Source organism: Crotalus tigris, unplaced genomic scaffold (assembly GCF_016545835.1).
Source record: "Crotalus tigris isolate CLP2741 ecotype Arizona unplaced genomic scaffold, ASM1654583v1 scf7180000018432.44079421565:4894166, whole genome shotgun sequence".
In the NCBI taxonomy this organism is placed as follows: domain Eukaryota; kingdom Metazoa; phylum Chordata; class Lepidosauria; order Squamata; family Viperidae; genus Crotalus; species Crotalus tigris.
Genome location: NW_024096999.1, coordinates 4,684,221 through 4,756,309, shown reverse-complemented (window position 1 = coordinate 4,756,309; position 72,089 = coordinate 4,684,221). Strand labels below are relative to the sequence as shown.

General features: G+C 40.4%; 1 protein-coding gene and 1 long non-coding RNA gene across 3 annotated transcripts; both read left to right on the top strand.

The window, feature by feature from the left end:
- The first annotated feature begins 37,568 nt into the window (after positions 1-37,568).
- On the top strand, positions 37,569-40,068 carry LOC120312147 (cytochrome b-c1 complex subunit Rieske, mitochondrial). The gene is made up of 2 exons (XM_039352471.1): positions 37,569-37,853; positions 39,303-40,068. The coding sequence occupies exons 1-2, from the start codon at positions 37,640-37,642 to the stop codon at positions 39,911-39,913; spliced, it is 825 nt and encodes a 274-aa protein (XP_039208405.1). The 5' UTR covers positions 37,569-37,639; the 3' UTR covers positions 39,914-40,068.
- An 11,330-nt stretch (positions 40,069-51,398) lies between these two features.
- Positions 51,399-56,450, top strand: LOC120312146. 2 transcript variants are annotated; one of them, XR_005557799.1, is made up of 4 exons: positions 51,399-51,858; positions 52,178-52,259; positions 52,360-52,520; positions 56,401-56,450. It is a non-coding gene; the product is annotated as an uncharacterized LOC120312146 (long non-coding RNA). The 2 variants fall into 2 exon arrangements; XR_005557800.1 differs by lacking the exon at positions 52,178-52,259.
- Positions 56,451-72,089: the final 15,639 nt, after the last annotated feature.

The following is a 72,089-nucleotide window of genomic DNA, read 5'->3' as shown; positions in this document are numbered from 1 at the left end:
AATATCTCCTATGGACATTATCCTGAAAATATTGTTTGAATGGGGATACAATTTGAAGGACCCATACAAAACCAGTTCTTCAGGAACTTTGGGAACTCTTTGCTTATGGGCTACAATGGGCTTACTGGTATCAATAAAGTCCCATTTTCTGATTAGAGAATGTTCAAATCAAACGAAGCAGTTGGAGATACATGAATTGTTTGAGTCTATGAATTATTCATTCTCAACATCTATTCCTTTGAAACCTGAGGTGTTGTGAGAAATGATTTATAATCTGGACCTTATGGTGATATTAGTCTATTGCCTTAATAACAATTAGGTTATTGCCTTAATAACAATATCAGCAATTTGAACCAAGACTGTAAGCAAACTACATATTTAGCTAATATAACTTTATATAAACTCCAGCAAGCTTTCATAGTTTTATGATTGAAAACCATGCCTTCACAGCACATTCCTATTGTGGTCATGCTGAAGATTTATCACATTATTTTTTAACGTTATCCACATTTTCATCAGCTTGTGAGAAATATATTAAAGAGCTATCTCCCAGCTCTGTTCAGAGGAAGAAAACAACTTTTCTTTTATCTAATGCTAATGAGGATGTGTAACCCAGTACAATCCTTTGCATTGCCTGCATAAAAGATTTGTCTAAAATCATGCAGAAGTTAAATAGTAGAAGGTACAGGGATAATGTCGAAGTAAGCTTTCCTCATTTAATTGTAATGTAAATATTTGTAATGTTAATGAGTGTGGTGGCCCCTGGCCACATGTCTTTAATGAATGAAACTTGAAATCTGAAAGTATGTCAATTGGAGACGTTTCATGTGCCTCTGACGCAGTTGTCTCAATTTCTCCTTGTAAGATAGCTTTCATATGCTGAGATACAGCAGTGCTTAACCAAGGAAGCTAGATGCATCTACTCTTAGCAATCAGCTTTCCTTATTAAGCGGTGCATTATTGTAAGGTCTCTTTTTGCTGTATGAATCTTGACCCCTCCGATAAATGGATGGATTGACTCACTTAACTGATATAATTGAAATCTCCACATTATGAAAAGAAACCTCCACCCTTGTTTTTCCTTATACAGTTTTCCGACCGTTCTCATCTCTGTTTCGATTTGTCTGAACCTTCAGATGTTGTGCTTAGTAGCAGAGTATTTGATTTAGAACCAATGCAAAATAGAAGGGAATTATAATTTCCCATGATTTTATTGACGCTGCCTATGAGGTAGGTTGGACTACAAGATAGTAACTGGCCTAATCATCCATGGATTTCTCGTGCCTATGGTGGACCTCCAGCTACATTGGGAGTCCCCAAACTCTTCAGCTCACTGGCCCCTTCATGACATTTTAGATTGTTTGTCAACCCCCAAACTTTCATTATATTATTTAACTACCACTACCACTAGTTCTACTACTAGCAATTGATTTATCAATTCAAAATGTAGCACATCAGCCCTATTGCATTTGAGGTGCCTCCTCTTGAGTGGGGTTCTGGACTTGTCTACCAAAGTCCATTCAATCCTGATGGAGCTCAAGGTTCACTCAACCTTCCATGTTTCTGAGGTCAGTAAAATGAGGACCCAGATTGTTGGGGAAAATATGCTGACATTATAAACCACCCAGACAGTGCTGTAAAGCACTATGAGGCAATATATAAGTCTATTGCTGTTGCTAATGTGATGATGCCTCCTCTTGTGAGTTTTTGGCCACCTGGACAAAAAGCATGCAAGTAACCTCAAGCAGTGGGACAGATATTGTAGACTCAGATCCAATCCAATCCACTCACCTTCATAAATTATGAAACAACAACATGATGAAAACTGGGTGTTGTAATTTATCACATCCATATTACAACCCGTCTGGATAAGCTTCTACGTGCAAATAAAATAAAATAAAAAAGAATGGAAATTGAAACAGTAGAGCGAGAGAGGACACCATATCTCATCACCTGAAAAAGTCAAAAGACATTTTTGAGATTTATTTAAAAATGCTTGATATATAGTCTGCACTCTCCTGTATGTTTCTCCTTTGGTTTCAAATTTTCAAAAATGCATCAGCTATGAACAACATTAACTCTAAGGGTATCACACTTTTACTATATTAGTGTCATAAATTACACACACATAAAAAAAATTACGCAGAACAGATTTAGTGCAAATCATTAAAATCACAAGGAATAATGTTATCTGAGGGAGGAAAGGCAATGCAGTTGACATGGAAGACCATTGAGTATGGTCAGTGTATGATGTGGCTGCTAGAGATGTTTGTGTAATTTGGGTAGGAAGTCTCCTCATCAAATGGATTTACCAAAAATGAATGGAATGGAATGGAGTGGAGTGGAGCAAAATGGAATAGAATAGAAAAAAGAAGAAGAAGAAGAAGAAGAAGAAGAAGAAGAAGAAGAAGAAGAAGAAGAAGAAGAAGAAGAAGAAGAAGAAGAAGAAGAAGAAGAAGAAGAAGAAGAAGAAGAAGAAGAAGAAGAAGAAGAAGAAGAAGAAGAAGAAGAAGAAGAAGAAGAAGAAGAAGAAGAAGAAGAAGAAGAAGAAGAAGAAGAAGAAGAAGAAGAAGAAGAAGAAGATGGAATGGAATGGAATGGAATGGAATGGAATGGAATGGAATGGAATGGAATAGAATAGAATAGAATAGAATAGAATAGAATAGAATAGAATAGAATAGAATAGAATAGAATAGGATTTTTTATTGGCCAAGTGTGCTTGGACACACAAGGAATTTGTCTCTGGTGCATAAGCTGTCAGTGTACAAACAACAAAATGATAAGTCATAGATCATAAATCATAAGATACAATAAAAAATCATTAGAAACAACAACAATTGATAAATCATAATATACCAAAGGTGAAAAAGATGAAAAGAGGAGAAAGAGGAGAAGATATCAAGGATAATAGCAATACGGGCTACAACATGGGTAAATGTCTTTGGGCAGAATTGGTGCTGTAGGAGTTAGGTATTCAGCAGAGTATTTAGCATGGGAGAAGAAACTATCTTTGTGTCTAGTTGTTTTGGCATGTAATGCCCAATTTGCAAATTGGAACATCCATGCAAAACGCTTGATTGGTCCAAAAGCTACTTTTAATTTTTAAAATGTTTGCTTTTCTAGCAAATTGGAGCTGCTTCAAAGCACAACTGCTACTGCAAAGGTTAAAGAGAAGCTACAATTGCCTCTGGGACAGAATTAATACATAATGGTATTTCAGTTTTCATGAAAAATTATGTCTAACCTACCACTCTGTGGGTAGGGGAGCGAGTTCTGGGGATATTTTCCCCAGTATTATATTCGTATCTATTGGAGGCCACTTCAAACCGTGCGGCAGACGTTGCCATTTTGAGAAGTTTCATGCTGCTCCAGAAGCTGCTTAGACTGAAAAGCAGACTTTGGATCTCCTTGTGAACGTCTTGTCAAAGGCCGCTTTGTTGATTCCTTAAAAGAATTCCATACTGATCATTCTCATAAACCAGTTCAAACAGGACAGAACAAACCTAATCACCACTGTGAGCATATCTTCAAAGCAATTCTAATTGCTCGGTTTTCCAGAAATCCTTCTCAATCTGTGATGGTAACAAATGCTGTGTTTTAAATTGTAAACACTTACCGATTACTGTTTTCCTTTTAAAAAATACTGAAGTTAGACGTCTGTGTTTTTCAGGGAGGGCTGCAATGTTAGACATTTTCCAACAAACCTGACAAGAAATATAGGTCTATGTTCTTCCACAGGGGGAAGGGGCAAACTGCATTGAGGAAAAATTAGTTTAACTTTGATTGAGTTCATACAACATTTAGTTTAGGAACCATTGTTGGGAAAACACTATGATGGTGGGAAAAAAATCCAAATCATGTTTTTTTAAAAAGTCTACACCAAAAAATACATGGAATTTAATATCAGGGGAAATCCCATTGAGGGACAAATCCATATAGGGTTAGGGTTATGCTTAGGAAGGTGCCACCTTTTAGATCCCACCCTATCTATGTTTCCTGATAAAATACATGGGAAAATCCCATTAGGGGGCAAATCCACTTAGAGTCAGGATTAAGAGTCCATGAAATTAGGGAGAAAAATGAACATTGCAAACAGATTTGTAGCACATTGGTATGCATAGGGCGATGCTGAATTTTCAAGCCCCCCTTTCTATTTTTCCCGGTAAAATACATGGGAAAATCCATTCATTGGTGGGCAAATCCACTTAGGGTTAGGGTTATGTCTCCATGAATTTAGACAGGAAACTGGACATCGCCAATGGATTTGTAGCACATTGGTATGCTTAGGAGGCTGCTAAATTTTTGAGCCCGCCCTATCTATGTTTCCTGGTAAAATACATGGGAAATTGATTTGGGGGGTAAATCCACTTAGAGTTTGGGTTGGGTCTCCATGGATTTGGAGAGCAAAATGGACATTGTACCCATGGTATCAAGGCCAAAACACCAAGAATTACATGTGGAGTAGTTCTTTCATTGTTGTTTGCCTATAAACAGAATCTTGCCAAACTAAAGCAATCAGTGCATAACTATTAGATATACTCTATCTAATATCTATCTAAGGTTAGACTGACTCTGCTCTCTTCATGCTCATCTGACATTCCAAGCTCCTGTCTCTTTGCCCTCTGGGAAAGACCCCTCCCCACTTCCATAACTCAAGAGCCCATTCCTCCACACCTAGGGGATACACTTATTCCCAGTGTTACTTGCTACAATCCTGTCTTGTGTAATGCTGATCTTTGCTTCCATGTGCAATTCGGGAAGAATTGTTAGATTTCTCACCAGAGGGGATCCTGTTATCCTGGCACATTTGGGATAACGTCTTCCATATAAATGACTTTTCCAGGATATAAAATACCATTATTGTGTGAGTTGTAGAAAAAGGGAGGAGAGAAAAATGTGGTTGGCACTGAAATTCTCTAATTTCCTGCCAACATGAATGTGAAAAATGGCTTTAGGCAGTGGGGAAAAGGGGCTCAAGCAGTGCCTTTTATGATTGAGGAAAAGGAAGCCAACATCTGTCACTTATCTAATTAACAGCTGGATGTAACTGTCATCTCTGAAAGATACAGACGTTCTTTATTGGGAGAAGGAATGTGAGTGTACATTTGAAGAGAGGCAATTTGATCAGGACGGAGCTTACTAAAATGTGTCACTTTCTCCCTGAAACATCTGCATTTGTGAGAAAAGGCAGCCAAAATTGGAACCTAAGGAGCAATAGAGGAAAAAAAAAAAATTTACATGCAAGAGAGACAGAAAAAGATGCTCTCCTTGGTTCGGTATAATGACTTAGTATCTCAAGTGCTGCTCTGGGAATCGGGAAGAAACTTATTCCCATAGGCTTTGTCTGGTCAGATAATGTCATTCCCACTGACATTCTTATCCTAGGCATTTGGTAGGATGACTCCAGTGTCATTGAGCCAGGCTAAAAGTTTGTCTCAGTTCTGTATGGATCATCTTTATAGGAGACAATGCATCCTAATTTCTCCTCTTTGCAGAGTTATTGCTATAAGACAGGGGTCTTCAAACTTGGCCCTTTTACGACTTGTGGATGTCAACTCCCAGAATTCCTCAGCCAGGCACGCTGGCTGAGGAATCCTGGGAGTTGACGTCCACAAGTCATAAAAGGGCCAAGTTTGAAGACCCCTGCTCTAAGGTTTGCCTTTACAAATTGATAATTTGCTCTCCGCCTCAGGCTGACTCCCATCTGCTCCTCTGCCTAGCGGAATGGAACAACTCACTATGCCCAACTCGCCTCGGTTACCTCGCTGTGGCCAACTCACTGTGGGGCAACTTGACATGTCCGACTTGACCCAGGACAACTTGACCCAGGACAACTTGACACGGGACAATAATTTTTACAAATAGTTTAATTTTTGTCATTCACATTGTCCCTCTGTCAAAGCAAGAATATACGTCCTTGCTTTAATGATTCTATTCCGCTATTTTTTTCTATATTTGTGTCGTTCTTATCCCGCAGTGAATTGGCTGTGTTAGTTGGCTGTGTCAAGTTGTCATACACCCTCTGCCTAGATACAAGGCTATGTCTCCCCTTATACTTAATTACTCCATACAAAATAGAGGAGTTCCAGCTACAGCCCAAGAGCATAAAGAATTAAAAACAAAAGATTCTTGAAGATTAACAGGTCCACAGACCTTAATTACTTTTCTGATTTTAGCTGATAACCACCTTGGCAAGGTGAACAGTTACGTAATATAGAGTTAGCTATCAGAAGCATTTCAGCCTGCGAAATATTGCCGTGGTGACAATAAACAGCCCAGGCACTTTGGGAATAAACATTCCTTTTTCTTATCACCGATCCATAATTGCTTCCCATCAAATGCCAATTCATCATGGACATATTGATTCTGTTACAAAGATTACACCATGGCTAATATTACAGGAGAAGGAAACTCATTTATCTATTTGCCAGTAAAACTTTTCGAACTGTGGCCATAAAAATCATGGTTTATTAAATTGCCAAGGCTGGACACCTGGCCGTTGAGGTTATGCAACACTGAAAAGGCAAAGAGTTAACTTTTACTGCAGTCTGCAGACTGATATCCATGCAAGGAATGGAGACTCCCAGTTGTTCCAAATATTGCTCCATTCAACTGCCAGAAAAGTCTGCTTGAATTTAATTTAATTCAATTCAGTCAATTTGTACATCATTTTTCCTATCAGCAAAGGCTATCTGGAAGCAATATTAGCCGAGCCAAAGTTTGTCAGAGTGGGCCTGAACTGAGCTGAACTATCTCAAGGCTTTATAAAGCAGAGCTGAAAGGTCTCTGAGATTGAAGTATCTATGCTATCCTGGAAAAAAAAAATACTCCATGCAATTTCTCTGAATATTTCCTGGATACTGGGGCTGTCTAATGTGGGCTGCTCTATTTCTAGTACAGTAATCATACAGTATTATTCATACCTTTGTATTTCTGTTTTTTAATCTTTATCCTTCAGTGGGCCACCTAAAGTCACTTTGGTGATTGAGGCAGCTAATAAACTGATTGAATAATTTATTTTAAAACAAGAACAAAAACAAAAGGAACACACACACCCATGCAGACACATTGCAGATAGGTAGGTATTTAGTTGACATGGAAACCTAACTAAATTCAGCACCAGCTCTAACTAAACAATAAGAGAATGCTGTTTTCAGTGCAGTAAGAGAATGTTGAATTGTGAATGCCGAATCTGTTATAAATGACACAAAGATTTCCATGAACTTGACTCATCGGCATACACTAAATACAGCTAAATAGGGGGATTAAATCTGGATGTAAGATAGCTGTAAATTTCAGAGACCCCCCCCCCAACTATTTTTTTTAAAGAGGTAGGAGGAAAAGAATTTTTTATTAGGTCTAGGATTAGGTTCTTAATGAATGTAAGGTTTTCCATTATCAGTTGTTTGGCTGCATCCGTGCTCTTAAGATGCACCTGACAATCTAGAGTTCACTTCAATCAGAAATTAAAACCATGGAAATTAAATTGCCTACCTTTAAAGGGGGTGCATTGAACTAATTCTGTCTCACCTTGGAACCCAGTGAACTGAATTCTGCTGAGAATGAGTGCTGTTTACAGTACAGTATATATTCCCAATTTAAGTTTAACCAATAATTGACTGTCAGCTGCTCAGAGAACTTTGGATTAAAAATATGGTTGCGATTTGTAAAATCATGGAAGAATCTACCACTGTATTGTTTCTGCTGGGTTAAAATCTAGCTCTTGAATGGAAACAAAGGGAATTCAAGTCAAAGGTTTGACTTCTATAACATTTCTTTATCTTTGTTTTTTTAAGGCATAGTTTGGACAGGTTCTATTTTTTTTTTTTAATTGCCGTCTTGGAAACTTTCACACTGGTAACATCAGTGGAGACTGTGTGTAACATGCATATTGCTTTCTGATTTAATTAAAAGATAAAAAGACAAGTTGTGAGGAAGGGAGAACTTTTCTGTTTGTGCAGACCTGGGTTGAAATAGGAGGGAGTTCAGAAGCAAAGTGGCTTGTTCATTTCAATACCAGAGATACTGCAATATTTGCCCCATCCCAAATGAAATCCAGACAGCACAGATGCAGATAAATGGCTTTTTACTCTAGTCTTCCCCAGAGGTTTAAGTGATGGAAAGCTATGCTTTCCCCCCCTTTCTTCAGCCATGTCAAGGCCAAATGCTATTAGTTTTTTTGTCTACCAAATGCTGAGAGTGATTACCTTCATTTATATGTACACAGACTTCTGATTCCTTCTGCTCCATGATGCAAAGCAACAGTGTTATTTTAAGGTCAGATTGCAAGGGAAATGAAAGGATAGCTGTCTTTTATCTCGATTTAATTTTGCCAACAGCTGCTCACTTTGATCTGGGACTGACCACTGTTGAAAGATGAAAACTTTCCAGTGATCCTTTCGATATCTTTTAAGGTTCAACATAGACTTCATGTAGATGGAATATATCTATTTTGGCAACCACATGTAAGTATAATCAATATTTCATCTTACTAAAATGCACGCAGGCAGAGATTTTTGTTTGGAGCTATTCTGGGAAGTTTTCGGAAATATTTTTGATCATTTTCACAGGGAGGTAAGAAATGAGAACTCATTTCCATCAAACTTTCCATCACTGGGGGACGAGTGGGGGACGGTTGAAGTGCCGCTATAAACATTCCAGAGTTTAAAAAAATTGCTATGCTACAAACATTACTGAAAGCTTTCTTAGATTTGGTGATTCTATACACACAGTTCTATGGGTAAAAGATCAAGAGTAAAGCTGACTTCCTTTAAGAAGAGATTGTTTCCAGGCACACAAAAGTTGGAAAAAAGTTGTGGAATTGTTTTGCTACATGATAACTGCTGCAAGATTACTCTATGTCATGGTTCTGACAGATGAAACTCTTCCAAAGAACTTTGAGGTATTGTTTACCTTAAAGAATCTTTATTTTGAGTAGCATAATATCGGCATAGCATAATCAAAGCCAAAAACTGAATTCCCCTCCCCTGAGCACATAGTATCAAAGCACAATTCCCTCCTCCAATTAACAGTCATAAATCACATTCCCCAATTAGCTTGAAGCGTGGGCTTCTTCTCCAGTTCTCCAGCCCACCAATTCCTTATCAGTTCTAATTACAATAACCTTGTTTCTGTTAAAATAACCTTCTTGCTGTTAAGTCCAGCTGGGCTCTCATTCACATCCCCCTCCCCACATCATCTAACTCTAAAAGCAAAAGGTAAAAGATGGCTACAATTCCATCTGTTGTTAATGCAAAAACATCCGATGTTAGCAGTGTTGACACTTTATGGACAACGATGGAAAGATTCGGCACTACCTGACTATGGAGGAATGGTTGCTGAAGAGGATGGAATTTGCTAAGATGCTTCAGTTGTCTTCTTTGATCAGAGAAAAGACAATATATACATTCTTGCTAACTGGAAACCCCTTACATAAAAGAGAAAGAAATGAACTGATGATTTATGATTTTGAGGATTAGGCAGGGTAGACTATGCCAAGAAAGTTATGATGCTGCCATAGAATAAGAGGCAAAGTTATAACTGTACTTATAACTGCTCTAAAAAAGAGTAGAAACTATTTCTTCGTATATTTTTTCTTTCTTTTTTTCCTTTTGTTTTGCACTTTTGGCTTTCTTTGTTATCCTTATTTTTTATTAGTGTGCATTCATTTTTATCTTCTTTTTAAAAATATTTTATGAAAATTATAAATCAAAAAAGAAAGCAGGCAAAAATCACAAGTTCTGCCGGTGATGAGGAAGGAAGTATTATTGGAGAGAGATCTTCCTCTTTAATTGCCAGTTGCCTGCAATGTGTTGAACATCAGTCTCAGTCTTTCCTACACAAGCTGCATTTTGTCTAATTAATACTCCTTAGTTAATTTGAAAACTGTTTTGGAAAACTTCATTGATTTGGAAAAGATGTTGCTACTTAAATGGAGCATTAAAATGCTTCTTTTCTACAGCATTTGTACTCGGGCGTGGACAAGCAATTTGTGTGCCTCCAGGGCCATACATCTTCCCAACATTTTTGTGTGTTTGAAAATCAAGGGTCACTGGAAACATGATTGTGGGGAAGATTCTTAGAACTGTTATACTCCAAGGCACCATAAGATGGCAGCAAAGAGACACAGAAAATTATAATTCTGATCACCTCTAGTGGTTCTCTGAATGTTTGCAGTCTAGATGCAGTAGTTCTAACAGTGATGTAAAAGAAAAATTGGGATTAGTTTAGGGAGAAATCTTGCTTACCTCCCTGGAGGAAAAAGTGAGTTGATTTGAGCTCATCCTTTTTATGTTCTACCTTCTACAACTCCCCCCCCCCAACCTTCTTCAACTTTAAACACAGCTGTTCAGAAGAGCTTTGCAAAAAGCCAAGACCGAAGATAACAAGGTTATTGGGGTTTTATTGTTCATCTAGTTACTTCTCACTGGGATGAAAACTATTACTGGGGTTATTAAAAATTAAAATGCAAACATTCAGATCAGCAGTTGGGCTAGCCGTTCCAGTGGCAGCTTAATATTCTTCACCCATCCTTTCTAATTTGCTAAGAGCTTCAGGAGGCATCGTACAAAGCTAAGCTTAAAAAAAGGAAAAAGGTGTTAACCTTTGTTGTTTTCCAGAGTAGGCAACAGTAAATGTAAAGCATTCTGATAGCTTAGAGCTATTTCAGGCATTGCTAAGCTACATCAAGATTGCTGATAATAATATAAAACAAAACACAAAACACCAGCACGGGCTGTTTGCCAAAAATGGTTGTAAAATTACAGGATCAAGATTCATTAGAACAGAGCCGGTGAAGGTTCTCAGTCATCCAGGCCATGGTTGTCCCAAAGGTGCTTTTTTCAAAAGGCAACTGGACTTTCTTTGTTTTTGCTTGAAGACGTTTTGCTTCTCTTGCAGAACGGAACCCCAGAACCGAAGAAGTTTCTTAGATGAGAAGTGAAACATCTTCAAGGAAAAGGAATGTCCAGTTGCCTTTTTAAAAAAGCACCTTTAGAACATTAGACAGAGGGGTTGGTATTCCTGATGGATATTAATGGGTGGTTTCATAAACTTGGGAAGTGGTTTGCACTTAGGGATAGGATAAAGAATGATTTGTGGAGACAAGTATCCTCATTTCTGTTGTGGAAGATGAAAATAAAACTATGCGAATGACATGACTGGGCATAGTCTATGGGAGCCCATAGGTACTCATTTGTATCTGATCAATATAACTACACATCGCATTGTAGCTTTCTAACTATAGTTGGATCCCCATGTGCACATAGTTATGGATCTTACTCAATTAGACTTAACTCCCCCATGTAGCATGAGGTTTCTTTTTGTCTTTTTTAATGTTGTGGTCAACATGAAACATTAGTATCATGGTTCCAATAGATGAGACTAGTAGAAATAAGAACTCTGAGGCATTGCTTTCCTCAAAGAGCACATTTAATGGCTACATATCGGCATGAACAAAGGTGAAACCAAGACTCAAAGTCCCCCCCAGGTTACAAAGTAACAAGTTGAACTTCCCACCCCTGTCATAAATCACAATCCCCAATTAACTACTTTGATGGGCTTTCTAAAGAAAGCCTCAGCCCGCCAAAACTTACGTAGCTTGACCTTAGTTCCCACAGAACAGTTATTGTAATGTCTAAACTAAAAGAATGCATCTCCCTCTTCCCATTACTGTGGCAACCGAAAACGAAGTGAAGATGGATACAGCCAAGTTTGTTTGAAAGTTGACACTTAGAACTAGGCCACACAAGCAGCGGGCGAGTATGTTTCTGCACACAGCTCCACTTCCCCTCTCTCCCTCCCCATCACCATCGCCACTACCACTAGGCCACAAAACTGGAAAGGTTGGGGACCACTGCCTTAGAAAGAACCCACAGAGACAGGAACTTATCTCTATGGGGAGTTCAGTGCTCATTGTGTTGGTGAATTTGGCCCACCGTAGCACCAACTCCATTCATGCCAAGGCAGAATGTTTTGTTTCCCTTCCTGGTGAACAGAAAACCTAAAATATAGTGTTATAAGGCATTTATAAGGAACTTCTACAGTTGATATTGCAGATAGCTATGTTGAGTCTTGGAAGGTGAAAACTATGATTTGAACATTTAACTAAATGTTAAATGCAACTACTTTCTTTCTCCATTCCTTATCACATCTGGTGTAGCATCAAGGCCACAATTATTTTTTTATTTGAAAACATTTATGTAGCCACCCATCTTTTGTTGTTGTTAGTTGCAAAGTCATGTCCGACCCATCGGGGCCCCATGGACAATGTTCCTCCAGGCCTTCCTGTCCTCTACCATCTTCTGGAGTACATTTAAGCTCACGCCTACTGCTTCAGTGACTCCATCCAGCCACCTCATTCTCTTTCGTCCCCTTCTTCTATTGCCCTCAATCTTTCCCAGCATTAGGTTCTTCTCCAGTGAGTCCTTCCTTCTCATTAGGTGACCAAAGACTTAAGTTCAATTCTTTCTCCTCTTCCAAAGAGATTTCAACTCTTCCTATCAATTTCCATCATTTTGGTCACTAGCTGGTTATTATATTGGGTGTGTGTGTGTCTAACAACATCCAGGAGTAAGAAACAGGTTCATTGTCCTGTTCATAAATTATGAAAAAACAACAGTAGGATAAAAACTCGGTATTGTAACTTAGCTCATCCATAATATGATCTCAGTCTGGATACACTTCTATGTGCAAATAAAATAAAATAAAAAAGAATGGAAATTGGAACAGTAGAGAGAGAGAGGACACCATATCTCATCAACTGAAAAAGTCAAAAGACATTTTTGAGATTTATTTAAAAATGCTTGATATATAGTCTGCATCCTCCTGTATGTTTCTCCTTTGGTTCCAAATTTTCAAAACTGCATCAGCAATGAACAATATTAACTCCATGGGTATCACACTTTTACTAAGTTACTGTCATAAATTACACACACATAAAAAAATATGCAAATCCCCACACTTCCACATGACTAAAGTAGGAGGAAATGTGCACATACTGAGAATAAAAGGTTGGATATGGTGGCCACTAAAATGAGTTGTGGACAAAGTGTTAAGAGGAAAGAAAAAGAGATATATTTCCCACACCGACAACGTTGCTTTAATTCATTATGGGAAGGGAAGGTGAGATATTAATGTAAAAGAGAATAGCACATAGCCTTATTTGGATAATAATTCCTTCTATATTGCTATAATGCAATGAATAGTTTTCTGGGGATTACCAATGTTTTATTATGGGTGGGTAGAAGATTACTGAGAACAAGGATAGATCTGGTTTGTATGTATTGGGGCTGTGCAAAGCTTCATTAAAGTTCTTGGCTTTGATGAAGATTTAATCAAAGGGTAGGTAGGAAAACAAAAAAGACCTTCGACAAAAATAAGTGATCCCAAAATACTAAACAGCAGATGGACTTCATTTGTATGAATGGAGGCGCCCAGTTAAGTACATGAAAAAGTAGAGACAGAGCATTGTATCTGTATGAAAGACCTGATATACAGAGAGTTGCACAAAGCAGATATTTCAGAGAGTTGCACAAAGCAGAATATAACATGGTGGGAGAAGGACTGTCCAGTCTCAGGACAGGCACCTTAAAACTTGAATGGAGAGAAGTTTCACGATTGCGTCATCCTTGACACTGAGAAAGTTGTCTTATTACAGGCCAAAATTAATCCAGGTTGGTCTTTTGTGTTCAGCAGCAGAATTCCAATGGACTTGGACTTTCCCCAGCTGATGTTGCTTGAACTTTTCTTTTTTTAAAAAAAATCTTCAGCAGTGAAAAAGAAGAGCAGAGATCACTTTGACTTTCCTTGAAGCATCATTTTGATAAAAATCGGTGGTGGGATACAAATATGTGAACAACCAGTTCTCTGTGTGGATGCTGCTTCCGGAACTCCATTCTGGGCCTGGGTAACAAAAAAACTAGCTATCGGTTCTGCTGAACTAGTGCGAACTGGCTGAATCCCCCCTATGACTACTTTTAAGATTATAACTATCAGAACATTAAATCCTACTCTTTCTTGTCATGATTGGTTAGGACTGGAGGAAACTTGGCATCCTAGAACTAGGGCATCAGGGCATCAGCCATTGGCGTACATCTGTTAGATCGTATTTATTAGGAGGAATGTCCTGCTTGCAACACTCAAAGTGCTGAAGGAACCAAGCACTCTGATCAGCCCTGGTGGCAGGTAGAAGGGGCATCAAAGCTGTGAAATCGTATTGCAACATTCAAGCCACAACGATGGTCTGCTGGTTATAGTCTTTTCAATTTATGACTCTTGAACGGAGAAAATATAGAGGGCTCATTTTGAATTCTGAAGGAGTGGATGGGTCATTGGTCTCTATCCTGAGGTGGCTTAGTGCTTGTTGAATAGGGAAGTAGTCACAATATTGCTTTGAGAGACTGGAGAGGCGGGGAAAATCATAGAAAGGAGAAGAGACCTAAACAATCAAGAGACAGAAGGTGCCTCATCTCATAAACAACAACTTAGCACAGGTGGCAATAAACCTGTGAAGAAACATTTCAGATCATTCAAAGAAGCTCTTCCTTAATAAACTCATAATAAATGAGGGTTGGAAACTCCTATTTCAGTTTTTAAGATTGGTATTAAAGAGACCACCCTGAAGTCTGGACAGGTTTTTTTTTTTTTTTTTTTTTTTGCTTTTTTGGCTGTGCCCAGTGTAGAGGAACTTGTCAAGTACAGTAGGTTTTACTCAATGAAACTATTCACCCAGAGTTGTGTGGTTAAAATTGAACAATTAGATGCCACTCCAGAGTTCCTACAAGCTGGAAAATCTCAAAATCAAAACACATCTTAAACAAAGACACACATAAGAGATGTCCTGTTCTGCCTTTTACTTGTTCTCTTCCCTCAGGATAAATAAATGTGTTAAACATATTTGACAATAGGATCTCCTGATCTTTTCAAATGAAGTGCATGAAAATAAGGATCCAGGATCTTTGTCTGGTAATGAAGAAAAAAACCTCTTTCCAAATGAAATTCTGATAAATATAGATTCTGTCACATATTTAAGATAAGGATTATTGTTTTTCACTGAATAGTAATCTATCAATCAGCTGCTAGATTGTATCACAAGAGAAGAATCTAGATCAGGGGTGTCAAACTCAATTTCATTGAGGGCCGCATCAGTATTGCGGTTGCCCTTGGGGGGCTGGGTGGGTATGGATGGAGTGGGTGTGGCCTACTGGGTGGGCATGGCCAGCTCTACATCGTTTGCGTCAAGGGTGCCTGTGGGGGCCTGGGCAGGAGTGGGACAGATATCTCTGGCAGAAGGGGGTGGGACTGAGGCAAGCGCCAAGGCATGGTCCATTTCTTCATTCCTCACAAAGAGTGAGACCTCCCCAGCATGCACCCAGGGGTTGGGGCCAACACAGCAGGAGCTGGTTCCTCGCTGTTTCCAGACAGTCTTGTGGAGCTAAGACTGAATGCATTGCAGCATAAATGGCCACCACAAAATTGTACATTGGCTCCCGGCCAGCCTGGGCCAGGGCCAAGGCAGCGGGGGCCGTTCCCTCACTGTTTCCAGGATGGCTTTGCGGACCACATGAAACCACTTTGCGGGCCACATCCAGGCCCCCGGACCTTGTATTTGACATGTCTGATCTAGATTGATACCCAATAGTGAGTCATCAGGAATCTTCTTTCCTGGACACAAGATTTTTAAAAACAGCAAGCAGCACCATTTTTAAACATGAAATTCCACCCTGAATCTCGTTCCAATTTCAGTTTTATTATTTGGATTGAAACATTTTTTGGCTTATCAGCTCCCCACATCCCTCACTTTGGCATCAGGAATTTTCTTCCTCGTGGTGTCAAGATGCAATTTCTGCTCTTTACATAATGTTGTGAGATGCTTTGATGCAGGATGGAGCTTGTGTCGTGGATGTCATAATTCCCATATTTTCATTTTTGTCTTCATTGTGGCCAGCTTTGAATACCTTTGAAAAAGAAGGACTGGAGATGACAGGAGAACAGTCTTCAGATACTTGAGGATTCTGCCACAAAGAAGAAGGGGCCAACTTATTTCGTTCCAGCAAATATATTGCCCATCTGTCAGCTCACAATTTTCAGATTGTTCCAGCTTTGTTTCCCTACAACTTCAGAAAAACTCGCTGTCTGGGTATGTGCAAAACGCAACAAGCATTTGGACGTATTTCCTCCTCTCCCCTTTCCATATTTTCCTTGGCAGGTTGACTAGACAATTTGTTGTGTTCCTAATTACTCAGACAATGGCAGCAAGGAAGCAGTTTGTCACAGTCTTGTCTCTGATCACATGTTTCACTGGAGAAAACCCAAAAGAGAGAGAGAGGGAGAGAAAAAATAATAGACTGATCTATAACTCTGTGAGTTATGGAGTGAGGTTGAGAGAACGTGTGAGCAGGAACTGTTTCTTCTCGTGGAATTCGTGCTAAATCAGACAAAAGACTGATCCATGGGGGTGACAACAATTAAAGGTTTAGCTCAAATAAACGGGAGTAAAAGGATGAAACCGGATTCATACGGCAAGGACCGATTGAATGCAACGCAGGCAGTCCTGGGCTTACAACTCACAACTGAGCCCAAAGTTTCCATTGTTAAGTGAGACAGTTGTTAAGAGAGTTTTGCCCCATTTTACGACTTTGTTTACCAGGGTTGTTAAGTGAATCACTGCAGTTGTGAATATTGCCTCTTTAATTGTTAGAAGGTCGCAAAAGATCATCACCCTGGGACGCTGCAATCGACATAAATACATGATGGTTGCCAATTTTGACCACATGACTGTGGGGTTGCTGCGTTGGTTGTAAGTATGAAAAATGGTCCTGGGTCACTTTTTGCAGTACTGTTGTCATTTCCGTCACTAAACGAATCATTGTAAGTCAAGGAACTATAAGGGAAATCTATATGTGTACAAAACAGAGGCTTTAGGGAGAAGGCTGAAATAAAACTTTCCTTCCTTTCCTTTGATGTTCTATGTATAAAAAAGGAGATAAGTACAATGATTGATTCTTTACTCTTCAAGCGCTGTCAGGGAAGGGGTACGTGGTAGGAATATCTCAGCTCCAGACTGGCTGATTTTATGAGGAAAGGAAGGAGGCTGAAAGGAAGAAACTATTCAAAATGTTGGGAGACAAAATCCTCATAAACTACCTAGAGTTGTATAAGTCGCTGCAAGCTTTTGAAGGTCATGAACTTTTCATCAAGCATGTGGGTTAGAATATAAAAAAAGAGAGAAGGAAAACAAAAGGATGATGTTGAAGTTGAGAAGACAAACTGAAGGGTATAAACCAGAATGTCCAACCTTGGAAACTTTAAGACTTTAACCCCCAGAATTCTCCAGACAGTGGATTTGAAGTCCAGAGAACTTAAAGATGCCAAAGTTGGACATTTTTCTAATATTGACCAAATGGAACAGATGTAAAAGAATGAGAGATGGTATAGAAGAAACACTGAATGGTACATAGAGTTTGGAATAATATATATACTCACTATCTTTCTTTTTCATCTGTAAACTCATACCTGTAATAGATGACATTGCTTGATAACGTGATATGGACGTTCAGATATGCAACCTCGATTCTAACAGGTCTTAGATTATAATAAGAAATGTCTTTCTGGGAAGAAGAAATTGTGATTTTTTATTTTATTTTGGAAATATAAACCCTAATGGTTAAATTCTAGATTTAAATCACACAGTCATTCTCTGTTGCCTTCAAAGCAAGTGTATGAAGATTTGATCCAAGCGAGAAGAAAAAAAAATGCTCATATAAGTACTTAATCTTTCTAAGAGAAATGGAATGTTAGAATGATTGCTTTTTTATTATTATTATTTTGGGAGCCAAAAAGATTTCCTCTTTATCCTGAAATGTTTATAAAGCTGTTCCCATTATCATTGTTTATGTCCCAGGGTTTTCACTAAACCAATGAGGATCCATGCAAATAATAATAATAATAATAATAATAATAATAATAATAATAATAATAATAATAATAACAACAACAAATAGAAATAGAAAGACTGTGGCAAAAGCAAGCAAGGGTAGTACCAATAGTCATAGGCTCCTTGGGCGCAATCCCAAAACAACTGGAGCACCACTTGAACACCATTGGCATTGACAAATTTGCTATTAGTCAATTGCAAAAGGCGGCCTTATTAGGAACTGCTTCATCCTGCGACGATACCTGTAATACCATCAAACATCTACTTCTGCCTATCCCAGGTCCTGGGTAAGGACTCGATAGGTAGACAAAATGCCAAATCCAGTCTGAACATCTGGCTGACTGTGCGATGAATGATAATAATAATAGAAAAAATTAAGCCAAGATTCAGCAGAGAACTTGAACATAATCAAATTGAATAAGTTAGACAATTAAACATACGGATTCGATAATGAAACTAGACCATCAGAGCTAAACCAATCAATTTTCTTCACTGGTTTTCATAATGATTAACAATGCTTTAGAAATACACAATAGCTATTAGCGATAAACATAGATAGAATATTGGGGGAATTTTTTTTGCCATTAACAGGGAAGAGAAGGGAAGGGAAAGAAAAGGAAAGGAAAGGAAAGGAAGAGAAGGGAAGGATCTATATGTTTTTTGTTTTGTTTTGTTTTGTTTTTTGCTTCTTATTCAGAGTTTTGCAAGGATAAAAACATTCCCCACCATCTCTGGATAGAGCTCAAAAAAAAAAAAAAAAAAAAAAACCATCCCATAAACCCCAGAGAACTGCAGATGGTCAATGACACCCATACTTGGCTAGAGAAGCAAATAGTCTGACTCTTCTTAGCATCTTCTTCGTTCTTAAAAGGCAGAAGGCTCCTCTAAAGAGAGGCTTACACAGTGGACTACACAAATTTCAATGACATCCCTAACTCTTGAACACGCATGGTGCATTTGAACAGGTCCCTTGGGATTTCAGCAGCTACAGAAAGAGGCCTTTGGCCTCTGTCTGTGGGCAGACCAAGCATTACCCCATTGCCCGCTGGAAGGTCAGGAAAGGTGACACAAACGTGACCCCAAGCGATAAAGAGGATTGTTTACAGCTCACAACTTTGTTCTTGTGTTGTCAACTGTCTCTCCTTCCTGCCTTTTTTCTTCCTCTCCTCTATTCCTTCCTGAGTTTTTGCCTTTGAGGTTTTTAAGCCTGAGGGCAAACTCTGTGTCTTGTTATATGTACAGAGGCAGCCAGGAGCTTGTGTGGTGAATGCTAATTGCGCTCCCCTCCTACTACAAAAACCATGAAAGAGCCACAAATATTAAGGAGAAATAAAATCAAGCTTGAACGCTTAACAGGAGGCAAGGGGCAAGATGTCCAAAGGACCAGAGGAAACAGCCTGGTGAACATTAAAAAAAAAGGGCATTTTCCGTTCTCACACACCCTTACCTCCCACCTCAGGAGAGTTGCTGGACCTTTCACAATGTTTTTTGAAAGTTGAGGCCAACCAAATGCTTGGTAAGCAGGAAAGTGGAAGGGAAGTAATTTCAATAAATAATATGCCAGAGTGGAAAGATGATATTTTATTTACAAGTAGAACTTGTGACAAAATCAGTCCGGGGGGCCAAATAGCCCTTGGCTTTTGTATGGATATTCAATTATTTTAGCAGATAGGCTGTTTCTAACAATATTTGGGGAAAGGAGCGACAAAAGGCTGCTTCTTGCCTGCTGTCTCAATTCTTGTTTTTACATCCTGTAATAATAGAAATTATTTTAAAAGGGGGGAACATGGCTGGCTTGCAATAGCAGAGAAGGTGGGGTAAATTTCTTTTAACGCATGCATGCACTGACACACATATGCAGCTTTGCTTCTAACGTTCCTTTCTGTTTGCAAAAAACCCAAAACCCTATTTTTTTCTTTCTTTTTCCCTCGGGTGTGATTGTGTGTAATAATTACCACAAAAATGAAAACCTGAGAGGAATGGCATTTTATTTTTCCCACAATCACAGTCTTCCTAAGATCACCAAGAAAGTGTGCTGCAAATATTCCAATCCATCCTAAGTTATCCAAGCATTTTTCCATTCCACCAAGAGTTAAGTATGTTTGTCATGTGATTGATTGATTGGTTGGTTGATTGATTGATTGACAGATTGATTCTATGCCATCTGGTCATTTTCAACTCTTACCACCATAGATTTTCATCACAAATCATAGAGTTTGCTGTGATATGATCATAGATCAATAGAATCATAGATTTGCTCCATGATTTTGTATCCCTAACCTATTCTTTCAGATCTTTCAACTGTGATCTCATTTTTGCTTGAGTGAGAATTCTGGGTTGATTGGTTGCTGATCCACTTGTTTGTTTCTATAAATACCTACATGCACATACTGTACATATATATATATATAGATAGATAGATAGATAGATAGATAGATAGATAGATAGATAGAGAGAGAGAGAGAGACATATGTTCATGAGCTTCCTAGCTGTGCATAATATTATACAGATCTCACCTTTTTCTTCCAGTTGAAGTTGAAGATGGCACAGAACTTCACTTTATGAGTGGTACTGGATGCTCTCTGAGCTTGGTCATTTTCTTGCAGACATTTCATTACCCAAACATCATCACTGCTATTCTCTTTTATTGATATTTCACCTTATCTTTATAACTGCAAAGCAAATTACTCTGAAAGTAGAGCAAAGGATTTGGCGATGTCTTTAAAGTCTTTCTAATGAGGGCACCTTCAGTTATTTGGCTCTAAAATTCCCATCAACTCTGACTATTGGTGTCAACCATCTCGCTCAATCATCTAGCCAAGAAAGACTCCTGGCCATTTGTTTTATGCCAAGAGTATACTTTACTGAAGCTTAAATGGTTCCAGAAGTAGCATAAGCTGAATTTGAGGTTTTCCCACGCAAACAACACAAAGGAAAGTTCCCTCTTCACACACACACACACACACACACACACACACACACAGAGAGAGAGAGAGAGAGAGAGAGAGAGAGAGAGAGAGAGAGAGAGTCATTCCCCCATTATCTGCAAATGTCCAATCAGGTGCTTGTATTTTGTTCCTGAAACAGCTCTGCATATCGTTAATGACCTTGGCTGGAGCTTCTCACAAAGCTCAGCTGGGCTTCCATCCTCCTTTCTTCACATTCCAGTCTTTCCTTTTCTCTCACACACACCCATGCTAATGTCTGGCTGCCAGCTCATGAAACCTGGTTAGGTGGGATGCAGACATGACAATTGGCCATGCTGGTAGACGTTGGGCTACTGGCATGCTAAAAAAAAAATTGGGTGGCTATCATGCTAGAAGAAGGCTGCTCTGGCCACTAAAAAATGTTTCCTGTTCTGACCATGGCAGAAAAAAAAGCAGCGCCTGTAGAATGGCTTCCTATCCTCCAAGTCTTTGAAGATTTGGAAACCTACCAGAGAAAAAGCTTGCACTTTAATAATGCATGCAAGCTGATGCCAGCTCTTGTGAGAATTCCCTGAACAATCTATCAACCTTATTGGCTTTGTGCTCCTCTGCTTTATGAGTTGAAGGATATTTTTATGATGCCTTTTGCAAACCGGAGGAACATTGCTGTTACTACTTTTAGTGGGCATAGCATTGGCAAGAGCACTTAGACTTATATACCACTTCACAGGGCTTTACGGTTCTCTCTAAGTGGTTTACAGAGTCAGCATGTTGCCCCCAACAATCTGGGTCCTCAATTTACTGACCTTGGAAGGATGGAAGTCTGAGTCAACCATGAGCAGGTGAGAATCGAACTGCCAAACTTCTGGTAGCTGGCAGTCAGCAGAAGTAGCCTGAAATACTGCATTCTAACCACTGTGCCGCCACAGCATAGTTAATGAGGCTGAAGTATGGGGCCACTGATGAATGTTTTCAAACATTGGTAAAACTTGGAGAAAACCTGTATAATAAGGGTGTTCTGCTAACCTTTAGGGGAAACGCTGCTTTTAGAAAGCAACAATGTCCGTGCAACAATATATGCATCTGTGTGCAGGGGTCTGTGTGCATGTGCACACATGTGAGACCCCCTCATGTTTCCTTTAAGAGGGGCTGGCTCCATTTTTTGAAGCTGTCGCAGGGCTACAGGTGCCATCTTAACTGTTTTGATCTTCCATTCCATGAGAATCCCACAATCTATTTGCTCTGTCCTTACAGCAAAAATCAGTTTATGGATCTTGTAGAAGAGGGGAGGAGACTTCCAATACTGAGTTATACAAAGAGTTTATAAAGACTTGGTGCCTTTTTAAAATTTGTAATAAATTCACTGTTACATAATATATAAACAATCTGCAAAAAGGAACTGTGAGAGAATTTATTCACGATTTAGCCTCTTTGTTTGTATGGGTTTGAATACAAAACACAGCACAATATCCAGAATCCTAAACATAAATATGCTAAATCTTAAATATAATCCTCTCCCTTTGCATTTTACAGATTATTTATGTGTTACAGGGAATGGAAATTATAAAAACTTCACAGAGACTTTATAGACTACCATATATATATACATATACATACATACACACATATATACATATACATACACACACACACATACACACACACATATATATGTGTGTGTGTGTGTGTGTATATATGTATATGTATATATGTGTGTGTGTGTATGTGTGTATATATATATATTCTGAGGTTTTCGCGGGTGTTTGTATGTAGGTCTTTGGTTATTCGGGTTTTCTCCTGCGTCAAATTGGAAGTGTCTTGGCGACGTTTCGTCATCTTCAGGCTGGTGTTTTCGGCTTTGTGCTTCTATTCTATATATACATAGAATATAAAGAAAAAGAATATATAAAGAAAAGAAAAGAAAGAAGATTTCTGACAGGGTGCATATTCAAGGTTATATATATATGTATGTATGTATGTATGTATGTATGTATGTATGTATGTATGTCTTTGGTTATTCGGGTTTTCTCCCACGTAAAATTGGAAGTGTCTTGCCGACGTTTCGACGAAGTCTCATTCGTCATCTTCAGGCTGGTGCTTTTGGCTTCATGCTTCTAGGAGCACGAAGCCAAAAGACTTTGTCAAAACGTCGCCAAGACACTTCCAATTTTACGTGGGAGAAAACCCGAATAACGAAGAAGAAGAAGAAGAAGAAGAAGAAGAAGAAGAAGAAGAAGAAGAAGAAGAAGAAGAAGAAGAAGAAGAAGAAGATTGAAAGATGCCCTGAAGAAAGGAAAAAAGAAAGAAAGAAAGAAAGAAAGAAAGAAAGAAAGAAAGAAAGGAAGGAAGGAAGGAAGGAAGGAAGGAAGGAAGGAAGGAAGGAAGGAAGGAAGAAAACCTTGTTCTGAGTGGCAGATTTTTTTTTCTGAAATTGCAGGGGAGATTTTTAGCCTAGTGTTCCTTCTGAACAACACCTTGTTTTGAACTTTAAATTCCAACTCCAGATATTTTCATTTCTGGTTCCCAATTCTGTGTCCCTTAGTTAACTTGTAGGTCTTTTGTGAACAGAAGCTGTGGGAATGAGATAGTTGATGAGATAGTTGACTACTTGTATATTGTCCTCTTCTTTTATTTATTTAATAATTCTATTCCAAAATATTCCAAAACCCCATAGCTACCCATGGTTGTGAAAGTTGGACCTTAAAAAAGCAAGTCAGGAAGAAAATTGACTCATTTGAGCTGTGGTGCTGGATAAGACTCCTGTGTATTCCTTGGACAGCAAAGGTGACTAACAAGCAAGTACTGGAGTACATAACACCAGATATGTCACTAGAAGGAAAAAATCACGAAATTGCGTCTGAATTATTTTGGCCATGTGATGTGGGGTAATCCTCGGAAGAAGGCAATTATGTTGGGAAGCGTTAGCGGTAAATGGAAACCAGGCCATCAAAGAACACGATGGCTGGACACTATCAAAGTTGACACCAACTAGAGCATAGAACAACTCAAAAAAGTAGTGCAAGATCAGAAGACATGGGGAGACCTGAATCTCTAAGAAACGGACTGGACTAAATGAATAACCTCATCATTCCAAAAGAAGCTATTCTTATTCTGAATAGCAACTGCAGAAGAAGAAAACTCTTAAGGGCTGTGTTTTCAACTTGCATATGAAGTAACGGTTAAAGAAATTTCATTTCTTCACTGGCCATTATGTGTTTGTTAAAACTTCTCCAGCTTGAGCATTCTCTTTACGCAAAAGGAGTGTCTCTCTCTTTGAAAAAATACAGAGGAAAAATACAAGTGATTGTTACTGCTGCTTGCTATTCATAGCAAGAATTCTGAATAGCTTTATGAATAACGTAAATTGATGTTCTTGTCAGCAGCAACAATATTTACGGAACATACTGTTACATTAAAAAAGGGAAATTGGAAGAAAAGAGGTGATGCTATTGAAATAGGTGTAAAAACAAGCCAATTCCTTGAGCGATGTTGACGGGAATCATCTGATTCTCTTGTTTTGAACAGGTGGGGAGAGGTGTCTGTTTTATTGCTTTGCTCAGCTCATCACATATAAATGGCTGAGGCCAGGAGAGTGTTCTTTTCAGAAATGGGTGTTGTATTTTCCAAAGTGGATGTTGTGTACCTCTTTTAGAAATTGAAAGGAGATTTTTTTTGTAGGAGTGGAGGATGAAGGAAACAGCCTGATGGTGATACTAGGAACTGATAAAGGACCGTGTCTGTTGTAGCTTAGGGGGAAAGTTCAGATTTGATAAGGGTCTTCTGGTTAAGAAATGCTAATCATTTCATTTTTAGAAAGAGAGGGAGAGGCATTGAATCCTGAAAGGATAGATTCTACTTACAATTAAGGTGGATTTGCTCTTTTGCTTGGCAAGGAGTCTCATAGAATTAAGGTGACCAACCGTCCCCCTTTAGGGAGGACAGTCCTCCTTTTGTAAGTTCTGTCCTCCCTCAAAAAGTGTCCTCCTTCATGTCCTCCTTTTCGGTATTTGAAGACTAATCTGCAGGGCTTTTTTCCCCCTCATAGAACGCTCAGAACGGCGTTCCAGCACCTTTTTTTGATGGGTTTTTTTCAACTTTTGCTTGAGCTGTGCTACTCCCGCTATTGGCTTTCGAAAGCCAATAGGAATTGCTGCTGAGCGCGCCAAAACACCCGGCTGGCAAACTTTGCACGTGCAAGTTGTCTGTATTATTGTTGCAATGAATAAAATGTTTCTTTTATTTATGATTTTTTTTCTTCAATTTATTTGTGTCCTCCTTTTCATCGTAAAAAAGTTGGTCACCTTAATAGAATGTCACTGGGTGCAGGGATGGGAGGTCTGACGTCGTTTCATCTGATAGCTCCAGTTTTCCAGCTGGTTCATTTTTGATCAACCTCCTGTGTCTCTTGGTTTAGGATCTCCAGAATCAGATTCAGATTTTGAATCCTGGGCCTGGGTCCTGGCAGAGGGTTCAGACAATTAGTTTGCTATCAATATATCTCAACTTACACATATTTTTTGTGGGTGCGGTTGCCATCTCAAATGGTGAGGGGAGGAAAAATTAAGCTTGGGAGCCTCGGGGAATCAAGCTGGTTGCTGCCCCAGGATGACAATATCCCAATTTGATGGTGGCAGGTGTGTGTGTGTGTGTGTGTGTGTGTGTGTGTGAAACCTGAAACCACCTTTATAAAATCTTATTCCTTCACTAGCTGCCCAAGATGAGCAAGTTGTTTCTTTTGGGTTGAAACTAAATGCCTTGCTGGGATGTCATGTTGAGATGAAAATTAGAAAATAAGTACATAGAGTTAGAGTGCAGTACTGCAGGCCACTTTAGCTGACTGTGTTCAGCAGGTTAGCGGTTCAAATCTCACCGGCTCAAGGTTGACTCAGCCTTCCATCCTTCCAGGGTAGGTAAAATGAGGACCCAGATTGTTGGGGGCAATGTAAATATATATATATATATACATTGCTTACTGGTGTACACCGCTTAGAGAGTGCTTGCACTTAAAGCGGTATATAAGTCTCATAAATAAATAAATAGGTTGGCTCCATCCTGCCATTATCCCCTTCCCTTCCTTTTTCTCCTTGTCCTGGAATATCCCAAACCCCGTTTTAAAAATGTTTTTCAAGTCATATTAAAAAAAAAAATCCTTCTTGCAAAGATGACATCCATATAAAATGACCTTAAGACATTGTCAAGATATTTTATCACCCTGTAGGACTGAGAGGAGGAATGAATGAAAAAAAACAAACCCACTTCCTTTAAAAGGATCTTCTGTCCCCCTTTTCTATTCTCTTTAGCAAAGACCGATTTACCCCAACCATTTTTTCCTCTGGTTTTCAACTACAGTTGCTATCTCATTTGGGTCCCTGTGGATGGTTTTGAGCAAAATATTTTAGCTGAAACATATTCCCCAAACCAATTAAAATGCATTAAATTAGTACCTGCAGGGGGAACAAATTAAATACAAACTAGAATAATTCCATTCTCACCATTTTTCTTTGTACCACAACAACACAAATGTTCTGTGTTCTCCTAATATCTGAAAAGGCAGCTTAATCCAGTAGGAAGAAAACTTGTAGATGTGTGTGTGTGTGTTTCATACGTGTTTTCTTTAACTTCTTGTATGAACAAGTGAAAAGGATCTAACATGCATGATACCTGTCTACCTCTATGTCATCTATCACTGAAATAAAAAGAAGACCTCTGTGAAAAGCTGGAGCTTCTCCATGAGGTTATATTACCCAAACTAGATAACATCATCAGTTACATCATCATCATCATCATCATCATCATCATCATCAATCTATCACTGATGATGTTACTTATTTGGGTAATGAAATGTCTGCAGGAAAACAACCAAGATTAAAAAGGACCAAGGACTGCACAGTCTTCTTCTTCCTCCTCCTCCTCCTCCTTGCAAATCCCCCCTCTTCTAGCACTGATGATGTTATCTAGTTTGGTTAATGAAATGTCTGCAAGAAAACAACCAAGCACAAAGAGTACCAGGAACTGCACAGTCCTCCTCTCCTCTCCTCCTCCTCCTCCTCCTCTCTGCAAATCCCCCCTCTTCTAGCACTGATGATGTTATCTAGTTTGGTTAATGAAATGTCTGCAAGAAACCAACCAAACTCAAAGAGCACCAAGGACCCCTCATTTCAACCTTGAGCTACAAATATTCTCCTTTATTGGTTATAGGGGCTTTTGACGAGCAGAATAAGGAGCTTATCAATTACTAATCCACGGTAGGAGAAAGACAGAAGCTTTCCCAGTACAACAGACAAACAAAAAAAGTTATTAAACAATGGAAGAATGAACACTAGTCGTGGAACATTCATATAATCCTTTCATCACTCTGTGTCAATTAATGGACAGCTTCAGCCGATATTATTGGGATAGTTGGACGGTGAGGAAGGGGCATCTTAGATACCTTGGTAAAACAAGGTGCAGATGGGAGAGGAGAGAAACGACGGGCAGTTGGTATGAAGTTTTCTTCCTTCTCCACTAATATAACCCAGAGAGTTTCAAACCGAACAGCCCATTATTCATTATTTCATTCTGTTGTAGGCTGACAATAAATCATAGCAGGTTTTTTTTTTCATTATACGTAGGAAATATTTTCTGGGATGGAGCAGCTTCCAATTACGTGAAACGCTCATCAATGATACAGAACAGAATTAGATCTGATAATTTCACCCTTCATTTGTGATGATCAACCCCAAGAAAGTAAGTAGAGGCAGCCAACTTTGGGAGGAAGACATGTATTGTGGTTTAATGCAGGTTTGCCCATAGAAACCAAGGAAATGTTCCGATTCATTTCATTTTTGCTCTAATTAAAAATGTGCACCCCATGGGCAGATGGAAGGGAGCAGAATCTGCAGGGGCCTTTTTTTATGGCTGGGTTTAATTTTTTTCCCCAAACAGTATTGTAATTAATGAGCTCCTTCCTGTTAAAAGGAACTCATTATAGTTACATTTAGGGGATTGATTGATCCATAGGCATGAAGCAGTTTTATAAATTAAGGCATGTCACCATGATTTTCCTCTTCCCCTCCCCCACCCCACCTGGGAGATGGAGGGTGGGAAGAATGTAAGATTTTAAAATAAACATTAAAGACGTGTAATTGCCAGCTGTACAGTATCAGTTTTGCAATTAATCCATCCATTAATTAGCAAGAAAGATTCATTGGCAAAATTGTTTAAAGCATATTTTGAGCAGAGCAATCTTTCTATGGTGCATTTTCCAACTTGGTGTCTTCCAGATATGTTAAGACTGCAACACCCAGAATTTCCTAGCAAATAGGACAGATTTTGGCATAATATTAAGTGAAAAGTGGAGCATGCCTCTGTTCTGTGCTAAATTTTAAAGCAGAGCTATTCTACCTTCATATCATATCGATGTAATCATGTACATCTTGATATATAGGCAATCCTCGACTTACAACTATAAGGCAGCCTGCATTATAAATTGTAAAGCAGGTCATCGTGCAACTGACCCAGTTTGACTATCTGTTTTTTGCAGCAATCGTTAAGTGAACCCATTGCTTGCTATGGGGTATTTATGCTGACAATCGAATGTTTTCAGCAAAAACGTCATAACTTGTGGTCACATGACCATGGAATGCTGAAAACCACCCTAAATGTGGTCTTCTCAAGCCAGGAAGACAGGTGTCAGAAATTCAGAACTGGGTTGTAAGTACCTTTTTTTGGGGGGGGGGTCCATTATAAAAATGAATGGTCATTAAGAAACAGATGTAAATTGAGGACTACATCTAATGATGTATAGTGCATAATACCAGGCACAAAAGATCAGATCCACATGTGAAGGTCCAATTAAACTGATCTATTGCTGCTCATGTTTATGGACAGGAATCTATTCAGCGAGCAGTTAGCACTGGAGTTAGATAAGATTCAACAGAATTCAAGGAGGGCTGGGCTTAGTTCAGTTGTGGCTACATAGGGATTCTAGGCTAACATCTCTTTTGACTCCATCCCCGGGCTCTGCCACTCCTTCTCTTACAAGCATGTAACTAATGTTACATTTCCCCAAAACAACAGCTCTATGTTTTTAATGTATGTAACATCCAATAACATTTCACAGGAAGTAACTCTCAGAGCATTTTCTGCAACATACATGTTGTTCTATGTCTCCTCTATATTTTTTGGATTATCAGGAGCCGTATGATGAAAGCACAACAAAGATCCTCAGAAGACATTCCCAGGAAAGAAAGTGTGATATCCCCATTCAAAACAGTACTACAAAGTTAAAGTTTCTTTTCTATTTCTCACCCCGCTTCTCAAATCATGATTTCTGTTTTCTTTCACATTTATGAGCTATGGAAATATTTCCTAGTCTTTTTTTTTTAACTTAATGAAGATAAGTGTTTATTGCATTAATTTTGCTCCCCTATCTTGCCTCAGTCTCAAGCTGTGGAAACAACAGCTTCTGCAAATTATTGTTATTTTTGTTAGAGGTGATTGATTTATTTTTAATTGCTTCGTCAGGTCTGTAGGCAGTTTGCCAATACACGTGACTTAATTGAATTTATTATTTAAGGTTACAAATGGAAGCTAATGTCTTACTTTTATTTTCTTGCTCAGAAAAGTTACAGGTGATTACTCTGATTAAAACTTTGGCCAATAAGACATAAAATTAAATTTAAAAAATGGGGCAATTCTAGACTTCTAAACGCCAGTTTCCTCAGGAAAACTTGTGCGAAGAAAGAGGTGAGGTTTGTGCTGTAAAAATTTGCCTTTGGGTTTTTATTCCAGTATGCTGAGATTTTTTTTTTTTTTTTTAGAACTTCTATTGGTATTGTTTTTGAGCTTCCGTGATTGTGAGAGAGAATAAATAAGATCAGACCTCAGCATTTGTCTGTCCCTATCCGGCCTGCGTGAGGTCAATTAGAAATTAGAAATCAAATGTAAATACAAGTATCTCATGCACACAATACAACTGCGTTGATTTTATTTTGAAGGCAACTGCTATTCTTTTCTAGTTTACGTATGTGCATGCGTGCGTACCTATAAAGCAAGTAGCTTTATTTTTATGCCAGCCCTATTGGTTTGTCTCTCCACAATAACCCCAGTTTCTCATGTCATCCCTTGGGAAAAATTAATTGTCCAGCCCTGAATGAGATAGAGATTCATTGATTTTAGAGGGTAGGAATTTTCAAAGCTTGAGAGAAGCTACCGTGAAGCCCAGGCCTTGTGTTTCTGTACCATATTCTTCACTTAGGGTGGAATAATAGAATAACAGAGTTGGAAGGGACCTTGGAGATCTTCTAGTCCAACCCCCTGCTCAAACAGGAAACCCTATACCAGGGCTTTTCAACCTTTTCACCCATTGTACCACTTTTAGGATATGGCATCATCCGAGTACCACCAGTCGCCTAGCAAGCTGTCAAAAACTTGATGACCAAAAAAAAAAGGAAAGGAAAAAAGTGATGTACAGGTAGTCCTCAACTTACAACAGTTCGCTTAGTGACTGTTCAAAGTTACAATGGCACTGAAAAAGTGCCCCCCCAAGCCACAGCCAAGCAAGACACTTGCCTGGCCGCCCGGCTGCGCTCTTCCTCCTGTCCGAGGTTTTCATTATTGTGAGCATTTCTGTTGAGGATTGGCAGCAGGGGTGGAGTGGGGGGTGTTTGGTTTTTATTCCCCCGTCTGCTGGGTGGTTGCAGCAGGTTTTGTTCACTTCACATGACCCTGGGACACTGTGACCATCATAAATATGAATCAGTTGCCAAGTATCTGAATGTAAATCACAAGACCCTGGAGATGCTGCAACATTCCAGTTGATCGGCACTTCTTCTGGGCTCAGCAGAAGGACCAGGATCAGTGCTGCTTTCCAGCTGATTGGTGCTTCTTCAGGGCTCAGCAGAAGTGCCAGGATCAGCACCAAGCTCCAGCCGGAACCGGGCGCTGATCCTGGCACTTCCACTGAGCCTTGACAGCCCCCAAAACTGCAGATCAGCTGGAAAGTGACACTGATCCTGATGATTCCACTGAGCTCTGACAGCCCTGTAGCTCCAGCCCTCTCTCACTCAAGCTTGTGAGATGCTGCTACTGGTTCAGCTCATTCTCCTCCCTCGCTACCACTTTTCTAGGATGGTCGCGTACCACCTGCCAGGTGCCAATGTACCACAGGTGGTACCCATACCACTGGTTGAAGAGCCCTGCCCTATACCATTTCAGACAAATGGCTGTCCAGTCCCTTCTTAAAAACCTCCAGCGATGGAGCACCCATAACTTCTGAAGGCAAGCCATTCCCCTGATTAATTGTTTGCACTGTCAGGAAATTTCTCCTTATTTTTAGGTTGCCTCTCTCCTTGATTAGTTTCCATCCGTTGCTTCTTGTCCTGCCTTCAGGTGCTTTGGAGACTAGGTTGACCTCCTCTTCTTTGTGGCAGCCAATTAGTGAGAGAGGCTTGGCTGCAATCTGGAGGAGCCTTCGAAATAAGAGACATCATCTAAACAAAGCAGCCTTAAAACAAAGGTGATGTTGAACGCATGACCCCTTTTTACAAAAGATAGGAAGTTGGTTTGCATTTTAAAGAAGGCTATTCTGTCTTCCTGCTGTCTCTTCAGCTGACATTCAGTGCGTTTGATGCTGCTCTGGGCAACTTTATTTAGTCTTTGGTGTTTTCCTGCTTAAGCACTCTTGGAAGCTGCTTGAGGCAATTATCTCGCCTCTGGCTGTTGCTAAGTTGGACAGCTTTTGTTAGTGTTCTGTGTTCTGCGTGTGTGTTTTTTTAAAAAATGCTAAGGTCTTTCATTTGTTCTACTAGAGGCTCATCTCTTTGTCTCCTTGGCAATGCTCGCCAAGGAGTTACTTAAGACCTTTGGCCCTGGCTCTGTGGTCACTCCAGTTTCCTCTCGTTTTAATGCACTCTTCGGTAATTCACTCTTCAAAACCTCCTCTATAGTGACTCCATTGACTCTCCCCCACCTGTGTTGTAGCATGTGAGTTGGGTCAATGGAAATCTTTAAGATTAGGATAGCAGTAGACAGAATCACCAGTGCAGCCCCCACTGCAAAGGCAGAATGGATGCAGTTCTCCAGTGATGTAGAAGTTGCTGAAAACAATCAGGATACTAGAAACCTCGCCCAAATCCACAGCTAAAGGAAATACAGGTGGTCCTCAACCACGATGTAAAAAAGATGTTGAGACTCTAGAAAGAGTACAGAGAAGAGCAACAAAGATGATTAGAGGATTGGAGGCTAAAACATATAAGGAACGGTTGCTGGAGTTGGGTAGGTCTAATTTAATGAAGAGAAGGACGAGAGGGGACATGATAGCAGTCTTCCAGTATCTCAGGGGCTGCCCCAAAGAAGAGGGAGTCAAGCTATTCTCCAAAGCGCCTGACAGCAGGACAAGAAGCAACGGATGAAAACTAACCAAAGAGAGAAGCAACCTAGAACTAAGGAGAAGCTTTCTGACAGTTAGAAGAATTAACCAGTGGAACAACCTGCCTCCAGAAGCGGTGAATGCTCCAAAACTGGAAGTTTTTAAGAAGAGACTGGACAGCCACTTGTCGGAAATGGTATAGGGTTTCCTGCCTGAGCAGGGGGTTGGACTAGATGACCTCCAAGGTCCCTTCCAACATCATCATCATCATCATCATCATCATTGTTACTATTACCACAATGGAGCCCAAAACTTCTGTTGCTAAGACATTTGTTAAGTGAGTTTTCCCCTATTTTATGACTCTTCTTGCCAGCTGTTAAGTTAGTAACACGGTGGTTCAGCGAATCGGGCTTCCCCATGGACTTTGTCCGTCAGAAAGTCGCCAAAAGGGATCACGTGACTTTGGGACACAGCAACAGTCATAAATACCAACCAGTTGCCAAACGTCTGAATTTTGATCACGTGAGCATGGGGATGTTGGATGAAGAACAGTCATAAGCCACTTTCTTGCCGTGCCGTTGCAATTTCAAACGGTCACTGAATGAACTGTTGTAAGTGGAGGACAACCTGTAATCATTTGTGCCTACCTTTGCCAACACTGCTGACTATGAATTCTGGGGGATTGAGATACTCTGGAAGAAGGGTTCCTTTCATATTTTCTCCATCGTAAAAGTGGGTGTTTTATTAGCTGCTGTGTAAATGCCAGGTGTTCCTCATTTCAGCTGTGCATTTGAATCGGTAACAATGCACCGTGATAAAAAATGAAATATACAGAAGAATATTGCTAGTACAGCAAGGAGCTTTATTTTTATGCCAGCTCATAAAAAAGGTAGCCTGGATGCTCCTTGTATGTTTCTGTCTAATCTGCTTCAAAGCTCTAATTGGTACTACGCAGCGGAAAGGCTCTGTGTTCTGCTGTGTGTGTGTGTGTGTGTGTGTGTGTGTGTGTGTGTGTTTGTGTTTTTAACATTCCAAGTGCAAATCATTAGTTATCCAAGCCTGTATTAGACAAATTAGATTGCAGGGAATTTTAAAAAAGCTGTAAATCAATACAATTTGAATGATCAATTAATCATTCCTTTTAATTAAAACCACCAAATCCCAGTACATTGCATTTACGTTTTATTGCACTATTTCTAAGTTGAAGCTTTCAAGCAAAGGTATTGATTAGTGTTATATTCTGCATACCTGTGTACCAAGTAATTTGTTTATTAGCACCATGCTCAGCTCTAAGAGGTACATTATTTAATTATCCTAGACTACTGCACAGGGAAGCCCTAGACTGTGGACTAATGAAGACATCAATGTGCTAAATTCTACCATGTGTTAATTGTTCACAACTGCAAATGGAAGTCTTAAAAATAAAATTGTTGTAGTTGTTAATTGCGAAGTCGTGTCCGACCCATCGCAACCTCATGGACAACGTTCCTCCAGGCCTTCCTGTCCTCTACCATCTTCTGGAGTCCATTTAAGCTCAGCCTACTGCTTCAGTGACTCCATCCAGCCACATCATTCTCTGTCGTCCCCTTCTTCTCTTGCCCTCAATCTTCCTCAGCATTAGGCTCTTCTCCAGGGAGTTCTTCCTTCTCATTAGGTGGCCAAAGTATTTGAGTTTCAACTTCAGGATCTGGCCTTCTAAAGAGCAGTCGGGGTTGATCTCTTCTAGGACTGACCGGTTTGAATGCCTTGCAGTCCAAGGGACTCGCAGGAGTCTTCTCCAGCACCATAGTTCAAAGGCCTCAATTCTTTGGCGCTCAGCCTTTCTTATGGTCCAACTTTCACATCCATACATTGCAACTGGGAAAACCATGGCCTGGACTATACGCACTTTTGTTGGCAGGGTGATGTCTCTGCTTTTTAGTATGCTGTCTAGATTTGCCATAGCTTTCCTCCCCAGGAGCCAGCGTCTTTTAATTTCTTGGCTACAGTCTCCATCTGAGGTGATCCTGGAGCCCAGGAAAATAAAATCTGTCACTACCTCCATTTCTTCCCCATCTATTTGCCAGGAATTGAGAGGGCCGGATGCCATGATTTTGGTTTTCTTAATGTTGAGTTTCAAGCCAACTTTTGCACTCTCCTTCTTCACCTGCATCAAGAGGCTCTTTAGTTCCTCTAAAAATAAAATATTTGGGTGCAAATCAGGAAAGATGTGGAGAGGGAAAAGATTTTCAAAGCTTGAAAATAAGATTAGCCCAACAGAGACACGATTTGCAACCCAATTTTTGACTATGAAACCATCTATTTTTTTTAACTGTAATACCGTTTCTTAATATAGGATACTTTTTTCATCATTTTATAATGACTATGATTCTACTCATTTTTGGGGGTATGCAAACAACATACCCAAAAAAGGCTGTGTAGTCATTGGCTCACAAAAATTGCCCTACCTCAGCACTGTAAGCCATTATTAAAATCAAAGGAGCACGGAGAAGATTAAGAAAAAAAAAATGGCAAACTTAAGGCTAGGTTCACTTCTAGGATATTCCAAAACCATTAACATATAAAAGTGTAACAATATGGAGCTGTTGCACAATGAGAAAAAGTGACTGTATTATCACCAGAAAGGTTCATATTCCATCTATCCATCCATCCGTCTGTCCGTTCTCTTCCCCTTGTTTTTTTCTTTCTTTAAATAATTGATATGGTCACCTATATCACAACATTAATTCTAGGTGGAATACTTTCTTATTTGAAAATAGAAGATTTACCAGAATTTTGGGTTCTTGTTTGTGTTTCTTCTTAATGAGTCTCACTAATCAGAGTGAGATGGGATTTTGGAATTAACTACTTGCAGTCCGAAGCTGTTACCCAACGTTTGACAACCACTCTAGATCTGTAAAAAAACAAAACACCTGCACTTTTATAATAACAGAATTTAATGGAAAATGGAAGCATGTATGCTTTTTTTGCTTTTTCTAGAAATAGCTTTGCCATGTATCTTGCTGTAGCATTCAAGAATGAAGATGCCCTGTGTCATTTTTTAAGCAACTGTCAAGCTCTTTTATGTGATATCTCTGTTATTTCTTTTTCCTCAATGAAACCCCCTAGTACCGACCTTCAGTAATTTCCGTGATATATATCTATCATCCAAGTAGGTGTCTTGACTCACATTATCTTGATGAACCATTGGCACTGGCAGGAAATATTATTTATCAAAAGCACTCACGGAACTATTTTTAAAGAAAAATGGGGTAGATGGTTCCTCGCATCAAACTATTTTTAGCAACGAGAATTGGCTGTATTCTACAAGCTGAATGGTCATTGCAGAACCTAGTTAGTATAGGTAGTTCTAACCTAGAGTTACTATAATTCATTTAATGACTGTTCAAAGGTACAACAGCATTAAAAAAATGAGTTATGACCATTTTTCACACAACAATGGTGACATCCCCTATGGACACATGATCAAAATTCAGATGTTTGGCAACTGATTCATATTTATGATGGTTACTGTTATGTCCCGAGCCTTTGCAAACGGCTCGGGCGTTTGCAGGCAGTCCCGGGCAGGTGCAAAGCTGCCCGGGACCAGACAGGCTGTCGCCAGCGCCGTGCGCATGCGCGGGTGCTGGCGCGGGAAAAGTAACCCATTTACCCTGGAGTTGCCTATATAAGAGGCTGCGAGGCGTTTGGGCGAGGCTGAAGCCATCTTCCTGTAAGCTGAACGCTGAATAAAAGAAACTGAGAACTCCAGCTGCTTCTCGTGTCTGTTTTCCCGCCAAGGACGCAACAGTTACATATTTATGATAGTTGCAGGAAAGCCCTGATTTAATGCATGAGTCGTGTTGAATCAATTATATCACCCAAAATGACTACTGAAGCAGATGTATTTCTCTTCTAATTTTTGGTGGCATCAATACTTTTCTAGAGAGATTTTTGATACCAAATGAATCCCAAATGATGGTGAAGAAGAACGTGTGCAGAATAAGCCAGCGGGGAATCAGCTTGTTTTGAACAAGTCCCACCTATGATTTACAACTTTTTTCCCAATGAAAAATTAGAGGATTATCCCTGACCTTTTCTTTTATTCAAAAGCAGCTTCTTAAGTGTTACAGGAATCATACTGGGAGACAGATTACTGTTGTTTTTATATTACTGTTGTTTTGAATACTTGGGAAAAAGGTCAACAATGTAGGAAAACAAGAGAGAAGTATAGTATTCTTTGGCTGAAAATCCCATTTTGCAAGTTTCAGATATGATTGAAGCCACTATATAAAAACTATGAATAACCAATCTAACAGTTACAGGTAATCCTCCACATATAACCATGACTTCTGTGGCTAAAGAATTTCTGTGGCTAAAGAAGGTTGTTGTTAAGTAAATTGCTCTCGATTTTATGATCTTTTTTGCCACAGTTGTTAAGCAAATCATTGCTGTTTTTAAATGAATTATGCTTCCGGCTTCCCCTATTGATTTTGCTTGCGGGAGCAAAATTGCAAATGGCAATCACATGATCCCAGGCTGCTGCAACCAGTTGCCAAGTGCCCAAATTTAGATCACGTGACACAGGGAAGCTGAGACAGTCATAACTGCAAGGACTGGACATAAGGAATACCTGTATAGGATTCACAGATTATATTTCCTGGTTTTTTTTTTCTCCAAATGTTTAAATTTATTTTAGCTGCAGTTCGAATGGCTTGTGAAACATAGAACTTAGAAATGTTCGGAGTTCTGGACCAGACCTCTGTGCCTGCTGATGACCATGTCATAAATGCATATGGAGACATACTCTTAACCGCTATGAATAATGTATCTTTAGCTTAGCAAGTTTGCATTTCGTTCGTTAAGTTTCAACTCATATGCGTAAACTGGGCTGTAGAATACAATTTTCCACTTTCATAAATGCCATTAAACTAAAACTAATCATACATAGCAATTCACCATCAAACCTATAGATCTTCTAGTGTGCAGGAAGAAAATATACACAACCACTTTTTTAAACCTATCACTTTGTTGTTGTATGTGTGTACACTTAGAGCTTATGCACAGGAGACAAATTCCTTGTGTGTCCAATCATACATGGCCAGTAAAGGATTTTATTCAGCTATCTAAAATTATTTTTTTTAAAAAAATAATAGAATCTCCATGGGTATATTAAAAAAAAAAAATAAACAAAGGTATTTTTATTCCCAGTTCAGCCTACAGCTAAAGACTTCCAGGGCAAATACCGGAAGTCCTGCGCGCAGGCGCACTTCTCACCCCGCCCAATAAGGCAGGGACAGGCGATATAGCCCCGCCCCTTGGTTCTCGCCGCTCCAAACAGAGGAGTGGGCGTGGCTTCCCCCGCCTGCGTGCGTCGTGCGTCGCTTGCGCCCGACGGTCGCGCAAGGTGACCGCGGTGAGGAGGAAAAGTTGAAGGCCGCGTCCGCCATGTTGTCGCTGGCTGCCCGTTGCGGCCCGTTCGCGCCTTATCTGGCGGCTGCCGCGCATGTAGTGCCGGCGCCGCGGAAGCCTCTGGTGCTGGAGCTGCCGCCGGGGCCCAAGAAGATCCTGTCCTTGGATCCGAGGCGGCCTCTGCTGTGCCGGGAGTCGCTGTTCGGCCAGGCGAGCCGAGGAGGCCTGGTCGTCACCACTTCCCTCAACGGTGAGGGCGGGGAAGGGGCGGCGGGTTGGGGGGGGCGCGGGCGATGGGGTGGGGGGGTGTCGGTTAAGTAAGCCAGGAGTGCGGTTCCCAGGACCCCCCCACCCACACCGTGGCGCTGAGGATGCTGGAAGTTGTAGTCCCAGGGGACATAAGGCACAACGGGAAGGTTGGTTGAGGGGCTTCTGAGCTTCTTTCCTTCCTTCCCTGCTTCCTCCTTCCTTCCCTCCCTCTCTCCCTTCAACCCTCCCTTCCTCCCTGCTCCTTCCTTTCTTATTCCTTCGTTCTTACCTCCCTCCTTTCTTCCTTCCTTCCCCTGCTTCCTCCTCCCTCCCTCCTTCCCTCCCTCCCTTCTTCTTTCCCCTGCTTCCTCCTTCCTTCCTCCCTCCTTCCCTTCTTTCTTCCTTCCCCTGCTTCCTCCTTCCTCTCTCCTTCCCTCCCTCCCTCCCTTCTTCCCTCTCCTTCCTCCTTCCCTCCCTTCAACCCTCCCTCCCTGCTTCCTTTCTTATTCCTTCGTCCTTACCTCCCTCCTTTCTTCCCTTCTTACTTCCTTCCTTTCCTTCCTCCTTCCCCCCTCCCTTCAACTCTCCCTGCTCCTTCTTTTCTTATTCCTTCATCCTTACCTCCCTCCTTTCTTCCCTTCCTTCCTTCCCTGCTTCCTCCTTCCTTCCTTCCTTCCTTCCTTCCTTCCTTCCTTCCTTCCTTCCTTCCTCTTTTCCAAAAGCCTCTTAAAATGCACCCAAAGGCACTAGGGATGATTTCTGTTTCAAGAACACTTCAGGAAGTGCTTTGAAAAGGTTGATTTCTGCTCTTAAACATTTATCTTTTTATGTACCTATTTATTAAATTTATATAGTGCCCATCGCACTAGTGGAGCAACTATTCCTTGGTCCTTAGCAGTTAGTACTATTACTTTTTGAACAATGTCCTCGATTGTGCCCTATCCCTAATTGGAATCTGGATATGCCATAAGAGAAGCAATTCCTGTTTTATACATTCTTACATTGTAATTGTAGCTGGATATGAATTTAATTATTAAATAACTGTAGTTACATACAGAATCTACAACAATGGGACTGACAGATCACTTTCAAATATTAAGGATTTCTTCAGAAAAAAAGCACAATAGTCTCAGAAGTTTCTGGCTGTCATCGATATGTGAAATAGAGTGAAATACATGTCATTTGATAGGCGTCCCGGTGGGGATAATGCATTTTACATGCAATTGCAAGTAGAAAGGAAGGGAATCCTGGCAACAATTCAAAACCTCCACAAGCTAACTCAGTTTATATATAAAATGTATGTTTTTGTTGAGAAAAATATATGTTTTAATGTCGGTGTACTAGTAAGAGCAGGTTTTCTGCAAAGTTGCTGTTTTCCAGTGCAGTGTCTGTAATGCAGCACATTCTAACACAATAACAGTCCCATAATTATGCCTTCTCTTTACTGCAGCTCCTGCCAGCGTTCGCTTTGTCCATAATGACATGGTTGTGCCCGACTTCTCTTACCACCGTCGCGATAGTGTACAAGATAGCACAAAATCCTCCCAAGAAAGCTGTGCAGAGAGAAGAGTCTTCACCTATTTTTTCAGTGGAGCAACCTATTTGCTCGCTGCATACTTCGCCAAGAATACTGTCGTTATGTTCGTCTCCAGCATGAACCCTGCTGCTGATGTCTTGGCACTGGCCAAGATTGAGATCAAGCTGTCCGATATTTCAGAAGGCAGGAATATGGTTTTCCAGTGGAGGGGAAAACCCCTGTTTGTACGTCACAGAACACAGGCAGAGATTGATCAAGTAGCTAAAGTACCTTTGAGCGAATTAAGAGACCCACAGCATGATTTGGATAGGGTGAAGAAACCAGAGTGGTTGGTAGTGCTAGGCATATGTACCCATCTTGGCTGTGTACCAATTGCAGATGCTGGAGATTATGGTGGTTATTACTGCCCCTGCCATGGATCCCATTATGATGCATCTGGCAGAATACGTAAAGGCCCAGCGCCACTGAATCTTGAGGTCCCAGAGCATGACTTTGTTGACGAAGATACACTTGTCGTTGGTTAAGTAGCCTGATTCTCGTCTACGCATTAAGGAAAGAATTGAGCATAAGATATTGCAAGACATTACCGTTGAATTGTGGGACTATTTCGTCAGCTTTAATAAGGCATTAAACTGATGTCCTCTAATAAAGATGTACGCTATCTGTATTTATTCAATCAGTATGATTTTAATGGTGTTTTAGTGATGAACAGTTAAAAAGCTGGGATGCAAAATTGGTGACCACAGATCTAGTCTGCACAGTGGGATGCTCTGAACCATTTCGGCTCCCTGGACCACATACTATATTCAGAACTGATTTTCAGGCGAGTTTCTAATTTTATATTAAAATTTGGACAGAAATACAGTCGGAAGCATTGATTTATAAAGAACTTAATAAGACCATTTGTGCCCAACGACAGATAGCTGTGAAAGACTTACCCTCTTGGCGTTTAAGTTCACGTAGGTTGCAAAGGCATCAAAAGAGCCAGTTTGGTGTGGTGGATAAGTCATTAAGCTAGAAGCCAGAAGGTTGTGAGTTCTACTCCTGACTTAGGCACAAAGCCAGCTGGTGAATTTGGCCAGGTCATTATCAGCTGTAGGAAGAAAGCAAGGCCAGGCACTTCTGAACATCTTGCCAAGAAAATACCATGGACTTTGGTAGGCATCAACACTGATTTAAAGGCTGATGTTTGCACACTCGTAGACACACCATCAACAAGCTATTGCATTTTCCCCCCCAACTGAGATGTCCTTCAATTCATTGAAATTGGAGCCCTTTTCAGGACATAACAATTACTAAATCAGAGTATAGTTGACAACAAAATTTGAGGAATACATTAAAGTCCATGGTTAGACACTGATTCCCAAACTGCTTTTTACCAGTTAGAACTAGTAACTATTCTCATGAACGATTTCTGTTTCCTCCCATAAAATAAAACCTTCAGATCAGGGATAAGAAGAGTAAAGGAACTAAATATATAAATCATTCATAATCATTAACTTTGTTCTGGCTTCATAATAAGCTTATATTGGAGGCATCTTTCATAAACTAATCAGTGCAATCAGTTCTCTGATGACATTTAACAACTTATTTTTTAATATAAATTTAAACTGTTGAAACTATAATAAAAACATGGCTGTCATCCTTTGGAATAGTCCAAACAGGAAGCCATTTATTTTCAAGAGAACTAGGAAAAGTCCTTCTGAGACACATTCTCCATGCCCATTCTTCCTTTTCACTCAAAAAGTACTTATCAGACCAGTATCTAGGCTGTTATCTCTTCCTCTGTTTCCCAAGATTAGTCTCGGACTGGAAGAATGCCTTCTGAAACTTAGAATATGATCTTGGGCTCCATGTTTCCATGGAATCTCCAGGCCTGATGATAAAACTGGGTTTTAAGGACTTCTAGAAGATCAATAGGTTGGGGCCAATCTCACCTTGGAATGATGTTCCAAAGGGCATATGCCATAGCAGATGGATTGGGGGGGGGGCTGTCAGATGAAGCTGCTTTTAGCAGATGGGACTTGCACATCTGGAACTAATTGGATAGGTAAGCATAACCAAGGAGAGAGAGTCCCTCAAATAGCCCCGCCTCATGCGCTCATTCAAAACCAACTGGAACCAGCCTCAGGAAGGAAGGAAACCAGGCACGATACAGAACCACCCACTTTTAGCTTCCAAAACTGGTCCAGAAGAATACCATGATCGATGGTATCAAAGGTCGCCAAGAAGTCAAGCAGGATGAATGCACTGTCCCAATCCTGTCCCCACCACAGGTCTTCCAAAATCATGACCCATGTTTTTTCTGTTGATGCCTTGGCCTCAAAACCTGACAAAAAGGGGTCTGGATAATCTGCTTCATCCAGGATCCTCTGAAGCTGATGAACAACCACCTTCTCAACCACCTTCCATAATGAACAGATGTTATGCAAGCGTGATGGGGTCTAGCAATGCTTCTTCAAGGAAGAATTCACCACTGTGAGAACCCAACTACTGTCACTTCCCAGGTGACTTTAGCTATCCAGGAAACACATGACTCTAATGATCATATGGTCAAGCTCATAGTCATAAGGACCCTATCTGCTTTCTCAGGTCCAACTGGATCCAACTGTTCCTAGATAACAGGATGAGACTATGCCACAGACATCTCTACAGGACTTGTACCAGCAATTTTGTCCAACAGATGCTCTGCAATATATAAGACCCTTAAAGTGATGATGGAACAGATTTAAACCCTGCTGTGTCACATACTCAGTCAAATGTAGGATACTGGTCTGGTTTTATTTTGTTTGCAAATCCATTCGCAGCAGCTTTTAAACTCTTCCCAAATTAGTCCAGGAAGAACAGTTAACTGAAAAACATCTTTTGGCTTTTCTCTTCCTGGATATCGTATTTTGGAGCGACAAATAGATTTCTTTGTACATCTACAAGTTTTATGGTTTAAAAACAAGAAAGAATGAATTTAAAAAGTTGCAATGCAGGAAAATGTATGAAATAATCTTTATGCATTAAAAAAAATCTACTATTCTTTAAAAATGCATGGTGTCTTTTTGAATATGCTAACGTTCTCTCTTGCCTCAGTTTGGTCCAATTTGCTTCAAGTTATCAGTCTGCTGTCCTAACACCATCTGTAATCTCCTTTCTTCTGGGAGATCAGGAAGGTGTTCAGTAGCTGGTTTTTATTCTACGCAACAACAATCCTGTGAGGTAGCTTATGCCAGGATGTACAGTAGTTATTGACCCAGAGAAGACTTCTATTTGTCAAATCCCACTGCAATATCTTAAGCACTATACATTCTACGCTTCATCTGTCTTTTGATTCTAACTAATGACTGTCCTAGCTTTCTGCCCATTCCAGATGAAATTATAGCACTTGCTCATTCATATGTTTTCACAGTTGTGCTTCCTCCTTCATACTTTTTTCCTATAGCTTGGAACAGGTTTAGATGTGTTTTTACTTGTCCACCTTCTGTCATTGTAAACAATCTGCTCTTTCTTCCTATTTATTATCTCCAGACAGTGGTGGGATTCAAATATGTGAACAACTTGTTCTGTGTGGATGCCACTTCTGGAAGTCCATTCTGGACCTGGGCAACAAAAAATTAGCTTACCGGGTTCTGCCGAAGTGGTGCGAACCGGCTGAATTCCCACCACTGGCTCAAGACCAAAGATAAACCTAAATTGAATCTCATATGTTCAGGGGGACCTATAATACACCCAACTCCATGACATTCTTTCTCAGGCAATGTCTGACATCCTAATGATATCCAACTGGTAGCATCTAAATGTCTTGAGTAGTCATCATCTTTACTTACCTCAAATACCTTCACAAGCTCTCCTTTTTCTGGGAAATTTTATCACAGTTCTCTTGGTTCCTCGGTTGGAACTACACACCCTTGTACATAACTCAGATAACTGTATGATTTTCTGAGTGGCCTGGTTGTTGGAGAATCATGGCCTCAGCCCATAGGGAGGGCTTTACATTAGGAGGGCTAAGAAAAGGTCAGAAGAACGTGAGTCGTAAAGTCCTGCTAGGTGTTGATTTGGGAGAAGGGCCTATCAACTCACCTCTGCGGCCCTTTTCATAGGTTGTCTGCCTGAATGGAGAAGAGGCAATTGCTTCCAGTGTGAACTTCATGTCATTTCCAGATTGCATGGCTGAGGTCATTAAAGGTCAAAGCTCCAGATGCCATTTATCTTCCTTTCCTATCTCATTTCCCAGGCAAATAGCCTTCCGATTATTTCAATAGGTCACCCACTCAGCGATAGAGATCCATTTCATTAACTTTTCTCGTTGAAGTGAGTGGCACTTCATAAGGTTCTCGGCTGCGAGGACATTTGTTAAGCCTTCTGCCCTTCACCTTTCCCTCTCTCGACATCCTAGCCGGAAGTACAAAGTAGGAAAACGTTGGCAAATGCCAAAACATGCTCAGTAAATGAAACCCAGAGAGAAATCTCCTTTCAAAGCAGGATTTCAGGAGAAATTTCACCACTCGGCTACATAAATACGAGGAACGCATTCAAGACCTGACAAGCTTATGATTTGCCTTATGATTACTTGGTCTTGTCCAATTTACAGATAGGCAGCCATTATAAAACATTGGTCATTAGAACAATAAATGTTTGCGATCATTGTTTTCCACACCATGGCTAGGTGCTTTCTGTTTATTAATTACTGCCTTTCACCTCTTGCTGGTTAATAAACACAATTTATGGGGAATGGTCTCTGTTACCTGCTCTTCTGCTGATGGGTTTTTTTTTCACCTCTCTGGATCCCTTGGGACTGGAGTGGCACAGAATTCCAATCACGAGGAACAATAAGCAAGGGACATCAATCTTCTTTTCTGCTACTGAAGTTTAGCCTCTGGTCAGTCACTGTGTGAAACTGGATGCTGCTCTTGAATCATTTCAACAGAGCTCTGAAGTTGTTAGATTGTGGCTTGCTTATTAAGTTAAAGCAGAGGTGCTGCAAAATAGCAGCCACTTTATGAAGCTTCACCATTTTGCTACCTGGACTCCCAAAGGATGCTTAAGGTACATCCAATAATTCTCTGAAATTTGGTTTTTTTTACAGAGGATGAACTAGCCTTGAGGAAATTTATTATGCTTTCTTCAGGATTCTAATGAACCTTAGCTTTTCCCTGGAATACTATTTGAATGACCCGTGTTTTGGAGAATTACCACCTTAAGAGAGATCAGGCCATTACCTTAATTAGGGGACTGGAAGCTAAACCATATGATACATGGCTGGAACAAAGTATGTCTAGTCTGATGGAATTGGGTATGCCTAGTTTAATGAAGAAAAAGACAACGGGGACATGATAGCAGCCTTCCAGTATCTCAGGGGCTGCCACAAAGAAGAGGGAGTCAAGCTATTCTCCAAAGCGCCTGAAGGCAGGACAAGAAGCCACGGATGGAAACTCATCAAGGAGAGAAGCAACCTGGAACTAAGGAGAAACTTCCTGACAGTGGGAACAATTAACCAGTGGAACAACCTGCCTCCAGAAGCCGTGAATGCTCCAACACTGAAAGTCTTTAAGAAGAGACTGGACAGCCATTTGTCTGAAATGGTATAGGGTTTCCTGCTGAGCAGGGGGTTGGACTAGATGACCTCCAAGGTCCCTTCCAACATTACCATCACCGCCACCATCTTCTTCATCATCATCATCATCATCATCATTATTATCGCGTAGATAATGGTATAGGTCTGAAATGGTAGAGGGTTTCCTTCCTGAGCAGGGAGTTGGACTAGATGACCTCCAAGGTCCCTTCCAATATTATTATTATTATTAATAATAATAATAATAATAATAATAATAATAATGAGGAGGAGGAGGAGGAGGAGGGGTGATAAAATAGTCTTCCAATATTTGAGAGAATTATTCTCCAAAGTACTTGAGAGCAAGACAGGAAGTAATGGATGGAAACTTATCAAAGAGGAATCCAACCTAGAATTAAGGAGAAATTTCCTGACAGAACAATCAGTGGAACAGTTTGCCTTCGAAGTTGTGGGGGCTCCATCACTGGAGGTCTTTAAGGAGAGGGCAACCATGCCTGGACTGGTATAGGGCCTCTTGCTTAGCCAGAGGGGTTGGACTAGAAGCCCTCCGAAGTCCCTTCCAACTCTGCTCTTCTGTATTCTGTCTGTAACGTTTGAACTGTCAGTAATTCTCCGAGGATATTTTGCCTTGAAGTCTTTGAGCCCTGGCAGGAAAAATGATTTTGACAATGGGTTGTGGGTTTTTTTCCCCCCCATCCCGTTTTCCATCTGTTCAGTTTTCTCCTCCTTTTTCTTTGAGAACATGTGACATCAATCTTCATTATTCTCCATTCATGTTTTATTTAGAACAAGATTAGCTTGTCATTCACTTGTCTTCAGTCACTGCTGTCCTGAAAAGCGCCTTTCGGTGTAACTTCAGCCACACATACAGTATCAGGAGAAGGTTTCTGCTAGAGTACCATAAGCTGCTAAGATGTTCATTCTTTGGAATATTGATTATTACCTTATATCAACTTCTCTACAGTGTGCCCCTTAATTATACATATGCCATCCTCTAATCTTCTTCAATTTATCACGCTACCGTTTTACTCTCAGACCTTTAATGCATTCCAAAATTCAAATGTTGAGACGATAGACAATGAAAACAACTCACAAGAAGATGTTGAATTTCAAGCATGGAATGGGATAACCCCCCCCCTTCCCCAAATTATCTGGCTTTTTAGCTCACTTTTAGTGTATGAGCAACTACAATTTAAGGATCCATTGGACACCTATTATTAAGTCAAATCTTTCCTCTATTACAGGGGTTCCCAACCAGGGGTGAGAGACAATATTCCAGGGGGTGCAAAAACTTGGGTTTTCAAAATGATAGTGTACATGCATAAGTCGTTGCCGTTATTTTGAACTTTTGTAAGGGGTGCGAGAATATATCAGAAGCATTTTAGGGGTGCGGTGTATAGAAAAGGTTGGAAGCTGCTGGTCTATTAAGACTGTGCCCTTTTTTCTCTTTATATGCGTCTCTGCTAAATTTTATTTTGTTATTTCCAGCCCATTTCTCTGAATCTTCTTCTAAAATATCCCAAATATTCCCCACTCCAGTTTGTTGATTTCTTGGACTGGTCTTCCTTCCTTCCTTCCCTCCTTCCTTCCTTCCTTCCTTCCTTCCTTCCTTCCTTCCTTCCTTCCTTCCTTCCTTCCTCCCTCCCTCCCTCCCTCCCTCCCTCCCTCCCTCTCTCCCTCCCTCATTGCCCCCTTCTTCATTTTATTTGTATATGTGTGGATCAATGTCTGATAAATAGTTGATCTATACGGGCTTACTGTAATAAACCCAGGCTCATAATTAAAAGCATCGGATCGTCAAAAAAAAAAAAAAAATACAGGTACAAGTAGGAAATCAGGACCAAGATGTACAATTACATTGTATTTTCCCACACATACTTGATGGATTCTGATTAATATCTTTTTATGCCTTGTGTTTACTTCCAAATAAGCTTGTTTATTTTTCAGAGTAATTATCTGTTAACTTCAGCCTTGAAATTCTACCAATGATTTCTAAAACATTTTTAAAAAATGCTTTAGTTTAGGCAAGTTTAAATTACAGAAAATAATTTTCTGTGATTTGTAGTGTCTCCCTTCAAGGGGAACAGGAGAAGGAAATTCTTTTAATACAGTTTTTAATGCTAAAGCAACATCTCCCCTTTCTTTAAAGTATGCTGTGTTAGCTGATTATAATAAAAGCCAAGTGTTGTACATTTCAGACTGTAATCATGTAGTTCCTGATAATAATAAGGCCTGACCATTCACAACACATAATTCCACATCAAATCTAATTGACAATCAAATTTCCTGAATACCAGTAGAATGCATCATGGCCAATGCTGCAATAATGAAAAGTAAAATGAAATAATCTCCACAGTGCCATCCAAATTTTGCATTATCAATAAATCTTTCTTGCCTGATCTGGTCATATCTGTCCATTGCTAGCGGATGAGTCTTGGACAAAGGCTAATTAAATTGATGACTGCATAGAAAATAAGATAATCAACATTTGTTTTCTCTGCATCAAATGTGCCAGCCACTGAGTTTACTGCTTCACATGCTGTGTCCAGCATTTAGTAAAAGAACAACAGACTATCCTCTTTTTTTTAATAAAAAAAAACCCCAAGTGTATATCCATGATTCCAGTCACTTGTGTGCATGTATTTGATTATGTGTGGGTAATTTGCAAAAGCATTCCTTCAGATAAGCTGTACCGGTCTGATAATGAAGGAAGTCTGAATTTTGGAACTCTAATCACTGCAAAGAAACCCTGGAAACATTTCTTTAGTCATGGCATCAGAACAGCAAGCACTGTGAAGTGTATTTACAAAATGCAGAGGAGCCTCAAAAGTATCAAAGAAAAGAATTAAAAGCCTCAAAACAATGAAAAAGAATTAAAAGGCTCAAAAGTAACGAAGAGAAGAACTAGGGGTACATGAGGGGCGCCTTAGAGAAGAGAAGGTTGACTTATTCTTCAAAGCTCCTGAGGGCAGGAAAAGAAGCAATGGGTGGAAGACCCTTAAAGAGAGATCCAATCTGGAATGAAGGAGAAATTTCCCGACAGTGAGAACAATTAATCAATGGAGTTGTGGAGGTTTTCAAGAAAAGATTGGACATCCGTTTGTTCAGGATGATAGAAGGACTCCTGGAATGGATAGAGGATTGGACTAGAAGACCTTCAAGACCCCTTCCAGTTCTATTCTATTCTATTCTATTCTATTCTATTCTATTCTATTCTATTCTATTCTATTCTATTCTATTCTCATTTCACTTATTCTATTCTATTCTGTTCTGTCCTGTCCTGTCCTGTCCTATCCTATCCTATCCTATTATCCGTTCCACTCCACTCCACTCCACTTCACTCCACTCCACTCCACTCCACTCCACTCTATTCTATTCTATTCTATTCTATTCTATTCTATTCTATTCTATTCTATTCTATTCTATTCTATTCTATTCTATTCTATTTTCTGTTCCTTTTACTATGACACCAAACAAGCAAAATTTGTGGAATCAATGAAAATCCTAAAATACGGTGACAATCATGTAAGTCATCCAAACTTGACATTAGAACTCTTTCTGGGTTAGAATAAAAGGGAGATGGGGATGAGGCAGACAATCTCCAAAAAAGAAACAAAATGAGAAACAAAGGAGATTTCATCTAACCCTGGAACAATGGAAAAATGAACTGATGGCCACAAACTGGAGGGATGTGTGTATGTGTGGGAGGAGGAGTTTATTGTTTGAAATAATTTTACAGATTTATGGTAGACACCATGTGATACACTAGCAGTTGCGCATTGACATTTTTTTTTGCACGGTTGGGCTCCCTTTCACACTATGGCATGTGATCTCCATATGTTCAGCTGAAGTTCTGGCCTGATGCAATTTACGCTTCCATGTTGATTCAGAACTCTGCAAATTTCCAGTTGCCCACAAATGACCTTGTGTCAATGGGGCAGTTGATCTTTCTCTCTTGAAAGTGGTTTAAATGTCAGTGCTTCATTCAACATTTTAACAGAGATTACCCCTCTCTGATGGTAGTATTTGAAGAAGTGAATAATTCAACATCTTGTCTTTTGCCCCTTTGTCATAAAGAGCTGTCATGTGGAAATTTCACAGTGATTACAGAAAGATGGATTGCTCACTTGCTTACAAACATCACATGATGACACATATTTAAATAATTAAATGAATATAATTCACAACATGTATATATTCTTCATCTAGAGAATAGCTGAGATAAAAATATCCATGCACCCTGACATAATTGAATGTTAGAATGCACCAATATGGGCTAATGCAATGATGACCTATTTGCTCCTAATCGCAGCTTCCAAACACGAGTAGTAATAGCATCAAATTCATGCGGTTGTTGTTGTTAGTTGTGAAGTTGTGTCTGACCCATTGCAACCCCATGGACAACGTTCCTCCACGCCTTTCTGTCCTCTACCATCTTCTGGAGTCCATTTAAACTCACGCCTACTGCTTCAGTGACTCCATCCAGCCACCTCATTCTCTGTCGTCCCGTTCTTCTCTTGTCCTCCATCTTTCCCAGCATCAGGCTCTTCTCCAGTGAGTCCTTTCTTCTCATTAAGTGGCCAAAGTACTTGAGTTTCAACTTCAGGATCTGGCCTAAAGAGCAGTCGGGGGTTGATCTCCTCCAGGACTGACTGGTTGGATCACCTTGCAGTCCAGGGGACTCGCAGGACTGCATAGTTCAAAGGCCTCAATTCTTTGGCGCTCAGCCTTTCTTATGGTCCAACTTTCACAGCCATACATTGTGACTGGGAAAACCATGGCCTTGACTATACACACTTTTATTGGCAGGGTGATGTCTCTGCTTTTTAGTATGTTGTCTAGATTTGCATAGCTTTCCTCCCCAGGAGCAAGCATCTTTTAATTTCTTGGCTGCAGTCCCCATCTGTGGTGATCTTGGAGCCCAGGAAGATAAAATCTGTCACTACCTCCATTTCTTCCCCATATGTTTGCCAGGAACTGAGAGCGACGGATGCCATGATCTTGGTTTTCTTAATATTGAGGTTTTTTGCACTCTCCTTCTTCACCCGCATCAAGAGGCTTTTTAGTTCCTCTTCACTTTCTGCCATTAGAGTGGTATCATCTGCATACAGTATCTTAGGTTGTTGATATTTCTCTCGGCAATCTTAATTCCAACTTTTGATTCATCTAGCCTATCTCATGTTGTGCTCTGCATATAACTTAAGTATTCCTTAAAATCCCAGGACCAACTTCCATAAGTAAAAAAGAGATAAAGATAACAGCAGTGAAGGATTAACAGTCTTTTATATCCCTGCATATTATTAAGGAAAACGCACAATTATCATCTGAACGGATGTTCTTTCTCCTGCTGAAAAAAACGATCCATTGCCTTGCCTTGTGTCTTCACTTCCTCTCTGCCATTTTTTCTCCAGCTTGCTTTCCTCAAGCAAATATATGATACGAAGCAGAAAGCACTTGTCTTGACCAATGGGAGAACTTTAGAGACTTTGTTTGCTTATTTAAAGGGATTCCGTAACTGACTCAAGGGCAGCATACACCCTCTCATTTTGTAAGTAGGGTTAACGCAAGATACTATCTGTAGACAGTATCTATAATAAGCTTGATGCAAACACAGTTCTGTGCCAGAGATAAATAAAAGAACAATGCTGTGATCCAGCCCTTCCTGTCTTCCAAATTTAGAGGGAGCAGTTCATATTTCTACCCCTAATACCTGCTGAAAATCTCAGATTTGGATGGTCTTTTTAAAGCCTAGGGAGGGAGGGAGGGAGGGAGGAGGCCCACTTCCAGCAACGTGTGCGGCAAAGCATACAAGATATTGAAAAAGACAAGCCAGTTTGGTTCCAGTGGATAAGGCTTCTGGCTAGAAACCAGGAGACGGTGAATTCTAGTTTTGCCTTAGGTGTGAAAGCCAGTTGGATGACTTTGGGTCAATCAGCAGGAGACGGTGTGATCTAATCCCACTTTAGGTGTGAAATCTGGCTGGGTGACCTTGGCTCTGTCACTCTCAGCCCAACTCACCTCACAGGGCTGGTGTGAGAAAAATAGGAGGAGAAAGGAATATTAGGAATCTTCCCCCCCCCTTGGGTTACTTATAAAGTAATAAAGATGGGATTTAAAACATTTTTGTTGTTATTGTTAGTTGTGAAGTCGCGTCCAACCCATCGTGACCCCATGGACAATGTTCCTCCAGGCCTTCCTGTCCTCTACCATCTTCTGGAGTCCATTTAAGCTCATGCCTATTGCTTCGGTGACTCCGTCCAGCCATCTCATTCTCTGTTGTCCCCTTCTTCTCTCGCCCTCAATCTTTCCCAGCATCAGGCTCTTCTCCAGTGAGTCCTTCCTTCTCATTAAGTTGCCAAAGTACTTGAGTTTCAACTTCAGGATTGGGCCTTCTAAAGAGCAGTCGGGGTTGATTGCTTCTAGGACTGACTAGTTTGATCGCCTTGCAGTCCAAGGGACTCGCAGGAGTCTTCTCCAGCATCAGAGTTCAATAGCCTCCATTCTTCATCGCTCAGCCTTTAAAAAGGATGTGGGAAGCCCTGTCCTACAGCGATGTCATTCCACAAGTCCCTCTTTTACATGCCTGGTCCCGATGCTGCTGCAGACTGAGTCTTGAACAGTGTCATCACTGCATTTGCTCAGACAGATAGTCTATTGTCTGCTGGCAAAAAACAGGTCAGCCATCTTGTTCCCTGCTTTCTAACAACAATCAGACTGGCTAACTTGTTTTCCTGACACTGATTGCCAATTAACAGCCAAGAACAGACAGGCTGCTGGCTTTTTTTTTTTGGTCTGGAATAATTAAACCATCATTTATTTATTTTTCAGATTGGAATAGAAAAACAGAAATCTCGGGATCAAGTGATGTCAGCTGATGTCAGGCGCGAAAGACCAGATCCACACACGAAGGTAGAATTAAACTATTTTATGGCTTAAAAAGCCTATGCACTAGTATAGGGGTGTCAAACTGCCGGCCCGCGGGCTGGATGCATCATAGCAAAACCGTGCCCACCCCATTGCCGGCAATGGCAAAAAAAAGTTGTGATATGTCACGACACGTCACGTGATGTCGCGAATTTGACACCCCTGCACTAGAATCTTTTCGACTAATGGTTAGCACCTGCTTGGAATTAGGTAAGGGTCCATGGAATTCAAGGGAGATTAGACTTAAACTGCTTGTGGCTATATAGGGATTCTAGGCTGAGCCCTCTTTTGACTCCTCCCTCAGGTTCTGCCACTCCTTTCCCTACCATTGACTTCACTATCTCTAGGGATTTGTGAACAGGCTGTTTGCATCAACAGGACCTGAAGTAAGCTCCTTCTACACGAATCTTTTTTTTTCCTTTTTGCCTTACTGTTTATCCTGATTGCTCAAGGTCCATCATCCTCTCTGTTCTCCTTTTCTTTTAGATTCCGTTCACCTTCCTGAAAGTGCTATAAAGATAGCAGAAAGGCAAACCTTGTGTCAGAGACAATGTGTAACCAAGAAAGGGAAGGCAGGATGTGGAACACAATGTACTCTGTCACTGACAGACCCTAAGGAACCTCTGTGGAGCAATGCATCTATCACGGTAAATGCATATTGTTTATCCATTACGGTACACTTTCTTTGGTGTTGCATGATAAAAATCACTTTCCACCAGCCAAGTTAGTGCCAAGAGCTTCACATTACTTGTGGGGGAGGAAACAGGGGCGAGGGAAGAAAATACCAAATCATAAATTATGTCTGAGAAACCCAGATGAATAATAAGTCCATTTTGTTAAAAACAAGGGATTAAAAATAAAGGTTGTTAAATTAAGGGAAGTGGGAAAGCGGTGTGAAGAGCTATAATAATTCAGCAAAAAAATAAATAAATAACACAATAGGCAGGTTTTTCTTTGCCCAACGGAGGCAGATCAAAGAAATGCCAACAAGGTATCTCGGCCAACGGAGCTACTGGAGAAAGCATCAGAAAAGACCTTTTGTGCTTTTCTAGCTCTCTGAATTAGAGTCACAAGTCAGGAAGGAAAAGCTTTGATCACCTGTTTTGTTACACATCCCAGATTGATCATTGTTCTGTCAGGAAGGACATCTTTTCCAGGGTGTGTTAGGGATGGGAAAGACGCCCATCTGAAACCCTGAAGGGCCACAGTCAATAAGGATAGATCAGGGAGTGAGCAACCTCTAGCTGAAGGGATGATGGCAGCCCTTGGCCCAGTTTTGAATATCCGTGGAGTCTGTTTCAGCCAGTTGGCAGAAATAGCCATGTTTAGGCACTGGAAGAAGCTGGAAGAAGATAGGAGGAGGAGGAGGAGGAGGAGGAGGAGGAGGATATATTAAAGAATATATTAAATTGATTCTCTAAATATAAGCTGTAGCTATATTAACAAATGCAGTGAATTATGAGAAACAGTGAGGAGTATAATTAAAGCAATGACCTCTGTCTTCTACAAAGTTATTAACTTATAACCACAAATGAACCCAAAATTTCCATTGCTAAGGAAGACATCTGTTAAGTGAGTTTTGCCCCATTTTACAAACTTTCTTGCCACTGTTGTTAAGCGAATCGCTGCAAATTGTTAAATTAGTAACACCGTGAAGAGAATCTGGCTTCCCCATTGAAGGTTGCAACATGACTCCTGGGACGCTGCAACTGTCTAAGTACATGCCAGTTGCCAAGTGTCTGAATTCTGATCACATGACCAGGGGATCCCGCAATGGTCATAAGTGTGAAAAAATGGGGAAAAGTCCCTCTTTTAGTGGCTCTGAACACTCACTAAATGCATGGTTGAAGACCACCTGTAAAATGCCTCTCCATAGGAAACTTCAAGGAAGAACTGTCTATTTCTGATAGCATCCTTAAAGGTGTAGGGTAGCCTAGTCAAAGATCGGAGGGAATATAAGCCTATTTATTTATCGTACTTTCATACCACCCAGTGACAGATAGTTAGGCATTTTGAAAGGTTTGGGTTCCATCTCCAAGCCTATGACTGAACAATGCCACACTTAAGTTTTGTTTTCTTGGTTCCGTGTCTCTTCTTGCGGAACACAATTGCACTTAATCGCTTTTTAAAATAAGACGATAATTATCTCCATGTCAAATTATCCGCTTCTCAATGTGGGGGCTATTGGTGTAAAGTTTCCACCCATCCACCCCCCCTACTCGTCTTTAAAGTGGTGCAGTGATCTTCACATCATTTCTCCGTAAACACTGGGCTGTGATAAGAGTGTTTTTTTCCTCCTTCTTTTTCTTTCTTAACTAAGATTGGAAGGCAATTTATTTTACATAGCTTCGCATAATAAAGTGGCATTTAGATAACTCATTCAAAGGGCAGATAGCAATTCTCTTCAGACTTCATTAAACCATTCTTTTCATGCTGAATTAATGTGTCAAATATATTTGGAACAACAAACTGAATTATTCCTTTTTGTGCCTGGAAAAAAAAATAAAATGATAGAAACTGGGTTGCCTTGATTTTTATCAATTAGCTTTGTATTGAAAATCGGTTAATAGCCTCATTCAGCTCATTTCCGTGGGGCTTCCCTTTGCTGTAAAAGAGCGCAATTTTTTTCCTACATTTGCTTCTGATCTATCGACAAAAGGATGAAATTTTAGCAGAGATGGTTTAGAGAGGGCCACGTAGCTTGTTGATTTGATCCTGATGTCTTTATTCTTTAAACCTGAAACATCTACGACTTTTAAGTGTGAAAAGGCAAATCCACACGGATTGCTACAGCAGAGATCGGCATTCATCTGAAAAAGAACACAAAAAAGGCACTGAAAAATCACCTGTCGACTTCTGTAGAAGAAAATTCGGGAGATAATGAAATTGAGACATAGTGAATTACAGGTAGTCCTCGTTTTACAGCAGTTCATGTAGTGACTGTGTCAGAATCCAATTATATTTCATTTCTATCTACCTACTCTGATGAAAAACCAGTTCTTACTCTATTCTGGATTCTGTCATACTACGAAAAGGGAGGAGGGAAAGCATGGGGGGTTTATGACTCTCACTTCCTTCATTAACTACAAAGTGACCGTTTGTGGATTCTCATTGAGGGAACTAACCATAACAATGTGGCCATCGCCTTTCATCTCACTCCCCTTTGCCAGCAGTGAGGAAAAGGGGGTGGGAAATACAACACCTTGGATCTGGGAAAAGAGGACGAGTGATCGTGCCGACGGAGCGGACTGACGGATTGAATCGCCCGGAAGAACTGTGGGTGGGGGCTGCTTGGAAACACTTTAAAACATTGAATGGTGGGAGAGGATCCCCCAGATCCTGTCTAGCATGCCTGCAATCAGCTTCTCTTAATAAAGATCCCTGTTGGAAGAGACATTCCAAGAGTTCTGTCTTCTTAAGATGTAAAATTGAGGTGCCTTACAGACTGTTCAAGGTTACCACGACACTGAAAAAAAATGACTTATGACCGCTTTTCACACTTAACGACCTTTGTGGCAGCCCCATGACCATGTGATCAAAAGTCAAATGTGTGGCAACTGGTTCATATTTATGACGGTTGCTATGTCCTGAGGTTAGGAGATCTCCTTTTCGTGATTTTCTGACAAGCAAAGTCAGAGGGGAAGCCAAGTTCACTTAACACCCGTGTTACTAACTTATCAACTGCAGTGATTGACTTAACAACTGTAGCAAGGGAAGCTGTAAAGTGGGGCAAAGCTCACTTAACAAATGTCTCACTTAACTACAGAAATTTTCTGGGCTCAATTGTGGTCATAAGTCGAGGACTACCTGTATGTGCCTCCTTGTATCCTGCAGGGAGTCCTCAGCTTACAGCCATTTTATTTCATGGATGTTCAAACTTATAATGAGGCTGAAATAAGTTACTTACGACTTATGGCCATTGCAAAATCCCTGAGGGTCACGTGATCAAAATTCAGATGCTTGGCAATCAACCTGTATTTGTGGTGGTTAAAGCATCCCTTGATCAGATTTTGGGAGGACAGCATCCCCCCCCCAAAAAAAGAAAGAAATATTTTGGGGGAATATTAAAAAGGCAGAATATTATATTTTCCCAAAGGGTCTTAAAAGGCAGAAAAGCAGGCCCAGTTTTCTTAACAGCCCCAGGCAGAGGCCAGGTCTGTAGACATGCAGATTTGATAATCCTATTCAGAAAGGTAGGAACCAGGAAGCTAGAAGCTGATGAGATTTATAAGACAAAGACCCCTAAAATCTACACACCCCACCCAAACTTTAAAGGTAATGACCTTTAGGACATAAAAGGATTAACACACCACAATCGGAATACCAAAAGGACATGCTCAAAAGGGGGAGGGTCAAAGTTCATGCCACAGGAACAGGAAGCAACCTCAAGAGCCCCAGAAGGTATAAAAACCCACCACTCCCAGCTACATGTGATCAGCTTTCCCAGAGCCATATTTCTGTCTGGCTCTGCTCTTCAATAAACTACAACCTTCTTTCTAAAGCAGTCTCCATTTTGTTTTTTCCCAGCTTGGACTGGACCCTGATGAAGACTTTTCTTTCAATGAGATGTTCGCCATTTACAACCTTCCTAAGAGACTTCTGACAAGCAAAGCCAATGGGGGAAGTCAGATTTCCTTAAGGATTGCTCTATTTGCTTAATGACCCTGGATTGTGGCTGTAAGTTGAGGATTACCTGTATGTTAATGTCCAAAGACACATATCTTGCTTTTCCACAAAGTTTTGGAGGCAACTCCAAGAGCATGTTGAACCAAAAGCAAAAGGTCATAGGGTTTTCTGATTGAGCAGGAGGTTGGACTAGAACAGTGATGGCGAACCTTTTAGAGACCGAGTGCCCAAAAACTGGCCCCGCCCCCACTCCACCCCCTGCCCCACTCCTGCTCCATCCCCCACCCCGCCTGCCTGCAGGGCCACTCACCGCCTCCAGGGCCCGCCGCAGATCGCCCAGGCAGCCCAACAGCGCTATGGCGGTCACACCCTCTGCCCGCACCCTGCAGCATCAACTGTGCACAATGGTGTGTGAGGGCAGAGTCTTGTCTACGTTGCCTGGCTGACATGTCCTTGGCTGCGCTGCTCTGCGTGGACCACACTCAGGGGCGACTCTCCTTCAGGGAGGCTGCTGGAAAGGAGGGGGTCGCAGGGGGAGGCGAGGCTGGGGCAACAGCACAGGTGCCCACAGAGAGGGCTCCAAATGCCGCCTCTGGCACCCGTGCCATAAGTTCGCCACCATTGGACTAGAAGGTCCCTCCCAACTCTATTATTCTATTACTCTGTCAGCATCTCCAAATAACAGTACCAATCTGTAATTTTTAAGGTAACCAAAAATAAAATTGACTAAATATAAAGAGGAACCAGGCAAAAACATGCAATTAACTTAATGTAATTATATTGTTGAAAGTACATTGACTAAAGTGAGTTTTGACCCTGAGACATCTACTTTTGGGATACTGCCTGCTAAACAGCAGTCAAAGGAGAACAACAGCCACGGGCTAATGGGATGGCCTTGAACAAAAAAGTTATTTTTCTTTGAAAGCAGAAAGTGGGAATTCAAAAGCAAGAACTAGGATCCAAACGCAGGAAGCAGGACTCAAAGCAAGGAAATGACCGAGTTCCTATTTTTCATGCATCCCATGCTTTCTATGTGCTCTTAGCTAAGCCTGCCGCATCCATGAATGTATAGTTTTTCCACATTTCAAGAATGCATAGCAACATTTTCCAGAAACGCCTCTGCGAAATACTTAGATCAGGAGGTGGCATCCCATCCTCTGCTCTGTCCTTGACTTGCTCCATCATGCATTTTCACAAGGTCTAAAAAAATGGAAACTCAAGACCAGTGCAAATCTTTCTCCGCCTTGTCAAGCAAATCAGCAAAGGAACTCTTCCAGAACACGGGACTCTGATGAGATGCTAATTGAAGAAGAGCAATAAAATGATCTGGCTGGCTCATTAGAATAAGTTCTCCCGTGGATGCTGTCAAAGGTCATATATGTCAGAGATAGAAAGAAAAAGGTCAGAATGCTAGAAACAATCTAAAGGGTCCAGTAAACAAGGTGTGAAGCATCATCATTTAGCAAAGCGAGCCAGATCAACCCCTCATTTCCACAAGACTTTGAAGCCTGCATGGCCTGTCGGAAAATAATTATTTGTGTAAATGTGTGCACAATTTGGAGGGTCATTTTTTAATACAGTTTCACTCTCTGAGGGATCCAAATGTCATTTTGTCTAGCAATGAGCTTTCATTTGGCCATGTCATATGCATATGATTTTCTTTGATTGCCCATTTCGACATAATCAGTTTTTATTACCATCATCAGCTTATTATTTCTTGGAAAGAAACTGCGCTAAACTGGATTTTGTGAAAAATGCACCCGTTTCAAAGAACAGCAGACCTGTTATCCTTCCTTCCTTCCTTCCTTCCTTCCTTCCTTCCTTCCTTCCTTCCTTCCTTCCTTCCTTCCTTCCTTCCTTCCTTCCTTCCTTCCCTTCCTTCCTCCCTCCCTCCCTCCCTATTCTTTTAATTTCCTCCTTGCTTCCTATTTTGTTATCCCTTTCCTTTTGGCTGACTCTCCTGTTCCTTCTTTCATTTGTTCCTTTTTCCTTTTTTTTTAGTCTCTATCCCCATCCTTCTTTGATTTCTATTTCCTTCCCCCTTCTTCTTTCCTTCCTTCCTTCCTTCCTTGCTTCCTTCCTTCCTTCCTTCCTTCCTTCCTTCCTTCCTTCCTTCCTTCCTTCCCTCCCTCCTTCCTTCCTTCCTTCCTAGAAATGGTGAGTTGGATGCAACTGATACACTACAACGTTCTGAATCCTGCAGTAGAAAGAACACTTGCTCTGGATTAACGGAAATACAGGACACTGAGTAAAGAGGTTAAGGCAGATTTAGGTGGAAAGTTAAGAGAAAAATCCTAATAACTGCAGCTCATCAGTAGAATAAATCAAGGAGAGAAAGAGTGAACACCCTTTCACTGGAAATGTTCAAGCAGAAAATGGACAATCAAGGAAATGCACAGTCCAGGAAATGGACAATATCTATCTGGGGGAAGGTTAATTTGGATTTCTGCCAATGTTGGATTTGACTTAAATGATTCCTCCACATACTATTCATCCTCACCTACTCGATGAAAATATCCTTTAGGATATTATTTTGCCAGATGTGTTCTTTGGTTCCTGTTTTATTCTAGAAACATTTGGATTGCTGTTTTTTCTTGGGGAAAAGTGCCCATTCACCCACCTTCCCTGATACACGCACAAATCTCTGTAAATAAGGATGGCCTTGTGTTATCCTGACTAGACAATTTTAAATCCCTCTATACCTAGGATCAGCTCTCATGTAAGCTCACACATACAGTAAGTGATATCAACTGATTTTTCTTGCTTTTTCCCCGTTAACAGAGCACAACTGAGCTGACATTTGATAGTGAGAAAGCTATTACATGCCAGAAACTTGCTCTGATATATTTACCAGGGGGTCCCTTTCTCTGGTTTCCATAGGTCAGGTGGGGGAAGCTGATACTGTACAGTGTTAGGAAAGGAGATAACCTTTTGTAGTGTTTTATATCAGACTTATTAATACCTTATTAAATTGTGACGTCCTTCGATTTTTCTCTGTCACCTCCAAGACGTGGTGACTAGAGAAATGTTCACCTTAGAATGTCTACGGAGATTATCAATCATCCAGAACATCGTTGTCCCAAAAGTGCTTTTCCAAAAGGCATCTGGCCTGTTTTGTTTCTGTTTTCCTTGAAATGGTTTCTCTTCTTTATCCAAGAAGCTTCTTCAGTTCTTCAGAATGTGAGAACAGCCACCCTCAAGTAGAACATCCTGGAAATGTTGGAGTACAGTTCCCATCCTCCCCAGCCATGGGTGGTGATGGCCATTGCTAGCCAAGACAGCTGAAGGTTGCTCCTTGAGCTGATAGGGCTAAGTTCACATGTTGCACGGAGGCAGAATTTTGAAAGCCCGTTGGCCTTTTTGGGGAAAAGCACTTTTGGGTTTATCCCAGAAACTTCTATCTCAACTCTCTTGTCCCATCTGCCTCTATTATCTTTCTTTCTGGGAAACAAGCTGTCAAGTCCAGTTCAGCAGAGGTTATCTTCAGCAGATGGACCACTATTCTTGGTCCCGTTGGTGCTCTTCTTAGAAATCAAGTCCATTAAAGCTCTCCATTGCATTCAAAGCAAGACAAATGCAATGAAGTGGGGGGGGGGGGAATGACCTGCTAAAATTGTTTTAAGAAGCCCCGCCTCTTTCCCCCAAACCCCCAACCCTTCAGTTAATTAACCCAACAATTATTAGGAAAGAAAAAAAAAGGAAAAGTGAAACAAAGTTCCTCCTCAAATAGGACCACATCTTGTGGTTAGATGGACTCAAGCATTTTATTTATTTATTTATTTATTTATTTATTTATTTATTAATAACATTTATATGCCGCCCAATCCCTAGGGACTCAGGGCGGCGTACAAAATTAAAACAATAAATATAACAATAAAACAATAAAATAAGTGCATTCACACAGCGTGTCCCAATCGTATCCCCCCCCCCGGGGAGATCAACCCCAGGCCTGCTGGAACAGGAGAGTTTTAATGGCTTTGTTAAAGGCCGGCAAGGTGGGAGTAGTTCGAATCTCGGGGGGAAGTTGATTCCACCAGGTCGGAGCCACCATAGAAAAGGCCCTTCCCCAAGGGCCTGCCGGCCGACATTGTCTGGCCGACGGGACCTGAAGGAGGCCCAATCTGTGGGACCTCACCGGTCTCTGGGAACTATGCGGCAGTATGCGGTCCAGTAAGTAAATTTTGGATTTGTTGAGAGGGAGGGCCAACAACACAAAACTTCTGGGCTCTTTGCTCAATTTCCCAATTTCCTAGGATTTCCAGGTCACCAGTCCTGAACAGTCAGACCCCCGTTGATCTTTTTTTAAAAAAAAAAAAATCAGGCAAGGCCAGCTAAATGCCATCTGGGCATACAGTTTTGCTTTTAATGAGCACAGTCCTCAACAACATTCTCTGCTTAGGGTTGCTAGGGAGCAGAAGAGTCAAATTAATTTAATGTTCAAGGCAACAACAAGAACTCTAATTGTAATATGGCATTAGGTAAGTTCAGCTATGGTAGGCTACAGCCTCCACGTCTACATCAGTAGCACACACGGCATTATCCATGGTTTGTTTAGTAACACACATTTGGATTCACATAGGATGCTAAGTTTGTAAACCACATTTACAAAACAGTTGGGTTAACACAATGTGCTAAACCACCTTCGTGCAACATGCAAACTTAGCCTTGTCAGCTCAAGGAGCAAGCTCCAGGTGTCTTGGACAGCAATGGTCATCACCCCTAATAGCTGGGGAGGATGGCAGTCATACTGCAACATTTCTCAAAGGTGCTACTTGAGAGTTGCTGTTCTCACTTTATTACTGTTAGAAAAAAGGATCTGGCACTTTTTAAAGGAGGTTATAGATGCATATTCCATCTATTGCAATATGCCAAGGGGACCCGTATTTTATCCCCCATGAAGTTCCATGAATGACGAAAGGAGAATAATGAAAAAAGTATTATTTTTTTTTGTCTGTCACAGCCAATCGGGGCTTTCCCTGCTATCCTCTTTGAGACACTCCTGATAGCACGCTATGCTATAAAAAGTGATATGGACTGCATTACGGTGGAAGAAGGGAGCCATCGTGGCATAAATCAGAACCAAATGCTGAGACTGAGAGGCTTAGCTGAGGAAGCAAGAACATCACAAGGAGCCAAGACGTTATTATTTTAAAGGAGTTCTCAATATTTAATTTCCTTGTGTGTTTAGACTCTAACAACCACTGAATCAGCAAAGACTCCAAGGGTGGCATTTTGTCACCTATCTCAACCCAGCGGACCCAGGCTTTAATGCCAAGTGACAGCATCCTTTGGCTAAGGGCCCAGATCCCCCTTTGGCAATGTGATAGATATTCGGGGAAAAAAATGCTCTGCAGATAATACCATCCTGACATTTTCTTCTGCCTTTAAAAAAAAAAAAATTCTTCCTCCTTTGATGAGTTAGGAGTTGCCTTTTTTTTTTTTTTTTGCAAATGAGAATACAGGTAGAGTTGGATATAGTTGGAGTCGACTTATGACTCCAACTGAGCCCAAACTTTCTGTTGTCAAGTGAGTTTTGCCCCATTTTTACGTTCTTGCTTGCCCTTTGTCAACGGTGCTAATATTGAATATTCTTGCTTTGACAAAATATGCAGAACTGTCTGGTATTTTTAGAGTTAATTCAGATGACAGAGAAAAGGGAGGAGATTAGTAAGGAAAGCCCGAAGGGAAGTGAATCTTTGCCCTCCAAGTCATGACCCCAAAATAGGGGAGGGGATCATGGAATGTTATGTGCAAAAGGAAGGGAAATTCTGATCTTGGCATCCATCATGCCGTGCTGACACGTCTCTACACTAATAAAGGCTTTTTTTAGGTTAAACCATGCCTGAAAGTTCTTTGAAGTGTTTCATTAGTCAAACACATGACACCCTTGTTGTTAAGTGAGTCACTGAAATTGATCAGTTCACTTAACCTGGTTGTGAAGTGAATCTGGCTTCCCCATGGACTTTGCTTGTGAGAAGGCCGTGAAAGGGGATAAACCCAGGAGTAAACACAGTAAACAGTGGTCTATATTATCTTACACTATCTACAATATCATACACCAGGAACAAAATACATACATATGTTAATACAGCAGGATCCAATACACAGCAGGAAATGGAAGAGAGAGAACACATCTGCGGAACCTTCCCTTTTATACACAGGCTCTTAAAGAGACACAGACCCTGCTGGCTCTTGACTTTCTTTTATTGTTATTAATAATTCTGCTACTTTTATGTAATAATTCTATTGTTATTGTTTTTCCTGTTAACTATTTTGTTATTAATGTAGTATATAGATGACAGGCTAACAATTTGTAAATAGATTTAGTAGTTCAGTAGTTTAAAACTATTTTGGCCTGTTTTGCAAGGAGTGGGAAACTAACATAGTTATATTAATCAACATTCAGCTGGGGAGAATTCTGTGTGTATATGTATTAGTCTTTTATTTTTTTTCCTAAGACACTTTTTGTTTTGATTGTTGCATTTTTTCTTTTGTTTTTTAAATATATTTCAGTTATTTTTTAATTTTAATCTTCTCTGACTAAACTAAATATTATGATAAAGAAATTTATTTATTTAAGATATTTGTATATTGCTCCTGATAGAAGCAGGTTACAAACACATTTAAAAACAGTAATAAAAGAAGAGCTTTTAAACAGTTCATAAAATATGCATTAAAATATACGGGAGAGGTTAAGAATATTTATTTATTTATTTATGAGACTTACATACCGCTTTAAGTGCAAGCACTCTCTAAGCAGTGTACACCAGTAAGCAATGTATATATATATATATATTTACATTGCCCCCAACAATCTGGGTCCTCATTTTACCTACCCCAGAAGGATGGAAGGCTGAGTCAACCTTGAGCCGGTGAGATTTGAATATAAGAACAAGAAAGATCTGGATGAAGAGACAGGCTTTCAGTTTGGCCCTTAAATTACGAGATTGTTGATAGCCATCAAACATCAGAAAAGAGCATAAGAACAGATGTCATCATGAGTCATTGAAAGATGACACAATCGATCAGCCTTAGAGTTATCTAGCTATGCTGGCTAAGTCGCTTAGGACTTTATATACCACTAAGATGCTGAGCTGGCAGTGTGGACTGTTCTTCTTGAGTGGCCGTTTCATCTTCTGAGAAGGAATATAGATCCATCCTTAAAGGAGATGGAGCTATACATGCCACATGATCAATTCAATCTAAGAAAGCTTTCTTCTGTCTTAGGTATGGTAGAAGATAAACATTCTCTCATCGCCAAAATTTCAATACAACTCACTGCTATTCAATACTGTCCAGAGAACAGACACTGGAGGATCTATTTGTTCTTCACCCTGAAGTGGTCTTGGAGTGAACAGGCAGGATGTAAGATGAGGTGATTAATCAGAATTAACATTTATGCCGGGACCACAGAACAAATCAATAGGCCGAGTCATGAGTCAAGAACAAGAATGCAGAAGAAGGACAAATAAATAATTTGCATCTCAGAAAGACCATTTTCCTTGTGCTCAATTGAAATAGAAAGCTTTTATTAATTAATTAATTAATCAATTAAATAAGTAAATTTATTGGCTGCCCAACTTACCGTAATGGAACTGTGGGTGGTTTACAGGCATAAAAATACATCTACATTAAAACCAAGGACATATGGGTAGGGGGGCATAATGGAATTTTTAACTGTTTTACTATTTTAATAGTAGCATTTGGCTATTTATTATAAGAATATATTATTGTAAAAAAATTACTATTTATTTCCCCAAATGATATATATATATATAGATGAATTTCAGATCCCTGAATTCTCAGCTATGGGCCTAACCTAAGTACTACAGAGCATTTATAGTTTATATGATATAGAGAATATAGGTGAAACTATATTTGCAATAGTTTCACCTGTATTCTAACATAAAAGTGGAAACTTTTGTGTCTGTACTTAATTTTTTTTAAGGTGATAGTCACCATGTGGATGGAACCATGTGGCACAAGAGAAGTGCTGAGTTTGTTTATTTGCTTGCTTAGGTTTTGAGGTTTCCTGACTCCAAAAACACCTATGCCACATAGGGTTTTTCAGATGACAACTAGCTGATTGCACTTGGAAGCTGATTGGTAACCAATGCAGCTCATAACGTACCTATTATTGCTCTTAGAGCATTGCTGCATTTTGAAACGGTTGTGACTCCCAAATGGTCTTCAAGGGCAGCCCTACTTAGAATGTGTTGTAAGTAGGCTAGCTGTGAGATGAATTGTTGTGATTCCTCGCCAGTTAGTGGACCCGGCAGCTGAGTCTGAGGAATCAGAGTAGGAGGTGGAGGAGGGGCCTGGAGTGACATCAGAGTCAGAGGAAGGCTCTGAGGAGCTCCAAGACTTATAGTCTGACAAGGAGCCTGGCCCCTCTACTCACCCTCAGTCTGAGACACAGCTGTGCTGGGAGCCTGAGTTGGACAGTGATGAAGAACAGCTGGGAGATATCCAGGATGCACGAAAACACTGGCAAGAAAAGAGAGTAGGACTGAGGAATGCAATGGGGCGGCTCCAAAGGCAAAGGAGAAGGCATTAGGAAGCCACGCTTTGGCTGCATAATAAAAGGGAAGGTGTGAGAGGTGCTGGTTGCCGAAGGATCGAAGTTTCTGTAAACTGTGTTTGTTTGCCTTGGACGTTGACTCAGGTCTGTGAATAATAAAGGGATCGGTTTTTTCCTGCAGTTCCAGCATGCTTGTTGGAAGAGGGATTTCTCCTTGTGAACTTAACAAGGTCTCCCGTGGGCTGGGACAGAACATGAATATCTGAAGGGCCTCTGATGTAATGACAAAGTTTTGGTGATTTCGTTTCTTAACTGGGATTTGTTTATTTATGTATTTACAATTCAGACTTCTGGACTGCCCATCTCCCTCAAGAGAGATGTTTATTCTCTTCAACATCTTCCAATTTCTTGGCGCTGAGCACTAGCATCAGGATGGGATGATGTGACGCAGGGTTCAGCTAGTCCTTTAGTGACTGTTCGAAGTTATAAGGGCACCGAAAAAAAAGCGAATCGTGACTATTTTTCCCACTTATGACCATTGAGGCATCCCCGTCGTCATGTGATCAAAATTCAGCCTCTAGGCAACTGACTCATATTTATGACGGTTGCAGTGTCCTGGGGGTCACGGGATCCCCTTTTGTGAATTTCTGACAAGCCGAGTAATGGGGAAGCCAGATTCACTTAACAACATGTAACTAACTGCAATGGCTCCATTTAATGACTGGGGCAGGACAGGCCATAAAAATGGGGCAGAATCTCACTTAAACAAATATCTCACTTAGCAACGACAATTTTGACTCAATTGTGGTTCTACGTCGAGAGTTACCTGTAGACAGCAAGGAAGATCATCTTGAAAGGTTTATACAAGACCTGCTACTTTGGCAATAGGAGCTGAAAGATTTTTATTTTTTTTTTAAGTTCAGAACGCCAGAGAAGGTCCCTCTTTGAATTCAACCCCCTGCTCAGGAAGGAAACCCTATTTCAGACAAATAGCTGTCCAGTCTCTTCTTAAAAACTTCCAGTGTTGGAGCATTCACCGCTTCTGGAGGCAGGTTGTTCCACTGGTTAATTGTTCTAACTGTCAGGAAGTTTCTCTTTAGTTCCAGGTTGCTTCTCTCCTTGATTAGTTTCCATCCGTTGCTTCTTGTCTTGCCTTCAGGGGCTTTGAAAAATAGCTTGACTCCCTCTTCTTTGTAACAGCCCCTGAGATATTGGAACGCTGCTATCATGTCCCCCCCTCATCCTTCTCTTCGTTAAACTTGACATACCCAATTCCAGCAGCCGTTCCTTATATGTTTTAGCCTCCAGTCCCCTAATCATCTTTGTTGCTCTTTTCTGCACTCTTTCCAGAATAGTTAATAAAGTGGGAAGGGACCTTGGAGGTCATCTAATCCAACCCCTTGCTCAGGCAGGAAACCCTATACCATTTCAGACAAGTGGCTGTCCAGTCTCTTCTTAAAAACTTCCAGTGTTGGAGCATTCATCGCTTCTGGAGGCAGGTTGTTCCATTTGTTAATTGTTCTAACTGTCAGGAAGTTTCTCCTTAGTTCTAGGTTGCTTCTCTCCTTGATTAGTTTCCACCCGTTGCTTCTTGTCCTGCCTTCAGGCGCTTTGGAGAATAGCTTGACTCCCTCTTCTTTGTGGTAGCCCCTGAGATACTGGAAGGCTGCTATCATGTCCCCCCTTGTCCTTGTTCTAGGGATTTTGGTTTGCTGCATTTCCCTCCATGACCAGGTTTCTCCTGTTAAGTTCGGTTACCCACGCCGGTCTCTTTGCTTGAGGAACAGACCCAGACATTTCTTTGTGTCTTCCTCATTTAAATTGAGTTACATTTCCCCACCGGCTTTCTTAATTGTCATTATTCATTCAAGCCTACCTGTTGAGGCTATGCTAAATTGACCCAGAGGACCTAATCAGTTTAACGGGAGGAGCTGGGAGAAATAAGATTTTGTAAAACACCAACACCGCTGACTGAAATAGAGCTGAGGCAATTGATAATCCGAGCTGTGTTTGGAGTGGACTCTGGAAAAATACAATAAATACTCTTCAGGTGGCACAGAAAAGCAGCCAGATATCAATTATTAAAATGACACAGTTGGCCTTTACAACGCCGGTATTATTCATCCTAGAGAGCTGAGGAAATGGCTGGAACTGCTGCTTTTTCTTGTAAATTAATCATTTCATAAAGATTTCCTTCCCCCAGAAACAACATTATTACCCTCTCCCCAAGCCCAGTCAAATTTCAACAACTTTGAAATTTGACTGATTTTTCTGAAATGTTAAGTTCCCCACGTCACACTAATACACATAGTTTTTTAAAAAATAAAATGTTTAATTACCGTTTTATTGTTAAAGACTCAGAAAAGTGATCTACGAGACCAGCAATATTCAATCAAGACACCCAGCCAATTAATACAATGCCATTTCTCAGATGCATGATGTATGTTTTGTATATATTTCCACCCAAAGCATTTTACAAGAAGGAATTGTGATAGATCAGTGGAAGGAGACTTCTATAGGTCCTGTAGCTAGTTGCAAAGTAATGAAACATTTCACTGTTATGTAGACTTACTCATGGGTCTACTGCTTTTTGTGAATGCAGACTGCTGATATTAGAGAAGGATACAATGAATAACTATTTATTATCTGGGGTTCCTCCAACTTTTATCATTGATTCCCATAATCTTCCATTTCCACTATGATGATACTAAGAAATGACATTTGATTGCTGTATGCGACTTTTATTATTATGATGGTTGCTGTTAAGGAAACATTACTAGTCTTGGGAAAGTGGGAGAATAAATAGTGTCAAACCTGACTCACTCAGTAGTTGCCTGTATCTACTTGTTCTCAATGATGGGAGGAGGGTAGTGAATTCCTAAGGATGGAGGGAGGCTATGGAATGCAGGGAGTGGTTATCTAACAAGGCCGAGTGATAAAGAATGTTTTGACTGACGCAGACAGCTTTTCCCAAAGCAAAAGAACTGAACTCAGTTGGTGAACTATGAACTGTGGGTGGCCCAGAGGGGAAAAGGAGAGTTAACTATGTGGGTTTTCACAGGAAAAAATCCCAGGACTGACTTTGCTTCTGCCATGCCTAGATGGATTTTTCAATAAAGCTACACTCTTGGTTAACCTAAAGAGCTGGGGGTTTCTTTTGTTGAATGTGCCAAATGGAACAGTTGACAAATAGTGAGAGAGGAAGCAGAAAGAAGCTTCCTCAATTTGGGAATGCAAAGACCCAACTAATCAGATGCTGATTTATACAACCCAGCATTCCCAGACATCAAGACTAATAATCAAGATGGCCGGAGTTTCAAAGATGATAAGAACCTAAAACCTAAAGCAGAGAAAAACAGAAAACCACGTTGAAAAAAAGTAGCCACAAGAAAGTAGCCATAAGCAACCCATTGTAGCATAATAACCCTGTAAAGTGCTTTTTGTTGTTAATTGCAAAGTTGTGTCCGACCCATCGCGACCCCATGGACAACGTTCCTCCAGGTCTTCCTGTCCTAAAGTGTTTAGAGAGGGCTATGAAGCACTGTGAAGTGGTATGTAAGTCTAAGCGCTATTGCTATTGCTAATATGTTTTGTTGGGAGAAAAAAACCCAGTAGGCTGTTCTTTCAAGACTAATCAATTAATGAACTATCTATCTTTAAAGCAAATCCAATGATTTGAGCAAATATATACAGGGATAAGCATCTTTCAAACAAGCACTTACACAAAAGCACATAAGCGCAAACTAATTTTATTCAGTGAGAGGCACCTTCATAGACAAAAAAATAATAATAAGAAAAAATACTCTAGGTTGCTATTTTCTATGTATTCCAAACCTTCTTCAAAAGCACCATGCAAGTGTAACCAGCGTGACCTTCACGCCAAGGCAGTTTTTCTCTCTTGGTCAACAAATAAATGTTTGGATTATTTTTCCTTTTGGCAATATTAGAATCAAACAAAACTAAGCCAAAATCACCCATCCCAGGTGATGCTACAGGTTTTTCTTCCAGTTCCAGTTAATGCACGATAATTAATTCGCCCACTCGTTCCAAGTAGATTACATCCATCCATCAACATTTCCAAAATCACACAAATAGCCATCTGTAATGCTCACTTAATATTTTGGCTCCAAACATCTGACAGATTATGAAGTCATCCGTTGCTAAAAGTTAGCACATTTGTTGTGGGGTTGTAAAATACTAATTGTCCTGTCCTTTCCCTTAGAGTACTTCTGGAGTGCACATCTCCAGCATTTGCCATTGGATGTTCTCCTAGATTGAAATGCATTGCTGGGATCCAGACAGCCCAAGACAGAAGAGAAAATTCTTACCAATCTGGTTTCCCATTCAAACTGATTATACGAATGGATGGTGATTTCTTCTTAGGCCCTGGAGGAAACCATTATCACCTTGTGGTGGGATGGCCTGTAAGGTTGGAGGCCAGGTAGCACAATGACATCTGCATTAATTCAGCCCTTGGAATTATGAAAGACTCTTGTTAGCTGCATTGCAGTTTGTCACCTTAGTGTTTGGACACATCTAATTAGAGACTTGACACATCTTGTGATTAATAAAATAAAGAAAAATGGGTTGGATGTTTTGCAAGAATGATGATGAGCTTACACCAGTGGGTTCATGCTCATGCAATAAATCCATGGCCCATGTTTGTATATACTAGTAAACCTCTGTGTGGTATGCATATGAGCAGCTACCCCCGATATGAGGCATAGGGTTCAAGCTACAGCAATCCCAGCTGTGAAGGACATGGTTGTTCCAAAAATGCTCTTTCAAAAGGCAACTGGACTTTGTTTTTCTTTGAAGATATTTCACTTTTCACTCAACATGCTTCTTCAGTTCTGACTGAATAAGAAGTCATAACTGAAGAAGCTTCTTGGATGAGAAGCTAAACATCTTCAAGAAGAAACAAAATCCAGCTGCCTTTTGAAAAAGCACCTTTGGGACTGGCAAAACAAGTCTGTAGAATGGGTTGAGTCCTTTGAATTTGATGAAGACCAGGAGTCTTAACTGAACCCATGAGAACAAATTAGCAAGACAGGGCAAGAAGGGACCCCAGTATGTTGGATTGTTCCATTACACAACTCACATGGAAACTATATCCCAGTATTCAAGGGAAACAGGAAATTTGTTCATGCATAGAATGGATGTGGTCACACGCATTGGAAATTTTCAGTCATGAACCTTCCAGTTGTGGTTACCAACATCTGAACCGACAATGGGTCTCACTATGAGTAGAATTCTCTGGACTGGGGTGTCTAACCATGCAACTTTAAGACTTGTGGACTTCAACTCCCGGAATTAATCAATGGTTGGCTGAGGAATTCTGCGAGTTGAATTCCATAGGTCTTAAAGTTGCTAAGGTTGGACACTTCTGCTCCGGACAATCTGAAAGCCTCTTGAGAAAGTCTCCCAAGGAAATTGAGGATAAGCCTTGGGTACACCGGCACATCTCTTTAATGCATAATTAAATACATTCATCAGGCCAAATGCCAAAATCAAACTGAAGCCTGGAACTCAGTTGGAACTTTGCATTTCCCTAAGGCTGGAATGAGAGTCCGTTTGATGCAGTGATTAAAGGTGCTGAATTAGATGCCAGGAGACCATCTGTTCTAGTTCTGCCTTAGGCTATATTGCCTATCTCAGGACTTTGGTTATTTTTTCTTTCTCTTTTGCCTTCCAGGCACTCTTGACTTTTAACAACTACATCGACAAATCCAAGCCGAATGTGGGCAACATTTTCAGAAGAAATACAACTACTACTACTACTACTACTAATAATAATAATAATAATAATAATAATAATGTTGGAAGGGGTCCTGGAGGTCATCAAGTCCAACCCCCTGCTCAGGCAGGAAACTCTATACCATTTCAGACAAATAGCTGTCCAGTCTCTTCTTTTTTTTTTTTTTATTGAAAATTTTTAAATTTTTACAAAAACAAATCCCCTTCCCATACCCCCCCCCCAACCCTACCTCACCCCCCTCCTCCCCAACCTCCCAAACCCTCCCCTGAACTTCCCAGAGCTAAGTACAGGCTTAATTAAGAAAAAAACTTAAAACACTTTTAAAACCTAAACAAATTTAAATACAATCATCCAGTCTCTTCTTAAAAACTTCCAGTGTTGGAGCATTCACCGCTTCTGGAGGCAGGTTGTTCCACTGGTTAATTGTTCTAACTATCAGGAAGTTTCTTCTTAGTTCTAGGTTGCTTCTCTCCTTGATTAGTTTCCACCCATTGCTTCTTGTCCTGCCTTCAGGCGCTTTGGAGAATAGCTTGACTCCTTCTTCTTTGGGGCAGCCCCTGAGTTATTGGAACACTGCTATCCTGTCCCCCCTCATATTTCTCCCTTCCAACTTTATCATTATTATTATAGAATTTTTTCCAAAGGAACTGTGACTGTCTACTTATATGCATTATTGGCAACATCTCTGTGCAATATAATACAGAATAGGATTTATTGGCCAAGAGTGATTGGACACATAAGGAATTTATGTCCGATGCACAAGCTCTCAGTGTACCTGCAAACAGCAAAGTAAGATAAAATAATAAATCACAAGATATAAATGACAACTGATAAATCATAATATACCAACAGAAGAAAGTAGCAGGAAAGAATGGAGGTGAGGAAGATGAGAAAGATGAGAAGATGACACAGATAATATGAAAATTGTAATCAAATCTGCGCTGTCCTCCTGCCTTCTTTTTTCGTATAAATTATAACAATGTTATTGTCAGTACATCTGAGGTTAAGAGCACCATCTTTTTTTTTTTTTTTTTAAAGCTTGGTTTGTTTTCCTGCACAATGGAACAGAAGTAGGCTCCTCCACAATTATCCATAACTTTCCTTCTGTTCTCCTCCACAAAGAAACAAAGCAAACGTTGCCGGGCCACAATGCTAAGCTATTTCAACTGACTGATTTGAAAAAAAGGAAAGAAAAAGAAGTTCCTAAAGCGGAGGGCTAAGCATTAAAGACGCAAGTCCTGCCGTGATACAAGTTAATAAAATTCAACAAACAACTCCGTAAGAAGAACGTTGAAAGAAGCCTTGAAGTCA

Bases quoted from the DNA above. Each gene is read 5' to 3' on its own strand.
- LOC120312147 (XM_039352471.1), top strand. From the start codon at position 37,640: ATGTTGTCGCTGGCTGCCCGTTGCGGCCCGTTCGCGCCTTATCTGGCG. The intron at 37,854-39,302 runs GTGAGGGCGGGG...TCTTTACTGCAG, and splicing joins CGTCACCACTTCCCTCAACG to CTCCTGCCAGCGTTCGCTTT.